The sequence below is a fragment of the Nicotiana attenuata genome, unplaced genomic scaffold (assembly GCF_001879085.1).
Source record: "Nicotiana attenuata strain UT unplaced genomic scaffold, NIATTr2, whole genome shotgun sequence".
Lineage (NCBI taxonomy): Eukaryota > Viridiplantae > Streptophyta > Magnoliopsida > Solanales > Solanaceae > Nicotiana > Nicotiana attenuata.
Window position 1 is genome coordinate 567 of NW_017673332.1, and position 72,089 is coordinate 72,655.

Genomic DNA, 72,089 nt, shown 5'->3' on the forward strand with positions numbered 1-72,089 from the left:
GAGAAGTTTATAATTTAAGTATGAAAACTGTTGAACACAACGGGCATCTGCCTAGGAGTACATTTGCTTATGTGAGGGTTGTGAACAATGGCAATGTATTAATAAATGACAAGAGACTATAAAAGAGTTCTAGCTTGGCATCAATACAAAACCAAGGTAGTGACAATAAACAACCCACATTTGTTAAAGAGACCAAAGGGAACATGCTTGCAAGGGGTTTAGAGTCAAGTGGTGAGTACTTTTTTGCAAAGTCACGCTGCTTTGTCATTTTATTCCTTCTATTGAAGTTCTAAAAAGTCTTTAAGCTCTGCCATTATCAACTCAAGTATAGCTGGTTCTTATCTTATTTGATTGTCACAGTTGCTCATTTGGATGTATTTTTGGCTCGGTCTATTTTCGTCTTCTTGAGCCGAGGGTCTTTCGGAAACAGCTTCTCTACTCCTCATAAGTAGGGATAAGGTCTGCATACACTTTATTTCGTATATTGATTTACCCATATATGGAAATAACAAAAATAATTATTTATTTTTATGAATTCGCAGGTTCTACTTCTTAAATTAACACAGGAACGATGTAGTATACTAATATTGTGATGCAATAAGAGACTCATGTGAAGATCGTGGTAACAAGGTAAGAGGCAAAAAAAGATTCTTTAGAATCAACAGATTTTAACTGTATTCCATAAAATTCTTCGAATTTATGCTTTCCGCTTACATTACAAGTATTTATACGTGGAATTCGCAAGTACTACTCTAAAAATTTGTGAAATAGGATTGCAAACATGACACTTGAAGCTTTCGTTCATAAAAGCTTGAAACATAAAACTCTCTTTATATTTTAATAGCTGATTCGCTACTGAAAATAGAACAATCCTTAAGATGCATATGAATGATCTAAATGCGAGTGAAGACAAAAATAGTATTTCATACAATCCTAATAATGACTGACACTCTAAGTTTAAGTAGGGAACATCCATTTAATAGTTCGTATCACTGACCTTATGTTTTAGACGTGCAAGATCAATTTTTCACTTACACTCTTCTTTTCATAATTTCTTCTATTATCAGCTCTCTTTGGAGATCGTTTTTTTCTTAGCATGATTCTGTTATTGTTGTTATTGGAAAACAGTTTGTGCAGATACAACAATTAATATCAGTCTTCATGCCGTCAGTTGGATGTTTATTCTCGACAATTTTATTTTATGGGTTTTTTACATATTTATCTTTTTCCATGAATATGTTGCTGTCGCTGAATTCTGATCCTTAGCCATACATTTTTTTTAATATTCTTGAATGGCTTGATAAGAAAAGTGAGGTGATGATGTTATTGACATACTTAAGTCTCAACTCTATGCCGTTCCTATTTATATACACGTCCAGTTATTATGTATTGTGAACAACTTTTGAGATACGACAAGTAACTTTGTGAGGCTTAGTAACTATTTTTTATTTAGTTATCGTATATAACTTTTTCCTTTAAAGACTCTTTTGTTTAAAACTATTTTTTCTTTAAAAAATTATGTCTGTCCCGTTTATATTGAGTTATTTTCTCTGTTTAATGATAAGGACGCAGAAAAAATAAAAATTAAATTCGTCCTTCTCATTGTTGGGTTAGAGGCTAATTTTGAAGTTTTTAATTTGGACAAAAGGTTGATCAATACAATCTTGAGGGAACCAATCCTCAATAAATGGTTATCGTCATGCCAAACTGTACATACATAACAAGTGCAGAGCAAGATTGGTGTTGGAGGTTACATGGCGTCAATTCAATCGACCAGTGTCGATGATATACAGATACTTTGAATTGGAGATCTGCAGTTTTGGATGGATGAATAATATCTCTATAGCTGCTTTGAAAAATTTGAAGAAGTACTAAAGTTTCTAAAATAAATTATTGTTGCTGAGTGTTTTAATATTTAAAACTGTGTCTTAGGGAGAAGAATAAATCTTTTAAATTATTGTGAGAAGTAGTAAGTATTTACTGGTGTCATATACTTTGGATTGATTTTCTACTGTGACACGACCCAATTCCCAACCTGGTCGTGATGGCGCCTCTCGTGAAGACAAGGCCAGCCAACTAACCCAAATCCTTTCATTAACAATTATCAAACATAAATAAATAGAAGATACAACTTAATGGCATTTAAATTTTTTTAATTTCTACCCGACCGGGGTGTCACAAGTCACGAGCATCTAAAGAAACCTGAACACAACTACAGGGCCAATAATAATATATAAAGAAAAATTCTGGAAAATCAAAAGACAACATCCGGTGCCGCGAACNCCGCCATTCCGGCTATTAGGGACAATACCGAACATATACGTTCAAAACACTCGCTCACACAATCAGCACCTCGGTGCTCAAGCCATAGGCAAGGATCCGGCCTCAAGTCCTCTAGACTGGCCCAACATCAACTACACGGAGATTACTATCTCGCCCCTTCGTATCGGGGAAGTACACTAGCCACTCAAGGACGACACTACGAGGGAACTGGAGCGCTCGCGTGCGCATACAGACGTGTGGAAGGAATTTCAAGAGTTATATCTCAAGCTGATTCAAGTACGCAGGATAAGAATTCCAAGAATGGGAAGTTTTCCTAAAGGTTCTGCAGCCTCTCGAGGAGAAGTATAGGCGTCCCCGTACCGTTCCGCGAGACTCTACTAAACCTGCTCATGACTCGTGAGACCTAGTAACCTAGGCTCTGATACCAACTTGTCACGACCCAATTCCCAACCTGGTCGTGATGGCGCCTCTCGTGAAGACAAGGCAAGCCAACTAACCCAAATCCTTTCACTAACAATTATCAAACATAAATAAATAAAAGATACAACTTAATGGCATTTAAATTTTTTAATTTCTACCCGACCGGGGTGTCACAAGTCACGAGCATCTAAAGAAAAACCTGAACACAACTACAGGGCCAATAATAATATATATAGAAAATTCTGGAAAATCAAAGACAACAGCCGGTGCCGCGAACGCTGGCGGTCACCTTACTCAGCTACAATAGTCATACCTTCAATCAGCTAAATACCCCGCTACCGGGTGTACAATACCTGCAACTGCACGCGAGGTGCAGGGAGTAAAGTGAGTACTTCCAACTCAGTGGTAATAAGGGTAAATAATAACTGAGCGGTAAGAAATCATATAAAAGCACTCCATCATGCTATATAAGACAGTGCAAAACTTTGAGAAAACAGTAAAACCGTGAAAATCCTTTAGAAAATATCTGACTCAGTTTAAAACCTCTTTTGAAAACATCTTTTTCCAACAATCAAGCAAATGAATGCGTAATCAGATAGTGCAAGTCCGCACATAAGTCAGCCCCTCGGGCACAGCACTCCACAAACAATTAACACCAGGGCGTCTGGTAAGCAGTACAAGAAGTAGCATGGATGCCAATGATATGAGAGTGCTGAATGTCATGACACGTAGTACAAACAGGAACCAATGCATGAATGCAATGCAATGCATATGACCGCTGCGGCGTGCAGCCCGATCCATCTGGGTACCCGCGCTCACTATGGGGGTTCAGACTCCGGAGGGGCTCCTACAGCCCAAGCGCAATATCATCATAGCATCGTGCGGCGTGCAGCCCGATCCATCCTCAGTCCAGAACATGCAAATGAGCCACTCATGCAATGTCAGGTAATAGTTTTTAACTCAAAACATCAGAAAAATGCAATTTAAGTCTTTAAACTTTAGCAATATGACTACACATTTCAAAACAGGGTTTAGCTCAGGACTGAAATCATTTAATATGCTAAGTGTCATGAAAACAGTGATAATAATCCCTAAAGGATTCAAATAATTGGCACGAAGCCCAAATATAGCAATCAACCCACATAATGATGATAACAAGTAGTTTCAGTCAATTACGCAATAAAACCAACAACCGGGACGGACTAAGTCACAATCCCCAACGGTGCTCTACCCCACGCTCATACCTGGCGTGCAAGTCACCACAATACAGCACTATGATGTGCAAATCCGGGGTTTCAAACCCTCAGGATATCATTTACAAGTATTACTCACCTCGATCCGGCGAAATCTCTAGCCCGCGACGCCTTTGCCCCTCCAATCGGCCTCCACGTGCGTCGAATCTAACCAAAATCAGAGCGAATACATCACACTATGCCAAGGGAATAATACCCAATCGAAAACAATCAAAATATAGCAAAAATCTCAAAACTAGTAAAACCCGAGCCCCGGGCCTACTTCTCGAAAAATTACAAAACTCACATCACCGGATTCCTCGTCTCGCCACGAGTCCGTACATATCAAATTTACCAAAATCGGAGTCCAAATGCTCCCTCAGATCCCAATTTAAATTCTCAAAATTCCAAGCCCTAGCTCATCAATTTTAGGCTCAATTCCATGAATTTCTAGGTGGATTTCACAATATAATCGAGTTTTAAGACAAAGATTCTTACCTCAAGTCGATTCCTCTTGAATCCCTCTTTCATCTCCTCCAAAAATCTCCAAAAACGAGCAACTATGGGTGTAAAATGACCCCAAAATCGCGACTGACGTGTTTTAAAACATTCTGCCCAGGTATTTACTCTTCGCGATCGTGGAAAATGCTTCGCGATCGCGGAGAACAATTTTTCCAGCCCAAAATTTACTCTTCGCGATCGCGGTCAATGCTTCGCGATTGCGATGAACAGTTCCCAGCTCTTCCGGACAGCCTCCAGTATAACGGTCATAACTTTTTGCACACAACTCCAAATTACAAATGGTTTGATGTTCTGAATACTAGACACAGAGAGCTATAATTTCATATATTGCTCATTTTCTGACTCCTTATATATTGCGAGATATAAGCTTTCAAAGTCAACCCTGTGTATTAGAGACCTTCCCAGGCAGCCTATAGTTTAACTACCATAACTTTTTGTACACAACTTCAAATTCCAATTAATTTACATTTCTGAAAACTAGACACAAAGTGCTACAATTTTCATTTTTGGATCATCTCCAAATTCCTTATAGATTGTGAGATATAAGCTTCCGAAGTGGGATCAACGCAACAAGATATTTCTTCTCCGCGATCGCGAACGGCTTTCCGCGATCGCGATTCATTGGCACATTTCTCACATTTTACTCACCGCGATCGCGACCAATTCCCCGCGATCGCATAGAACACTGCTGTAGCCAAAAACCAGCAGTTAAAAATGGCCTAGAAATGGTCCGAAACCACCCCGAAACTCACCCGAGGCCCCCGGGACCCCAACCAAAAGCACGTACATGTCTTAAAACATTATCCAAACTTGTTCCAGTCATCAAAACACATCTAACAACACTAAAATCATCAATTCTCATCGGATTCAAGCCTAAGTTCTTTAAAAACTTTCGAAACACGCATTCGATCAAAAACTCAACCAAACGGCGTCCGAATGACTTGAAATTTTGCACACACATCACAAATCACATATCGAAGCTACAGCAACTCTCTGAATTCCATTCCGACCCTCGGATCAAAATCTCACCTATCAACCGGAATTCGCCAAAATACTAACTTCGCCAATTCAAGCCTAATTCTACACCGGACCTCTAAAATAAATTCCGATCGCACTCCTAAGTCACAAATCATCCCCCGAAGCTAACCGAATCACCGGAAATCACATCCGAGCCCTATAACTCATAAGTCAACATCCGGTTGACTTTTCCAATTTAAGCCTTCCTTAAAGAGACTAAGTGTCTCATTTCTTATCAAAGCCAATCCAAATCAACTCTCACACACCACATACCGATAACGAAACATGAAGAAGCATAAAATGGGGGAAACGGAGCAGTAACACATGAGACGACGGGTTGGGTCGTCACATACTGAGTGTTATGTAGGTTTATTTGAAGTAAATAAATATTACGCATTGGTGTTTATATGCAGTAACTAATTTTATATGATAAACTAAGTATCAGCAACATACCAAAATAATTTATCCATTAAACTCATTTATTTTCCATCATTTTTCTAAATCACAGTCTTTCCTTTGTACTTGAAATTGCACAGTTGAAGGCCAATTAGCATGACTATTCTTGCAATATTTCCTTCACAATATGAAGAATGCGTGGAGCTTCTCAAAAATAGTTTTGAATTCAATGGTTAATTTAATTTATACAAATATAAAGTTCATTGCTTGCAATATACAAAGTAAAGTAGCTTATAGTGCAGTATAATACAATTAGGGCTGCAAGAAACTCCAACAATAGAGTAGTGAAAATAACAATATTGATAAGATATGAATTTTGGTGAAATTACTTTTATTTAATATTTTCCGCGCATCGCGCGGGTAGGTATACTAGTATTTATAAAAAAATTGTTGTTTACAAAAGTGCCCTTCATATTCTTTAGCTTTAAGGGACTTTAAGGGCAAATTTATCTCTAACCATGCTAATGCATGCATTAATAGCCTTTATATTGTTAATACCATAGTTTGCTATGTATTAGTTATACGTAGAATAATACCAAATAGATTGTATAACTAATACTTGCATTAGTAATACATATATTAAAAAAGTGTACCAAATAAAGAATTAGTAATATCAAAAGTTAATGCATGCACTATTTTCTCTAATGCATCCTAACAAACTACCCCTAATTCTCAAGATTATAGAATTTTATATTGATAAATATATTTGTATTACTATGCATTTGTTTATTACTACTAATATGAGTTGAAGGTGAAGATAAATAGTAGTAGTACTATTTTGAGGATTTTCCATAAAGCAGTATTGTTTGGAGTCTAATTACCATATATAACTATAGTTTGCCTAATTATTGTTCGTAGCTATTGTTTAATTATTATCAACTTGTATCACTTGTATACGGGTACAAATACAGTCTGTGTCACCTGTATTCGTTCGCGCAACGAATACAACATGTATCAAATGTATTCATTCGCACAACAAATACAACATGTATCACGAACGAATACAACAATCAAGGCGAACTACAAGGGTGTATACAAAGGATACAACATGTATCAACTGTACTTGTTCGACCAACAAATATAACCAAGACAAAATAAATAAATGCAAAATAGAATGCTTTCAGGAGAGTCGAATTCACGACCTCCGCTTACTAAGCGGGTGGTCTAAGCAACTGAACTACGAAAGCTTATTGCTCTCTCTTTCAGTTCAAAACAATTAATCTCGTATTTTAGTACTACGGGTGAAGTTGCTATAAAATTCAAATATAGCTACAAATGATAATTTTTTGAAAGTATGGCTAATAATGATAAATATAGTGTATATGTTTGTTGTATCACATAATTTTCTATTATATTTTTCCTATTTTTTACATCAAAATGGAAGATGAAAAACTCGAGCCAAAGTCATCATATTTGAACTTGTAATATTATAATTTTATTTATGATTAGACTATTGTAACGACCCGACCGGTCGTTTTGGGTTCTAGCGCTCCGTTCAGTAGCCTGAGGCCATGAGCAGCTTAAATTCAGGCATTATGACTTGTACGCGTGGTTGGAATTAAGTTCCGGGAAGTTCAGAGTTGATTTAGAAAGAGAATCCTCATTTGGGAAGCTTACAGTTGAAAGAATGAACTAGGATTAGATTTTTGAGTAAACGACCTCGGAATCAGGATCTGAAGGTTCCAGCAGGTTCGTATGATGATTTCAGACTTGGGCGTATGCCCGGTTCGGGTTTTGGATAACCGGGGAGTGTTTTGGCGCCTATTGTAGAAGTTAGTATTTTAGAAGAAATTTCATAAGTTTCGCTTGAAGCGCATTTCAGTGTTATCGATGTCCGTTTGGGATTCCGAGACTGTAAATAGCTCCGTATGGTGATTCTGGAGTTGGGAGCGCGATAGGAAGTGAATTCGGAGGTCCGTAGGTCATTTTGGAGCCATTTGGCTAAAGATAGAAATTTGAAGTTTTTTGAGAAGTTTGACCGGAGGTTGACTTTTTGATATCGGGGTCGGAATCCGATTCCGGAAGTTGGAGTAGGTCCGTAATGTCAATTATGACTTGTGTGCAAAATTTGAGGTCAATCGGACGTGATTTGATAGGTTTAAACATCAAAAGTAGAAATTGGAAAGTTCAAAGTTCATAAAGATTGAATTGGGGTGTAATTCGTGATTTTAGCATTGTTTGATATGATTTGAAGCCTCGAGCAAGTCCGTAATGTGTTTTGGGATTGGTTGGTATGTTTGGTTGGGATCCCGGGGGCCTCGGGTGAATTCCGGGGTGATTAACGGATCGAAAATGGATTTGAGAAGAATGCTAAGGTTTGCTGGTTGCTGGTATTTCCGCTTCTGCGGAAAAGGGACCGCAGAAGCGGCCCCGCAGAAGCGGAATGGGAGCCGCAGGAGCGGTTTATGGTCAAGGCTTGGAGACCGCAGATGCGGTCAAGGATCCGCAGAAGCGGGACCGCATCTGCGGAGGGAAGATCGCAGAAGCGAAATGAGGGGGAGCCGCAGAAGCGGCTGGTTTTCCGCTAAAGCGGAACCGCATCAGCGGTAATATTTCCGCAGAAGCGGAAATGTCTGAAGGCAGAAGCTTGTTTTAAATCGCGATTGGGAGTTCATTTCTCTCATTTTTCATGACTTGGGGCGATTGTTGGAGAGCTTCAAGGAGGGATTTTCGTCGGCTATGCTAAGGTAAGTGATTCCCACCCACTTTTGAGTTAAAAACATAGATTATGTAGTGATTTAGGCATGAAAATTAGTGTAAAAATGGAGGTTTTTGGTAGAAACCTAGAAAATGATATTCTTGAAATTTAGCCACGAATTTGAGCATGGAATTAGGAGTAAATTGTATATTTGAGCTAGCGAAGCCATGGGTAAACTTTATCTTCGAAAAAATTCGGATTCCGGGCACCTGAGCCCGAGGACATTTTGGTCATTTCACTAAGCGGAGTTGGGAATTAGTATAATTTGAATTGTTAACAAGTATTTGAGTAAGTTCTCATTAGTTTGTCGTTAATTGGCTAGTTTTACTGCATTGTGCGTCGGTTCAAGCCTTCGGAGGAATGTAGAATGCCGGTCATGGATATTCGGAGCGAGATGAGTCTCCTTTCTAATCTTGTGAGGGGAAATTTACCCCATAGGTGAGTTAAATTGGTTATGTGCTCCTATTTGTGGGGGCTACGTACGCACGAGTTGACGAGAGTCCGCATAGCTACTATTTGCTATTGTCCGGGTAGCTAGGACCCAAAAGCATGAATACTTGAATTAATTGTAAATTCTTGGATAGCTCAAATTGCTTGTGTCACATGGAATTTGTAAATGAATTTCTAAAGAGATTTAACCTTACTTGTAAAATTTTGTTAAAAGAGGAATTGATATATGTATCGATAAACACTCCCTGATAAGTTCTTACTTGATTGATTGAAATGCTATATTTGGATTAATTGTGAACCCCTTTGAGAGTTTGAATTGCTTAAATCACATTAAATTTATAAATGGATTTCTAAAAAGACTTAAGCTTCGCTTCCTCGGATTATTTAAAGAGAGTTGGCTTTTCTTGGATAATTGCTCCATGTTGACTTATTGACTTACCGTCTATCTGTGTGTGTTTATTTTGGAACGGGCCGAACGCCTTGGCAGATTAATAGATGCATCTATAGGCGCGCCGTCGACCCTCGGCAAGTGCACATTTCTTTTCTGTTGGAGCTGGCCGTCGCCTCGGCATAATTTGCGCATGATATTTGTGTATATTGATGCATGAGAAATTTTAAATGAAGATATTGCCTTTCATGGCTTGATGTAAATGGATAAATAAAGAAGAGTAAAACTTGAAAATCCCTTATTACTTGTTGAAGGTGTATTGCCTATTTTACAGCTTTGTGAGTTAAAACCGTATATATATAATCCATGATTCCCTCACATATTTAGTATATTATTATTGGACCGCTAGTGAGTGTCCAAGTTGACCATCTCGTCTCTATCCCTTCGGGATTAGGCAGGATACTCACTGAGTACACGTTGATTACGTACTCATACTACACTTCTGTGCATTTTTGTTGCACAGGTATATTCTACATTAGATAGCAGCACGGATGATCTGGGGACTAAGTGAGTTGCAGTATGCAAGGCGGCCCGCAGCTTTTAAAGCCCTTTTCTAGTGAATTGGATTTCCTTTCTGTCCATTGTATTCCGGACGGATGTTATGCTGTATTTTATATCCTTATCAGTAGTTGCTCATGCACTTGTGACACCGGGTTCTGGGATGGGTTTTCTTTGAAAGATGCGTATTATTAGTTATTTCTTCATTCGAATTGAAACAGAGGTTATTTTATATATGACAAATGGAAGAAAAACTCTTAGATTTCAAAGTTATTAAAAGAGAATTTAAATTGATAATTTAGTTGGCTTGCCTGACAACGGTGTCCGGCGCCATCACGATCCGTAGTGGATTTGGGTCGTGACAATATCTATATCTATATCTATATTATATTAAAAGGAGAGTAGTGAAGCTGTGGTTAAGCCAAGTGGCAAGCTAAAATGAAGCCACTTGGCCACTTGGCAATTTTAAGACAACATTAAAAATTTGAATTATAAATGGAAACATATTTAATGGAAGTAGTTAATGAATTTTATACATAATCTAAATAGATCTTAGAAAAATCTAATTTATATATTTATATTTATATTTATATATGTATCTATATCTATATCTTTATATATATATTGGTCCAGTCATAGATTTTTCTTCTATGTTAGCTAGAAATATGGAGATAAAAATATAAAAAGCTAATAANAAAAAATAAAGAAGAGTAAAACTTGAAAATCCCTTATTACTTGTTGAAGGTGTATTGCCTATTTTACAGCTTTGTGAGTTAAAACTGTATATATATAATCCATGATTCCGTCACATATTTAGCATATTATTATTGGACCGCTAGTGAGTGTCCAGGTTGACCATCTCGTCTCTACCCCTTCGGGATTAGGCGGGATACTCACTGAGTACACGTTGATTACGTACTCATACTACACTTCTGTGCATTTTTGTTGCACAGGTATATGTTACTTTAGCGGCCTACTGGGCATAGCAGCACAGATGATCTGGGGACTAAGTGAGTTGCGGTATGCAAGGCGGCCCGCAGCTTTTAAAGCCCTTTTGTAGTGAATTGTATTTCCTTTCTGTCCATTGTATTCCGGACGGATGTTGTGCTGTATTTTATATCCTTATCAGTAGTTGCTCATGCACTTGTGACACTGCGTTCTGGGATGAGTTTTCTTTGAAAGATGCGTATTATTAGTATTTCTTCATTTGAATTGAAACAGAGGTTATGTTATTTATATATGAACAATGGAAGAAAAACTCTTAGATTTCAAAGTTATTAAAAGAGAATTTAAATTGATAATTTAGTTGGCTTGCCTGATAACGGTGTCCGGCGCCATCATGATCCGTAGTGGATTTGGGTCGTGACAACATGGTATCAGAGCACTAGGTTCCCAGGGTCTCACGAGTCATGAGCAAGTCTAGTAGAGTCTCGCGGATCGGTACGAAGACGTCTGTACTTATCCTTGGGAGGCTGCAGGACTGTTAGGAGTACTTCCCTTCTCGATTCCTTATCGTGCGATTCGATTTCACGAGAGGCTTATGCATTTGATTCTTTTCACTCAATCTTATGCGACGCGAAGCGCTTGATGTAAATCGAAAAGTGAAGAGCCGTAATGGTATTATAGATGTGATACGGGGTGTTTCTCCCGGTATAGCCTATCAGATTATTGTCGTCGCCTTATGGAGGAATATTTTATTGTTTCAGCCCAGTTGCGGTAATTTCGAGGGCTTTGAGGCTAGGCACAAGTTGCCGCAATGCTTATGAAAGACTATTCTGCAGTAGTGATATGATGGTAAAGTATTGCCCGCATGTCAGGGCAGTGAATGATTTCAAGGGAGGTTTACTCAGTGCATAATCAAGAGATTTAATATGTTATTCCCGACAGTGGGAAAGGCAATCGAACTAAGGAGGGTCAGATGTGGACTGGTGGAAGTAATGAGACTTGGTAATTGCAAACGTGGTGGATTTTTCTTCTATATTGGGGGAGCTGTTGTCCTAATTGGGCATATTAAGTTTGTCGGCGTCATGGATTTCTACAATTCGCCTTGGAGGCAAGGTATAGTGAAATAGTATCGGAGATGCAACTGCCAGATATCGCAGGATGCGGTGGTTCAGGATTAAATCAGTATTTCTATTGTTAACGGTTCGAAACAGATGACCTTCGGAAAGGTTTGGAGTTAGTAGCAAGTTGAGGATTCAAGTTCGATGAGGATAAATTTTATTAAGGCAACAACCGAGCAGCAAAAGATGAGAAAGGCACGCGAGAAGTGTCAGACGGAGTTTTAAATTGCTAAAAGGCCAGGTATATGAAGCAAAGGTTGAGTAATCAATTAAGGGGATAAGTTCTGCCAAAGTGGGAGAGTGGCGGAGATGTATATGGGTTTGCAGTGGAAGGACCACGTACCTTAAGGAGATTTTGGAGTGATTTGATAATGTTAGTAATTGGTGATTGGAGTCTCTGGATTCAATTTGAAGCAGGGGGTTGTTATGCGGCCGGAGGTTTATTATAACGGGAAGGAGCCGCTTAAATAAAGAAGGATGCAGCATGGCTTTGAATTGTGAGGATGTTGTCGCACATTTCAATGATGTCCACGAGGGGTGAATGGACTTGTGCAGCTGGAGTGTGAGCTCAGACTCAGGAAGGGTCATTGATGTCGTAGTAATTGTACCCTGTGCAGCAGTGTTGGAAGATGCCGGGGAGAGCCTTCTATAGGTGGATTAGCCAAGTGAGCAGATTAGCAGTCGCGTGGTTGGCGAGGCTTCTGCGAAGAATTTTATCGGGTGTGTAGCGAAGGGGTCGATCGTGCGAATGTGGTGGATGATTTAGAGTATAAGAAGGGGGTTTTGCAGAGAGATCTCAAGAATTTTGGCGGTTGATTGTGCAAGGGTATGTCAATAAGAAGTAAAAGGACGAGTGAGTTCCAGATTAGTGAAATTTTGGCTTCAAGCTAAGTGGGAGAGCCCCACCGCTTGTGATGGGGTTGCAGAGTTGATTACTTGCAAGGTTTCCGGATATTAAGCATGTTGATGGGCTATTTCAGCTACGGGGAAAGAATATAAGAGATGAATTGAGCAAGGGGATTGTTGAAGATGTGCCATGGTTGGCCTTATTGGCTCATGATCAGATCTGAGAAAGGATTCAGGGTTTATGCCTTGTGTAAATGAAGGTTTCAAAGGAAGTGATTCCGCCGGGTGCCGCGTCGAGAGGGTATTCATGTGTTATAAGATTTATGGAATTGATTATATTTGGGGCCAAGTCAGAGCAGGTGGCTCTCAGCAGCGATCCTAGTGAAAAATTCAAAAGATGAAGTATAATACTTAATGATTTCGAGCCTATAGGCGCAGTTGAGAATCAAGCTTATGCAATAGCTTACGAATGGAGACTCAGAACGATCTGTGATGCTTTGGCTCGTGGTGTAGCAATTGAAAGATATGAAATGGTTCGTGGGATTTGAGACAGCATGGTCTCGTGATTCGAAGTCGCTCAAGATGAGTGCAAAAGGAGTATGTTATGTGTTGGAAGGAATCAGTAATGTCTTTAAGGCAATCAAGGATAGATTGGAAGAAGGTAGTTGATTGGCCACAGTTGAATTTGGCATATGGGTGTTGGCAGTCAGTTTCTGCAGTATGATCGAGTCATGTAAGTGATTTGTGATGGTATGTATCAGGCTTGTCAGCCGCCGCAATTGATGTTATTCAGAAGCCTTCTATTGTTATGGCTTGTTGTGTGGAAGCAGATTCCGGAAGGGGCTATGGTGGCTTAGACCACTACTTAGAGATTTGCATATTCTACGGTTACGAAAAATTCGCCCGTGTGCTCCTATGGTACTCCAGAAGTGAGTTAAGTAGAAGGTTCTTATATGATGAAGTGTTAAAGTGTTAATGTTAAAATCGTGTTCTATCGTATGTTGCACATTGGTGCAGTGAGTAGTATGGGAATTCGAAGTGAGGATCAAGGTTGCAGCTTGGTGCTGGTAAGGATGTCTCGGGCTCGGATGAGTAGGAAGGGAGCTTCCGTGTTTAAGGTAAGTTGGCATTGTCTTCAGCATCACCTGAGATTGGTGCTTAGTAAAGGGGGCTTGTATCATGGTTAATGATTCTTGATCGCTTTTCAGCGTTAGTGCGGTCGGTGGGTTGGAGGTAGGACCCAGTAAATTGTTATGGTAAATTGTGGGGGAGTGTCCTACAGGAAGGTTTCATAAAATGTGGCGCGTAGTCACTTGACTGATTTAAGATCTAGACCGAGTATGAGGATTGTGGTAATATAATTAATTTAGGAATTTATGCCTGGAGGGCACTCTGTTTATTGGGTTATGGATTGTGGAGGTTTGCTCTGGTTACGATGGTTGTCCTAGTGTGTTATGAGAAGAGGAAAAGTAGTATGGGCCTTTGAAGAGTTATTGGCTTAGTTTCATGTGTTCAGGATCGACTTGAGGTCAGTGGATGGGTGTAAATGTGAATTTGGGCCCTATGTCAGGCCAGTTGTGTTCATTTCAGTACGCGCCCCTTATGTGGGAGTAGTCAAAGTGTTATTTCATTGGCAGATATATTTCATGAAATGATGTATTGCGCCGTATGAGTTGTGAGACGGCTTGGTAAATTCTTATGTGTTAAGGTTCCGCGTGGCGATGATGTTATGTGAGCAGGATGGCTCTTGAGACTTAGGTCCTGTATCATACCTCAGTTGTGTTTGAGTTTCGTGGCTTATGACGCCATATGTTCCCTCAGGGATGGTATTATGCACTTAGCGTGCTTATGACCGATATTCGGTATGTTGTATAATGAGCAAATTTAGCTCGATGTATATCTACTTATGTGAGTTCTACGTATGGATCGGTTGGCACGCCGCCATGGTTATGTTGTTCGGATCGGGTTGCGCGCCGCAACAACGTAATGTCAGTACGGTTCCCCATACCTGTATACAGTGTTTTGTTTCCTCTTTTCTAAGGAAAGTCCGTATTAGTGCTGGAGTTAGATAATTCTTTTCAGAGTTCATTTTTCTTTTTGTATCGCATTTTAAATTGGTAGCTTATTCGCACATTGTGGTATCACATGAGACTTTTGATTATGTCCGCGGTGGCTTATTGCCTGAGCAGTTCGTACTGGGTGAGATGAGCCCATTGGATTCAGGATCAGTGCAATCCGACTATATAGAGTATGTTAAGGAGCAAGATCTCCACTTGATTCAGAATATGGTAATGTTTCTTATCAGAAGTATAGACTCAATGATTGGTTGACTCGGCAATGATTATGAATTTCTTCACATCTCTTCTGTTGTGACGGTGTTGTAAGAGTTGGAGTAAGACCTGTGTATGTTATGGGGTGCAATGAGAGCACCAGATTCGTGGAATTTCAATTAAGTGGAACAGAAAATGTTATCGTGATCCGGCGAGTGAAATGATGAAAAGTGTGAATTCAACAAAGTTATGCAATCATGTTTGGATACAGCGTGTGGTGGTTGTTACGGTGTACGTATGTTGGAAACAGGTCAGGCATAGAATTCCGGATGTTGGAATCGGGCTCTAAGGCTTATTTTCCTTAAAAAAGAGGGAATATCTTCAAATTGATCGAGCCAATGTGCTCAACTGAGTTACGGTAGCACGGGAAGGTACACGAGGTGTTAAACAGTGATTTCAGACTACTCCAGCATAGTTCTCAGCACGTTCGAGGACGAACGTTTGTTTAAGTGGGAGAGAATGTAACGACCCGACCGGTCGTTTTGGGTCCTAGCGCTCCGTTCAGCAGTCGGAGGCCATGAACACCTTCATTTCAGGTATTTTGACTTGTACGCATGGTCGGAATTAAGTTTCAGGAAGTTCAAAGTTAATTTAGAAAGAGAATTCTCATTTCAAAAGCTTAAAGTTGAAAGAATGAACTAGGATTGGAATTTTGAGTAAATGACCTCGGAATCAGGATCCGAAGGTTCCAGCAGGTTCGTATGATGATTTCAGACTTGGGCGTATGCCCGGTTCGGGTTTTGGATAACCCGGGAGTGTTTTGACGCCTATTATGGAAGTTAGTGTTTTAGAAGAAATTTCATAAGTTTGGCTGGAAGCGCATTTCGGTGTTATCGATGTCCGTTTGGGATTCTGAGACTGTGAATAGCTCCGTATGGTGATTCTGGAGTTGGGAGCGCGATCGGAAGTGAATTCGGAGGTCCGTAGGTCATTTTGGAGCCATTTGGCTAAAGATAGAAATTTGAAGGTTTTTGAGAAGTTTGACCGGAGGTTGACTTTTTGATATCGGGGTCGGAATCCGATTTCGGAAGTTGCAGTAGGTCCGTAATGTCAAATATGACTTGCGTGTAAAATTTGAGGTCCATCGGACGTGATTTGATAGGTTTAAGCATCGAAAGTAGAAGTTGGAAGTTCTAAAGTTCATAAAGCTTGGATTGGGGGTTGATTCATGATTTTAGCGTTGTTTGATGTGATTTGAGGCCTCGAGCAAGTCCGTAATGTGTTTTGGGATTGGTTGGTATGATTGGTCGGGGTCCCGGGGGGCCTCGGGTGGATTCCGGGTGGTTAACGGATCAAAAATGGAATTTGGGAAGGCTTGAGATTTGCTGCTTCTGTCATAATCGCATCTGCGGTTCTTGGACCGCAGAAGCGGGACTGCAGATGCGGTCAAAAGCTCGTAGAAGCGGAAGGGGGCCAGGTCCAAGGAAACCACAGAAGCGGCCCAGGGACAGCAGAAGCGGTCAGCTTCCTTTTGCCCAAAGCCGCAGAAGCGGCGAAAAGTCGCAGAAGCGACATCCGCAGAAGCGGAACTATTTCCGCAGAAGCAGAAGCAGCAGGGGCAGTGAGATGTTTTAAGTTCGGGGTTGAGTTCATTTCAACCCCATTTTTCTTCCATTAGAGTCGATGGGGAGCAGCTTGGAGATTCCATTTTCGTCACTTGTCATGAGGTAAGTAATTTATGCTAACTTTGAGTTAAATACAAGGTTTATACATGGATTTAGGCAAGGATATTATGGAAATTTGGGGTTTTGGTGGAAAACCTAGGAATTACATTTCTTCGAATTTGACCACGATTTTGAGTATGGAATTAGGAGAAAATCATATATTTGAGTTCCTAAGGTCATGGGTAACTTTTTCTTCGAGAAATTTCGGAATCCGGGCACGTAGGCCCGAGGGTATTTTGGCCATTTCACTAAGCGCAGTTTGGAATCTGTATAATTTGAATTTCTAACAAGTATTTGAGCATGTTCTCATTAGTTTGTCGTTAATTGGCTAGTTTTGGTGCATTGTGCGTCGGTTCAAGCCTTCGGAAGAATGTAGAATGTCGGTTGTGAGTCTTCGGAGCGAGGTGAGTCTCCTTTCTAATCTTGTGAGGGGGAATTTACCCCATAGGTGAGTTAAATTGGTTATGTGCTCCTATTTGTGGGGGCTACGTAAGCACGAGGTGACGAGAGTCCGTGCGTTGCTACTATTTGCTATTGTCCGGGTAGCTAGGACCCAAAAGTATGAATACTTGAGTTAATTGTAAATTCTTGGATAGCTCAAATTGCTTGTGTCACATGGAATTTGTAAATGAATTTCCAAAGAGATTTAACCTTACTTGTAAAATTTTGTTAAAAGAGGAATTTATATTTATATCGATAAACACTCCCTGATAAGTTCTTACTTGATTGATTGAGCATGTTATATTTGGATTAATTGTGAACCCTTTGAGGGTTTGAATTGCTTAAATCACATTAAATTTATAAATGGATTTCTAAAAAGACTTAAGCTTCGCTTCTTCAGATTATTTAAAGAGAGTCGGCCTTTCTTGGATAATTGCTCCATGTTGACTTATTGACTGACTGTCTATCTGTGTGTGTTTATTTTGGAACGGGCCGAACGCCTCGGCAGATTAATAGATGCATCTATAGGCGCGCCGTCGACCCTCGGCAAGTGCACATTTACTTTCTGTTGGATCGGGCCGTCGCCTCGGTATGATTTGCGCATGATATCTTTTATATATTGATGCATGAGGAATCTTAAATGATGACATTGCCTTTCATGGCTTGAGATGAACTGATTAAATGAAGAAAAGTAAAATCTTGAAAGTCCTTTGTTAATTGTTAAAAAGTGTTTACCTGTTTTACAGCTTTGTGAATTAGAACATGCTATATGAATCCATGATTTCCTCACACGTTTAGTATATTATTATTGGACCGCTAGTGAGTGTCCAGGTTGACCATCTCGTCTCTACCTCTTCGGGGTTAGGCAGGATACTTACTGAGTACACGTTGATTACGTACTCATACTACACTTCTGTGCATTTTTGTTGCACAGGTATATTTTACATTAGATAGCAGCTCGGATGATTTGGGGACTAGGTGAGCTGCATTGTTCGAGGCGACCCGCAGCTAGTGTAGTTCCCTTCTAGTACTTTATTTATTTATTTTCTGTCCACTGTATTTCGGACAGACATTGTAATTTATTTTCCTTATCAGTAGTTGCTCATGCACTTGTGACACCGGGTTCTGGGATGGTTTTTCGAAAGATGTGTGTTAATAGTTATTTCTTAATTTGAATTGAAACAGAGATTATTTTATATATGAAAAATGGAAGGAAAACTCTTAGATTTTCAAAGGTATTAAAAGAGAATTTAATTGATAATTTAGTTGGCTTGCCTGACANAGCAGGAAGGGAGCTTCGGTGTTTAAGGTAAGTTGGCATTGTCTTCAGCATCACCTGAGATTGGTGCTTAGTAAAGGGGGCTTGTATCATGGTTAATGATTCTTGATCACTTTTCAGCGTTAGTGCGGTCGGTGGGTTGGAGGTAGGACCCAGTAAATTGTTATGGTAAATTGTGGGGGAGTGTCCCCCAGGAAGGTTTCATAAAATGTGGCGCGTAGTCACTTGACTGATTTAAGATCTAGGCCGAGTATGAGGATTGTGGTAATATAATTAATTTGAGAATTTATGCCTGGAGGGCACTCTGTTTATTGGGTTATGGACTGTGGAGGTTTGCTCCGGTTACGATAGTTGTCCTAGTGTGTTATGAGAAGAGGAAAAGTAGTATGGGCCTTTGAAGAGTTATTGGCTTAGTTTCATGTGTTCAGGATCGACTTGAGGTCGGTGGATGGGTGTAAATGTGAATTTGGGCCCTATGTCAGGCCAGTTGTGTTCATTTCAGTAACGCGCCCCTTATGTGGGAGTAGTCAAAGTGTTATTTCATTGGCAGATATATTTTATGAAATGATGTATTGCGCCGTATGAGTTGTGAGACGGCTTGGTAAATTCTTATGTGTTAAGGTTCCGCGTGGCGATGATGTTATGTGAGCAGGTTGGCTCTTGAGACTTAAGTCCGGTATCGCACCTTAGTTGTGTTTGAGTTTTGTGGCTTATGACGCCATATGTTTCCTCAGGGATGGTATTATGCACTTAGCGTGCTTATGACCGATATTCGGTATGTTGTATAATGAGCAAATTTAGCTCGATGTATATCTCCTTATGTGAGTTCTACGTATGGATCGGTTGGCACGCCGCCATGGTTATGTTGTTCGGATCGGGTTGCGCGCCGCAACAGTGTAATGTTCAGTACGGTTCCCCATACCTGTATACTGTGTTTTGTTTCCTCTTTTCTAAGGAAAGCCCGGTTTAGTGCGGGAGTAGATAATTCTTTTCAGAGTTCATTTTTCTTTTTGTATCGCATTTTAAATTGGTAGCTTATTGGCACCTTGTGGTATCACATGAGACTTTTGATTATGTCCGGGGTGGCTTATTGCCTGAGCAGTTCGTACTGGGTGAGATGAGCCCATTGGATTCAGGATCAATGCAATCCGACTATATAGAGTATGTTAAGGAGCAAGATCTCCACTTGATTCCGAATATGGTAATGTTTCTTGTCAGAAGTATGGACTCAATGATTGGTTGACTCGGCAATGATTATGAATTTCTTCACATCTCTTCTGTTGTGACGGTGTTGTAAGAGTTGGAGTAAGACCTGTGTACGTTATGGGGTGCAATGGGAGCACCAGATTCGTGGAATTTCAACTAAGTTGAACAGACAATGTTATTGTGGTCCAGTGAGTAAAGTGATGCAGTCTATGAATTCAGCAAAGTTATGCAGCCATGATTGGGTACAATGTGTGGTGGTTGAAATGCTGATCTTATGCTAAAAACAGGTCGGGCATAGAATTCCGGATGTTGGAATTGGGCTTTAAGGCGTATCTGCTTGAATAAAAGAGAATATCTTTAGAATTGATCGAGCTAACGTGCTCAACTGAGTTGTGATGGCACGGGAAGGTGCATGAGAAGTTAACCAGTGACTTCAGACTACTCCAGCATAGTTCTCAGCACATTCGAGGACGAACGTTTGTTTAAGTGGGAGAGAATGTAACGACCCGACCGGTCGTTTTGGGTTCTAGCGCTCCGTTCAGTAGCCTGAGGCCATGAGCAGCTTCAATTCAGGCATTATGACTTGTACGCGTGGTTGGAATTAAGTTCCGGGAAGTTCAGAGTTGATTTAGAAAGAGAATCCTCATTTGGGAAGCTTACAGTTGAAAGAATGAACTAGGATTAGATTTTTGAGTAAACGACCTCGGAATCAGGATCTGAAGGTTCCAGCAGGTTCGTATGATGATTTCAGACTTGGGCGTATGCCCGGTTCGGGTTTTGGATAACCGGGGAGTGTTTTGGCGCCTATTGTAGAAGTTAGTATTTTAGAAGAAATTTCATAAGTTTCGCTTGAAGCGCATTTCAGTGTTATCGATGTCCGTTTGGGATTCCGAGACTGTGAATAGCTCCGTATGGTGATTCTGGAGTTGGGAGCGCGATAGGAAGTGAATTCGGAGGTCCGTAGGTCATTTTGGAGCCATTTGGCTAAAGATAGAAATTTGAAGTTTTTTGAGAAGTTTGACCGGAGGTTGACTTTTTGATATCGGGGTCGGAATCCGATTCCGGAAGTTGGAGTAGGTCCGTAATGTCAATTACGACTTGTGTGCAAAATTTGAGGTCAATCGGACGTGATTTGATAGGTTTAAACATCAAAAGTAGAAATTGGAAAGTTCAAAGTTCATAAAGATTGAATTGGGGACCGCAGATGCGGTCAAGGATCCGCAGAAGCGGGACCGCATCTGCGGAGGGAAGATCGCAGAAGCGAAATGAGGGGGAGCCGCAGAAGCGGCTGGTTTTCCGCTAAAGCGGAACCGCATCAGCGGTAATATGTCCGCAGAAGCGGAAATGTCTGAAGGCAGAAGCTTGTTTTAAATCGCGATTGGGAGTTCATTTCTCTCATTTTTCATGGCTTGGGGCGATTGTTGGAGAGCTTCAAAGAGGGATTTTCGTCGGCTATGCTAAGGTAAGTGATTCCCACCCACTTTTGAGTTAAAAACATAGATTATGCATGGATTTAGGCATGAAAAATTAGTGTAAAAATGGAGGTTTTTGGTGGAAACCTAGAAAATGATATTCTTGGAATTTAGTCACGAATTTGAGCATGGAATTAGGAGTAAATTGTATATTTGAGCTAGTGAAGCCATGGGTAAACTTTATCTTCGAAAAATTTCGAATTCCGGGCACGTGGGCCCGAGGGCATTTTGGTCATTTCACTAAGCGGAGTTGGGAATTAGTATATTTGAATTGTTAACAAGTATTTGAGTAAGTTATCATTAGTTTGTCGTTAATTGGCTAGTTTTGGTGCATTGTGCGTCGGTTCAAGCCTTCGGAGGAATGTAGAATGCCGGTCATGGATCTTCGGAGCGAGGTGAGTCTCCTTTCTAATCTTGTGAGGGGGAATTTACCCCATAGGTGAGTTAAAATGGTTATGTGCTCCTATTTGTGGGGGCTACGTACGCACGAGGTGACGAGAGTCCGTGCGCAGCTACTATTTGCTATTGTCCGGGTAGCTAGGACCCAAAAGCATGAATACTTGAATTAATTATAAATTCTTGGATAGCTCAAATTGCTTGTGCCACATGGAATTTGTAAATGAATTTCTAAAGAGATTTAACCTTCCTTGTAAAATTTTGTTAAAAGAGGAATTGATATATATATATCGATAAACACTCCCTGATAAGTTCTTACGTGATTGATTGAGCATGCTATATTTGAATTAATTGTGAACCCCTTTGAGGGTTTGAATTGCTTAGATCACATTAAATTTATAAATGGATTTCTAAAAAGACTTAAGCTTCGCTTCCTCGGATTATTTAAAGGGAGTTGGCTTTTTCTTGGATAATTGCTCCATGTTGACTTATTGACTGACTGTCTATCTGTGTGTGTGTTTATTTTGGAACGGGCCGAACGCCTCAGCAGATTAATAGATGCATCTATAGGCGCGCCGTCGACCCTCGGCAAGTGCACATTTCCTTTCTGTTGGAGCGGGCCGTCGCCTCGGCATGATTTGCGCATGATATTTGTGTATATTGATGCATGAGAAAATTTTAAATGACGATATTGCCTTTCATGACTTGATGTAAATGGATAAAATAAAGAAGAGTAAAACTTGAAAATCCCTTATTACTTGTTGAAGGTGTATTGCCTATTTTACAGCTTTGTGAGTTAAAACTGTATATATATAATCCATGATTCCCTCACATATTTAGCATATTATTATTGGACCGCTAGTGAGTGTCCAGGTTGACCATCTCGTCTCTACCCCTTCGGGATTAGGCGGGATACTCACTGAGTACACGTTGATTACGTACTCATACTACACTTCTGTGCATTTTTGTTGCACAGGTATATTCTACATTAGGTAGCAGCACGGATGATCTGGGGACTAAGTGAGTTGCAGTATGCAAGGCGGCCCGCAGCTTTTAAAGCCCTTTTCTAGTGAATTGTATTTCCTTTTCTCTCCATTGTATTCCGGACGGATGTTGTGCTGTATTTTATATCCTTATCAGTAGTTGCTCATGCACTTGTGACACCGCGTTCTGGGATGAGTTTTCTTTGAAAGATGCGTATTATTAGTTATTTCTTCATTTGAATTGAAACAGAGGTTATTTTATATATGAACAATGGAAGAAAAACTCTTAGATTTCAAAGTTATTAAAAGAGAATTTAAATTGATAATTTAGTTGGCTTGCCTGACAACGGTGTCCGGCGCCATCACGATCCGTAGTGGATTTGGGTCGTGACAACTATCACTTATGGGTCAAATATATTTTTGTGAGTGGAATAAGTTTTGATTAATGAAAGAGGTCTCTGGCGCATGTATTCTCCAAATACAATTATAGAAAGTTAAAGCTCTATATATTTATTGTTTTCAAGTTATTCTATACTTGATACATGAAGCACTTTTTGTAATGTTTTTGAATTCTTTTTTAGAAGAACATTTAAGATATTAATAAGAATGTTATTAATTGAGCTAACCTTTTTTTCTTCTCAAAGTCTCCGTAGAATAATTTATTTTGAGAATTTTTTCATCAAGTACCTTGGTATTTACTTAAGCCGAGGCTTTTCTTTTTCATATATAATATTCTTTTTATTTGTTTGATTTCTTGTTTGGGTATGAAGAACAATTTATTCAGAATAAAAATAAAAGAATAAATAAATTTATGTAACGTTCTAATTTGATCATAATATGTTGTTTCAAGAAACAACGAGTATACTAGCCTAAGATGATTGAGCAATTAAAAGGTTTATATGAAAATAATCATAAGTAGTTTAGACGCAACCAAATTAGAAGAAGAGGAAACAAAAAGACGACAACAAAAACAACAAAAGATCTCATGTGATAAGTAACGGTAAATGTTTAGCATTCTCCTGTAACGGTCATTGTTGGCTGCGACTTCAATTTCTGTTAATGATGAAAGTTTGCTTATGTGATAAAATTGAGATTTCAATAATTTTGAGATTGTGAGTTCTGTCACTTGGATAAAGAACAGAACAAATTAATTACGTAATAATATATCAAAAACTTTATTTACAGTATTCGTGTTTGATAATTATAAGCACAAAATGTGTTTGCTTACTTTAATATTCAAAAATTTCAGGAAATCGCTATTTGGTTTACTAATATTACAATCAAAGTTTAATAGAAAGAAAAAGATTTTGCACTCACTAAACGAACACTAACGAACATATTTCTGAATAATATCTTTAAAAAAGTAATTTATTCTTAAACAGCAATATTGTTTACTCATATATCTACTATATAGAAAAGGGAAGAGTCATTTCACTTGGCCATAAAATTGCTTACCTGTTATTGAGCTTTTCAGCCATCGCCTCTCTTCTTCTTTTCTACTTTTCAGTTCTAATAGGCACTAGCTAAACTCAAGAACAATGGTGGACTTCTCATTATGGGTTTGGAAAACGAATTTTCGGCTAAATCTTAGCTCATTTTTCCCTCAATCTGTCGGATTCTCCATCCTTATCATAGCTGACTTATAATTTCCATCGGATTCTTTTGAGATTTGAAAGTAAGGCATGAGGGAGAAGAAATCCCTCAATCTTTTGAATGTTCCGTCTATTCAAGCGAATGCAATCTAATCTTCAATTGGCGTTCACGGGAGAACTGCAATTTACTATACAGAAACATATTTGCTTTGGTTATTAAAAGTTATAGTCCAATTCATTTTTGTTTCCGTGCCGGCTTTCCCGGTATTCAATTTCTTATGAGAGGTATATTCAGAAGGTGAAAATTTTATTTACTTCAATAATATTATATTATTAGCATAGGATTAACGTTGTGTTTAGAAAGATTAAAAACATTCGTTTTGTGCTCCCTTCACAATCAAAGATAAGCAAGAAATAATACCTCTCTTCTTGATTTGTCAATTGCGTGTTCATTACTATACTTTATTTGTTTCTATAAAGTTTTTCCTTTCTCCAGCTTTTTGTTTGCGAATGTCTATTACTGTTTTTTTTGTTAATTTACTCTCTTTCATCTTATTTACTTCAGCTTTTCGCTCTTTGTTGTGGCATTTATACGTTCGTTTGTTCAGTAACTAGGAGCCCGATAAATATTGCTCTTTTATTGACTTTCATTTTTTCTGAGTTTTTTCTTATTGAGGAGTGAAAACGATTCTATTTCAATATCTATGTATGTACATTTGTGTGTATGATATATGGTTCTGTCATGCTTATATAATAGGTAATGCAAGTCTTATGTCTATTGAAAGACTAATATCTATTTTCTGTACATACTGAAGTGCGATGATTTGCAGATGTTGTGACAAAGTTCATTGAGGGACTTATTATGCCCGGTTCCAAGTTGCAATATCGAAATGGTTTTTGTGAGGTGATTTATCTTTAGTTGCTTTGCTCCCTTATTTCGGTTATATGTTGCTCGGCTGAGATAACAAGAGTTCCAAGGTTTAATTCTAACATGTTATCTTTTGTGTTGAACGCCATGTTAAGGTTATATTGAATACTGATGTTTTTGGTAAAAATTATGACAAGATTGCGTGAATATCAGGTCTTCCATTTGAAATATGTCTCATCTCTTTATTTCAATACTGGAATTTTCTTTTCATTAGTAGCACTAACAACTATGCATTCAAAGCTCCATACATAAGTTGGAAATGGATGAAGCTTGATAGATTAGTCTAATTTGTATTGATGAATTTAGAAAGCTTCTTACAATGAGTTACACTACACTAAAGGTCTCTTGTACGTAGCTTGCTCACTTCTTCTGAAAGTAAATAAGAAATTTTTATGAGATCCTCTGCAGGTTTGCGCCTAAAACTAAATACTTCCTTAATATGTGATGACTAATTATTTTTGTTTGATCGAGATGTAAAATTGTATGTATAGAAGTTGCATACAAAAGTACAATAGATCCTTAAGAAAATTGGTTCTCTGCGAATAACACCCAAACATTTATACTAATCAAGTCCTCATAAGTGCACCAAAATTTCAATAGATATCAAAGACATGCCCTCATATGCACAAAATTATTGTCCACAACTTCAAGGCTTTCTTGCTCCTTTCCCTTCAAAGTACCCGCATAATAGTCAAGGAATTACATCTATGAAGCAGGACTTTAGGTTTCACGTATTTTATCTAAGGTTTAGGTTTAAAGATCTATATTTGGGGTTCAAAATTAACCATATTTTTCTTTTGGTATAGTCATTTTTCTTGAAGATTGCACTTTGTGAAATATGTAGCTTTTTTCAATTGATCAAAATTTAGTGAAATGTTAAAAGGAACCTTCTTGATAAGAAATGAAAGATTTATATGTCAGTTTCATATTAGTTATATTTTATTATTTTTAGTAGATTATCTTTTATTACACAATGCTAAACCTTAGAAACCAAAATAGCCAGAATAAATTGATCGCACGAAACTGACACATTGTGCTTAGCATCGAGCAATCTGAGACATGATTACATATAGCTTATTTGAGGATACAAAATACAATATGTGATGACCCGATAGGCCATCTTATGTTTTAGAACCTAATTCTGTGCTTTGAAGCCTTAAATACCTCATCTCAGCCCTCCTCGATTTACGTCCGCAATCCGGACGTATTTCCGGAAAGCTTTTATGTTAAAAACCGAGAAAAATATGAAATTTTGCCTTAAAAATTTATTTGAGTTGACTTCGGTCAATATTTTGAGCAAATGGACCCAGATTCGTATTTTGACATTCTCGATGGGTTCGTTTCGTGATTTGAGACTTGGGCGTATGCCCGAAATCAAATTCGGAAGTCCCTAGCCCGAGTCATCGCACTTTGTTGAAATTTAAAAGTTAAAAGCTTAATGACTTTGAAATGTTTAACCAATGTTGACTTTTTGGATATCGGGTCCGTATTTTGGTTCCGGAATCCGGTGTAGGTCCAATACTACATTTATGACTTGTCTGTCAAATTTGGTGAGAAACGGAGTTGGGTTGACGTGATTCGGACGTACGGTTGTTAATATAGCAATTCTAAAGTTTCTTGAAATTTTATTTGATTTTGGTGTCTGATTTATAATCTATGTGTTATTTTGGCGATTTGATCGCACGAGCAAGTTTGTATGATGTTTTTAGACTTGTGTGCATATTTGGTTTAGAGCCCTGGCTATGGAGTGGTTTGGGCTTAGAAAACTCAGCTGGTTCTGCAATTTCTAGTGACTGGTGTCTGATATCGCAATTGCGAGATCAGTGTTCGCATTTGCGATCATTCTCCAATCCTGTCAGGCTCGCATTTGCGACCAAATTCTTCGCATTTGCGAAGAGTACCTGGGTCAGCATGAGATCGCATTTGCGATCAAGAGGTCGCAATTGCGAGGAGGCCCGAGTTCACATTTGCGAACAATACTTTGCATTTGCGAAGTTGGCTTAGGGCAGTATTGGTCGCATTTGCGATCAATCTGGTCGCAAATGCGGATGATCAATGTTCGCATTTCTGAACAAATCATCGCAAATGCAATGAAAGCAGAGATGGGAGGACTTCGCATTTGCGATTGTTCCTGCGCATTTGTGGGGTTCACATTTGTGAACCCCAGGTCGCAAATGAGACATCTGCAACTGATCAAAATGGGAGTTAGACGTGATTTTGTTCATTCTTAGAATTTTCAAAACAAGAAAACCCTAGAGGCGATTTTTTAAAGAACTCTTCTCCCCAAATCATTGGTAAGTGATTCCAATCCATTTTCTTTCAATCTTTCACTATATTTCCTAAGATTTCAACTTAAAATCTAGTATTTTCATGGTGGAAATTGGGGGTTTGGGTAGAATTAGGAGTTTTTGTAAAATGGGGATTCAGACCTCAAATTGAGGGCGGATTCAAAAACAAATTACGTAACTGAGCTCGAGGGTGAATGGGTAGTCGGTGTTTTTGGTCTGAATTTCGGGTTTGGACCAAGCGGGCCAGGGAGTTGACTTTTAGTTGACTTTTGTAATAATAACTTAAATAGAATCCTTTGCAATCGTGGGTAGTTCCTAAGGCTTAATTTGAATCGTTTGGTTGGTAATTTTCTAGATTTTATTGGTTCGGAGGCTTGTTTGGAAGACAAAGTTGTGGTTGAGCGTTGAATTGATCCTTTGGAGTGAGGTAAGTGTCGTGGTTAACCTTGACTTGAGGGATTAGGACTTGTCTGTGTATTTGCTATGTTTAGATGTTGGGTACAACGTATATGTGAGGTGACGAGTACGTATGCGTTGTCGTCAGATTATAGCATGCGAGTGAGACTTGTTCCTTGCAATTATTGCTTTTTTTTTAATCATGTTATCCATGCTTAGACTAGTTAATTTTTAAATTGATCGTTTCTACCGTGTTTATAAGCTTTTGTGATAATTGAGTATTGATTCCAAAGTTGAGATTGGTATTGTGGAACCGTTGTTGAAGTAAGGCTTGTACTTATTGATCCTATCTCTCTGTTATTACTTGTTCATTGTTATGTGGTAAGGGAGAGTGTTAATGCACGAAGGGTGACTGATAACTAGGGATTCTAGTTCATTTTACACTCCTTCTTACTTGAGTTTTGATTAAAAATGTGTACAAAATAGTTCCAAAGGCTTACATGTTGTACTTGTTTGCAGGGTTTGGTCAAAAAGGTGACAATTAGTCAAAACCAGCTAAAAAAGGAGTGAAATATGCACAAGTACCAAGAACAAGTCCAAGCACAGTGCAACAGATCCACTGCGGCCGCATTCCATTTAGTGCGGTCCGCAGTGAGGAGATTCAGAGAAGTGTTTATTCCGGAAACTGAAGCAATGTGACCGCAAAGCAATCTGTGCGAACCGCAATGGTCTCACCGCGGCCGCAATCGAGATTGTGCGGTCAGCATAGATGAAGTTCAGAGAGTTGGGACTTGGGAGATTTATTGCCAATGCGGTTCGCGGTCGTTTTTGTGCGGACCGCGATGCATTTTATGTGATCTGCGGTGGCCGACTTCAGAGACTGTAGAGCCAAGCCAAAAGGCCTCAGTGCGGTCCGCGATGCATTTTGTGCGGACCGCACTACCTAGTCAGGGGTATTTTTGTCCAGAAAATTCGGCCTAATATAAATACTTTCTTTTCACATTTTTAGGTCATCTTTGGTAATCTGACTTGGGGCTGAGCACGCGAACGACTCTTTTATTCCTTTTTGAGTAATTTTGGGCTACTATTACGCTGAATCTTTATTATCTTAGTTTATAATTAATTATTATGGTTATTTCTTCATCTAATTTCTTGTTTTCTTCCCTAATTATGAGTAGCTAGACCCATTAGCTAGGGTTGTGGCTCAACCCTAGTGTGGGTATTTGATGGGTCTTGAGTTTTAAGACTTGAATGTGTATGGGTGTTTGATATTTGGACCAATTTATGTTTTTCATGTTGAATTAGTGGTTGCAAACACTAATCTGTGCCTTTATGACTTGGGTTCTTCTTGAGAAAGAGAACTTGAGTCTAGGAAAATTGGTCCAACAAGGAATTGGGGCGTATTCAAGAGATTGATAGCCCCAATTAAAGGGTTAAACCTAGAGATAGTAATACCCGACTTGAACCTCAATTGCTTGCTCAATTGTAATACCCAATTGGTCTTGAGAAAGTCAATTCGGGCAAAATCACTCAAACTACCGAGAGGTATAGAGTGAGAACTTTCGTGCATTGGTTATATCATAATCCCCATCATAACATCGTTGCCTTAGATTTGAGAATCCGTCAAATATCCACCTAGGAGCGGCTCACTTCCCTAGTGCCTCTTTAATCAATTAGATAACCCTTCAAGTATTCCACTCTTAGCTTACTTTAGCATCTTGTTAGCTTAATATTAGAAGTAATCAAAAACACCAACTATGATTGGAAGTGCAATTAAGAGTAGTGCACATTGCTAGTTTGGATAGGAAACCAACTCCAACTTCTAGCTCCCTGTGGATTCGATCCCGATCTATTCGGGTAAAAGCTGCATCGATCGCTCTCGCCACTCTATATTGGTGCAGGGTTGGCACCGATCAACTTTTTGGTCCAGTCTTTAACTTTGTTATTTTCTTTTAGTTAGCTAGTTCTTCTTCTTTTTCTTCCCGTCTTCTTTCAATTCTGTAGCGTAGGTTTGTTAATCATGTTTAAATTAGGACTAATTAGTTAAAAACACTGAGTCAACACCTAGGGTATCGATAATAGGTGAAAAATTGGACTAAACATGTGAAAATTTGAAACCCTAGGTTAGTGCTGCTGTGCGGTCCGCAATACCATTTTGTGCGGACCACAATGGTATAACTTTAGAAAGTGGAAAGTTGATGACCGCGGCCGCAATGGATTTTATGCGGTCCGTGGTGCCTCACCACGGCCGCACTACATTTTGTGCAGTCCGCGGTGCCTAGAATCAGAGAGTGGGTAGTCTGACCCCCACCTCAGTGCAGACCGCAGAGCATTTTGTGCGGTCCGCGGTAGCTTCTTTGCGGCCGCACTTCATTTTGTGCGGTCCGCGGTCTGTAAATTCTGATTGTCTGCAATTTTATTCTGCATTGTTTCATCTGTTACTGGGATGCTAACAAGACTAGAATGTATTCTCTTTGTAGATAATGGTGAAATCACGAGGTGGAAGCGATAAACAAAAAGGGAAAGCTGAGTCCTCTCGGGGGAGGGGACGTGGAAAGATAAGGTTGACCCCCCGAGCTCGGCAAGCAATAAAGGCGACAAGAAAGGCCATAAGGGCTGCTGATAGAGTTGCTTCCCATTCATCGGGAAGTGAGTATGCGCCTTCTCGGGAGGCATCTGATTCTGACTCAGTCCCGGAGTATGTGGATGACTTCCCGGAGAGGATGAGACTGACAGCTGACCCTACTCCTTAGGGATCCCCCACCGCCCAAGCATCAGTGCATATATCTTCTGAGTCGTCTGTGCGCTCAGCTGCAGGCAGTGACAATGCCTATTCTACCTCACCTACAGCTTCATTATTCGGTGAGGGTCCCGTAGAAGAAGGAGGAGAAAAAGAAGAAGGGGGTGAGCCCCAGGTGGGAGGAGTAGAGAGAACAAGGAACCCGAATGCATGGCAAGACAGATTCGTAAGTGAAGTGGCCTACGACAAGTTCCGAGAATGGTGGCCTGAGAGGAAGTTGATTCTTGAAAGGAGTTTCATCGATAGAGACCTCTTGCCTCACAACCCCAATGTGAGAAGACAATTTAGAGAGAGAGTGGGCTGGGACTACTTCATAAGCAATTGTGAGGATGCAAATGAGCACCTGGTCAAGGAGTTCTACACCAATGTTGCCCACATTAAAAAGGGCACTACAGTGACCAAGGTGCAGAATTTGAAAGTAAAGTTTGATGGAAAAACGATCAATGATTACCTGGGCTTCATGGAGGAGGATGAGACATTGTAGTTAGAGAAGGTAGCTTTGGGGGAGGATGTCCGTCTGTGGTTAGCCGAGTACTTGGCAATCCCAGGTACCACCCCAGCATGGTTGACAGTGGGGGTAAAAATTTTGAGGAGAACCCTTAACTTTGAAGCAAAAGGGTGGGAAACATTTGTTTGTAGCAGGCTAGACCCCACCACTCACGACAACTCTCTTCCTATCTCCCGGGCTATATTGGTGGCATCGATCATGGCGGGTTTCCCGATCAACGTTGGGAATGTGATGTCCAGGGTGATTACACGGGTGGTGAACGAAGGTGATAGATCCTACCCTTTCCCAAATTTCCTGACCATGTATTTTGAGGATCTAGATGTGGAGAAGCGACGATTTGATGTGAAGGTGAAAGCCAAGGCACCTTTCTCCTGGTACAGCACCAAGGGTCCCGACAATCCCATGGACCCCCCCTACTTCTACTGGCCAGTCTGAAGAGCCAGTAGTAGTAGTGACTCCTACTCAGCCTCCTTCAGCTACACCAGACATAGCCCCAGGACCCTCCACTTCTGTTGTCCCAAATATCCCCTCATCTTCAGCATACCCGTTGACTGCCCATCGCTTGAACCAGACCCTTGCCAGTATCAACAACTGGATGCAGGTGATCGCTGCCGACTCAACACTACACTAAGGTAGGAAGAGCGGGTTGCAACAGCTTTTACCCGATAGTGGATCGGGATCGATTTTACACAAGGAGCTAGAGGGGGAGTTGCATTATCTGCTTAGTCTAGAATTGTGGTTGTGCTTCTAATATAACTTCTAAAATTTTTGGTTTTGATTTTTATATCTTCTACTTTAAGACTAATAGTTGAAGCTAAATTATGCTATGGAGATATTGCTAAGTTGTAATTAATATAGAGAAAGGCACTAGGGTCGTGGCATTACCTGGGTGGCTAACCAACGGGTAGATGATACTAAGGATAAGTTGATATATTTGGGGCTTATGCTATAACCGTTGCACAATTGTACCCACTCTCACGCCTCTCGGTAGAGAGAGTGATTTTGCCCAATTGACTCTCTCGAGACCAATTGGGTAGGCCAATTAGACCAAGCAACTAGGATTCAAGTAGGGTGATTACTCTCTCGAGATTTAACCCGTTAATTGGGACTACCATTTCTCATGGGTCCATCCCAATTCCTTGTTGGGTCAATTTTGGGGTCACGGACTCTCTTTCTCAAGAAGAGTTAAACCCACAAAGCTAGAATCAGTGTTTGCAACCACCAATTCTTAATTAAAACCTAAAATTAACCCACACCCAATATCATCCTAACCTTAGATGGCAACACCCATCAATTACCCACACTAGGGTTGAGCCACAATCCTAGCTAATGGGTTTAGCTAGACATAATTAGAGAAGAAACAGAAGAATTAGAAGAAAAATTAAACATAATTAATAATTACTGATGAGAAACCACAAGAATCTATTTAGAAATTAATGCTAAAATGCCAAAATAGGCTAAAACTTCAGTTCTCACGAGCGCAGCTTGATATCTGATGCAAAACTTGACCTAAAAATGGAAAAAGGATCTATTTATAGTGGCTAAAAAACTTGGACAAAAATACCCCTGCGGGGTCAGCGCGGACCGCGCAAAAAGGTAGCGCGGTCGCGTCAGCTCTTTGGACTCCTGAATCTCGTCTATGAAGTTGGGGACCGCGGACCGTGCAGAAATGTAGCACGGCCGCGGTGGAAGATGGCGCAGACCGCGCAATAAAGCAGCGCGGCCGTGTGGCTTGACTTGGCCAAATCTCCAGCTCTCTGATTCTCATCCACGTGGACTGCACTGATATGTAGCGCGGCCGCGTGGGCCTTTAGCCTTCACTGGTGGGTCTCTGAATCTCACTGGCGCGGACCGCGCAGAAATGGAGCGCGGCCGCGTGGCTTGCTACAAAAATTACCCATTCTCTGAATCTCCTAGCGCGGCCGCGTGGCATATCAGTGCGGTCCGCGCTAGGTCTTCCTGTTCCTCAACTTCACTTGGCCTTTGACACTTGAGCAGGTTTCACTCCGTTCTGAGCCGATCTTTGACATTTGTCGCCTTGCCGCTCAAACCTGCAATCAAGCACAACTTGTAAGCATTTTAGGACTATTTTGTAGCAATTTGTACAAAAGCAATAGCAAGTAGGGGTATAAATCATGGTAAAATCATAACTTATCAGCAGGCAGCCACTTCTAAGCTGTCTGTGTTGTCTACCTCTATAGAAGCCCAGTCTGTACCACCTCAGCCACAGCTCCCATAGTCAGTGGAGGACACTCTCAAGGAGCTTCTGGACAACCAGAAGAAGCTCCTGGAGAACCAGAAATTAATATTGGAGGCTGTGGATTCTCATGGAAAAGCATTGAAGGAGTTCACCAAAGAAACAAAGAAATTGAGGAAGACTCGGGCATCCAAGGAGTCGGTGAAAGTGTTGAGGGCGGACGTGGAGAAGATGAAGGCTGATCGCTTGCCTTTGGACCTCTTATTGCATGATCCAGTTCCAGCAGCCCAGCCTGAGCCAGAGCAGGAGACAGAGAGGCCAGCAAAGAGGAGGAGGGTGATTCCCCGTGCTGATGATGCTGTTATAGAGTTGGAGGACCCGCAGGGAGGTTCCTCTAGCCAGCCCCAGATTCCAGTACAGGCCCAGGACTCAGTACAGGCCCTGGCACAGATTTCAGGGAGCCAGTCACAGGTTCCCGAGCAGACTGAGGACCCAGTGACCCAGACTCAGGATCCTATGCAGACGGAGGGCCAATAGGGAGTTTTTTCTTTACTCTCTTTCTTTTCTTGTGCTTATTTTGGTTAGTTAGCATTGAGGACAATGCTAGCTTTCATTTGAGGGGGTAGCCCTATTTGGATGACTGTATATATGACACTACTTTCTTTTGATGCTTTGATTTTCACCTTTGGTATGTACATATTCATTTTAGTTCATTTTCCGTACTTTTACAACTTTGGTCTGTATATAAAGTTACTTTCTGATGTATTCATTCTCCCTTATGTATATTCGACTAAATCCCCTCTTGTACATATTCATTTTACTTTCTGCATTTTTCTTCTTCTTTACTAGCTTTTTATTTCATTTTGATAGCTTCTTATTTTTAGTTTTTTGTGCGCAATAAGCCTTTGGTTTTCTTAATGCCACGGTTCTTTCCAAAGGTGGAATTTGTGTGAACCGGGTGGCTCTTCCCGATGATGGATGGCATGACAACCTTCTTAAGGGTTTGAGTCTGTTTCCTTTTTCTTTTTGTGTAAATAATAGCTAGTGAGTAGTGATGCCTCAAGCAAAGCTTCACTTGGGCCTAGCACATTTGCCTTTGATCCTATGGTCAAAAACAAATTTTTGTGTATAGGATGGTGAAAGTTGTGACCTTGAGACTCTTGTGTTGGCTGATAATCATCAAGTGGTTTTTCAGGACCATTGTGTTGCTCAAATCTTAGCTAAGGTCGGTGTGGGACCCCGACTCTGTCTCTTTAACAATCCCATAGCTTCTGTGGTGAGAATTTGAATTGCTAGTCCATGTTTCGTGCCATTAGTCTAGAACTTGCCCTGAATGTTTGTCTAGGCGAAATCCTAAGTGTAGTTTGACTTGAGAAGTGATTATAGGCTCTCCTTGATCCAAATGATATCTTGAAAACATCCATAGCCTACCAATGATAATGTCCCTAGTCAACCCCTTTGAGCCATAGCCCTTTTCCTTCAACAACCATGATACAAGCCTTTACCTGTTTTAAAATGACCCTCTCTTGGCACCCAATCATTCCTTAGCACATGGCAAAAACATAAGTTTGGGGGGAGAGACGAGGAATGCAACAAAGTGGTAAAAAGGTACAAAATGAAGAAAAGGAAAGGCAATGAAAAAGAAAGAAAATCAAAAAGTCAAAAAGAATGAGCAAAATAGAAAAAAATGAAGGGATTGAATAAAAGTAGAGTGATGAAAGGCGTGGAAAGCCTAAAAAGGAGAAAAAGGTTGGAAATGAACAAGAAGGAGTGACAGTGTGTCTCTCTAACTCCGAAGAAAATAGTGAATGACTCAAAAGAAAGTCAAGAGAATGTGTGCCAAAATAAAGTCAATGAAGTGCTTAAGGAAAAATGGAACCTACTTAGACCAAATATTTTCTACCCTGAACCAAAAGCCTTCACTATGAGTCCACAAAAGCCCTATATGATCTTAAGTTGAATGAAGCTTACATTAGTGGTGACTCACATAAGGGGCAAGCTTATGGTACTTAGAGCCGGACTTGTGACTTTTCATTGAGAGAGATGAGTGTGTTTCCACTATCCTCGTTCTGAGTGCTACAATCTAAAAGTGAGGTTTGCTTAGGGAGAGTTGAGGATGTGTGAGTTTGGGTTCCACAATGACCAAAGTAGTAGAAAGAGTTTCTTTGATGAGTCGAGTCAATCCTTGATGCTCTTGTGTCGCACTAAAACCACGGTGCTTAAAAGAGTGAATGTTGTTAATGATCCATTTGAGTTGAGGGCAATTGTTAGTCCCAATTGATGCTAGATGAGGTCACTTTAGGTCAGCTGAATTTTCTTGGATTTACTCTTTAAGAGGTGGGTCTTATTTTGTTTGCTTGAGGACAAGCAAAAGCCTAAGTTTGGGGGAGTTGATAACTAGGGATTCTAGTTCATTTTACACTCCTTCTTACTTGAGTTCTGATTAAAAATGTGTACAAAATAGTCCCAAAGGCTTACATGTTGTCCTTGTTTGCAGGGTTTGGTAGAAAGGTTACAATTAGTCGAAACCAGCTCAAAAAGGAGTGAAACATGCACAAGTACCAAGAACAAGTCCAAGCACAGTGCAACAGATCCACTGCGGCCGCATTTCATTTAGTGCGGTCCGCAGTGAGGAGATTCAGAGAAGTGTTTATTCCGGAAATTGAAGCAATGCGGCCGCAAAGAAATTTGTGCGGACCGCAATGGTCTCGCCGCGGCCACAATCGATATTGTGCGGTCCGCAAAGATGAAGTTCAGAGAGTTGGGACTTGGGAGATTTATTGCCAATGCGGTCCGCGATCGTTTTTGTGCGGACCGCGTTGAAGCCACCGCGGCCGCAGTGCATTTTATGCGGTCCGCGGTGGCCAACTTCAGAGACTGCAGAGCCAAGCTAAAAAGCCTCAGTTCGGTCCGCGATGCATTTTGTGCGAACCGCACTACCTCGTCAGGGGTATTTTTGTCCAGAAAATTTGGCCTAGTATAAATACTTTCTTTTCATATTTTTAGGTCATCTTTGGTAATCTGACTTGGGGTTGAGCATGTGAACGACTCTTTTATTCCTTTTTGAGTAATTTTTGGCTACTATTACGCTGAATCTTTATTATCTTAGTTTGTAATTAATTATTATGGTTATTCATTCATCTAATTTCTTATTTTCTTCCCTAACTATGAGTAGCTAGACTCATTAGCTAGGGTTGTGGCTCAAACCTAGTGTGGGTATTTGATGGGTCTTGAGTTTTAAGGCTTGAATGTGTATGGATGTTTGATATTTGGACCAATTTATGTTTTTCATGTTGAATTAGTGGTTGCAAAACACTAATTTGTGCCTTTATGACTTGGGTTCTTCTTGAGAAAGAGAACTTGAGTCTAGGAAAATTGGTCCAACAAGGAATTGGGGCGTATTCAAGAGATTGATAGCCCCAATTAAAGGGTTAAACTTGGAGATAGTAATACCTGACTTGAACCTCAATTGCTTGCTCAATTGTAATACCCAATTGGTCTTGAGAAAGTCAATTCGGGCAAAATCACTCAAACTACCGAGAGATATAGAGTGAGAATTTTCGTGCATTGGTTATATGGTAATCCCCATCATAGCATCCTTGCCTTAGATTTGAGGATCCGTCAAATATCCACCTAGGAGCGGGTCACTTCCATAGTGCCTCTTTAATCAATTAGATAACCCTTCAAGTATTCCACTCTTAGCTTACTTTAGCATCTTCTTAGCTTAATATTAGAAGTAATCAAAAACACCAGCTATGATTGGAAGTGCAATTAAGAGTAGTGCACATTGCTAGTTTGGATAGGAAACCAACTCCAACTTCTAGCTCCCTGTGGATTCGATCCCGACCTATTCGGGTAAAAATTGCATCGACCGCTCTCGCCACTCTATAGTGGTGCAGGGTTGGCACCGATTAGTGATGCCATGACGTATGTGAGTGTTAATGTGTGACGAGTAATGTCGTGCCGTATGTGAGTCTTAATGCACGAAGGGTGATGCCCTGCCATATTGTGAGTGTTAATGCACGAAGGGTGATGTCGTGTCATGTTATGAGGGTTAATGCACGAAGGGTGATGTCGTGCCGTATCTATTGATTTATGTTGTGAGTGAGAGTAAAAGTACGAAGGGTGATGCCGTGCAGTATCATTGTTTTATTGTGAGGTTGAGAGTAAAACTACGAAGGGTGATGTCGTGCAATTTTCTTCATTGTGCTTAATAGTTTTTACTGGTTATAGTGATATCGACTGTTCTGGTTATCATTTCCGATGTATCTCTCGTATCATGTATCCCCTTTAGCATGTCCTCTCCCAATAGTACATGTTTAGCTTTTATTTATCGTTATCTTGTACATATACTATTATCTGCATAGGTTTATCATGTAGGTGTCTTGTCATAGTCTCGTCACTACTTCGTCGAGGTTAGGCTCGACGCTTACGAGTACATGGGGTCGGTTGTATTCATACTATACTTTGCATTTCTTGTGCGGATTTTGGTACCGGCCCTAGTTGTTCGTGAGTTGTAGCAGCTTGGATTTGCTCATTCGAGACTCGAGGTAGATCTGCTAGCATCAACAAACCTTGAAGTCCCCTTCTAATTTTCCTATTGTACTGTTTCTTTTCGTTCAAAACAGTTGTATTTCTTTCAGACTCTGTTTGTAGAGAATTCTAGAAGCTCGTGAGTTGTGACTCCAGATCCGGGTTGTAGTAGATATTATTGGCTATTCCACAATCGGTTTTATTTCATTTTGGCTTAATTGTCTTTATCTTTAGCAAGTAAAATTTTAGGCGCCATCACGGTTTTGAAGGTGGAAATTTCGGGTCGTGACACAATATTGGTCTTAAACATGTATGCGTTTTTTTTCCCGAAAGAAGTGGTAGGACCACAAACCAAAGGTCGAAAAGTCTGAAAATTTTTCTTTGGAACATCTTGGTCCAACTTTAGCTTAAATGTCCATGATTGTTCATCAATTGTAAATTCTCCTCCTTTCCACCTGGAGTGGGAGGACCATGAATCAAAATTTAATCCTGCAATTATGATATTCTTATTATCAGTATTTTCCAACTCTGAGAAACTATCATCTCATGCACTGGATTTTAGCGCGGAGTTTTGTGATTTGAGGATTTACACTACAAGAATACTTAAGTTGAACAGCACCACTAGAGCTTCAGTCAATTTGCATGATTCAAAATGGGATATATAAGAATAAATTGATTGCATGAAACTGACACATTGTGCTTAGCATCGAGCAGTCTGAGACATGATTACATACAACTTATTTGAGGATACAAAATACAATATGTGATGACCCGATAGGTCATCTTATGTTTTAGAACCTAATTCTATGCTTTAAAGCCTTAAATACCTCATCTTATCCCTCCTCGATTTACGTCCGCAGTTCGGGCGTGTTTCCGAAAAGCTTTTATGTTAAAAACTGAGAAAAATATGAAATTTTGCCTTGACAATTCGTTTGAGTTGACTTCGGTTAATGTTTTGAGCAAATGGACCTGGATTCGTGTTCTAACGGTCCCGGTGGGTTTGTATCGTGATTTGGGACTTGGGCGTATGCCTGGAATCGAATTAGGAAGTCCCTAGCCCGAGTTATCGACTTTGTTGAAATTTGAAAGTTAAAAGCTTAATGACTTTGAAATGATTGACCAATGTTTGACTTTTTGGATATTGGGTCTGTATTTTGGTTCCGGAATCCGGTATAGGTCCAATACTATTTTTATGACTTGTCTGTCAAATTTAGTGAGAAACGGAGTTGGTTTGACGTGATTCGGACGTCCAGTTGTTAATATAGCAATTCTAAAGTTTCTTGAAAAATTCATTTGATTTTGGTGTCCGATTCATAGTCTAGGTGTTATTTTGGAGATTTGATCGCACGAGAAAGTTTGTATAATATTTTTAGATTCGAGGGCTCGGGCGAGTTTCGGATAGGCTATGGAGTGGTTTGGACTTAGAAAACTCAGCTGGTTCTGCAATTTCTGTTGACTGGTGTCTGATCTCGCAATTGCGAGATCGGTGTTCACATTTGCGACCATTCTCCAATCCTGCCAGGCTCGCATTTGCGAGCAAATTCTTTGCATTTGTGAAGAGTACCTGGGTCAGCATGAGATCGCATTTGCGATCAAGAGGTCGCAATTGTGGGGAGGCCAGAGTTCACATTTGCGAACAATGCTTCGCATTTGTGAAGTTGGGCTGGGGCAGGCTTAGTCGCATTTGCAATCAATCTGGTCGCAAATACGGATGATCAATGTTCGCATTTCCGAACAAATCATCGCAAATGCGATAAAAGCAGAGATGGGAGGACTTCGCATTTGCGGGGTTCGCATTTGCGAACACCAGGTCGCAAATGAGATATCTGCAACTAATCAAAATGGATTAGACGTGATTTTTTTTCATTCTTCAAATTTTCAAAAGAAGAAAACCCAAGAGGCGATTTTTCAAAGAACTCTTCTTCCCCAAATCATTGGTAAGTGATTCTAATCCATTTTTTTTCAATCTTTCACTATATTTCCTAAGATTTCAACCTAAAATCTAGTGTTTTCATGGTGAAAATTGGGGGTTTGGGTAGAATTAGGGATTTTTGTAAAATGGGGATTTAGACCTCAAATTGGGGTCGGATTCCAAAACAAATTACATAAACGGGATCGGGGGTGAATGGATAATCGGTGTTCGGTCCGAACTTCGGGTTTGGACCAAGCGGGCCTGAGAGTTGACTTTTGATTGACTTTTTCAATTATGACCTAAATTGAATCCTTTGCAATAGTGGGTAGTTCCTAAGGCTTAATTTGAATCGTTTGGTTGGTAATATTCTTGATTCTGTTGGTTCGCAGGCTTGTTTGAAAGGTAAAGCTGTGGTTGAGCTTTGAATTGATCCTTTGGAGCGTGGAAAGTGTCGTGGTTAAACTTGACTTGAGGGATTATGACTTGTTTGTCTATTTTCTACATGTTTAGATATTGGGTACAACGTATATGTGAGGTGACGAGTACTTATGCGTTGTCGTCGGATTATAGCATGCGGGTGGGACTTCCGTGCAATTATTGCTTTCTTTGATCATGTTATCCATGCTTAAACAACTTAATTGTTAAATTGATCGTTCTTACCGTGTTTATGGGCTTTTGCGATAATTAAGTATTGATTCCAAAGTTGAGATTGGTTTTGTGGAACCGTTGTTGAAGTGAAGCTTGTACTTATTGATCCTATCTCCCAGTTATTACTTGTTCATCGTTATGTGGTAAGGGAGAGTGTTAATGCACGAAGGGTGATGTCGTGCCGTATGTGAGTGTTAATGCACGAAGGGTGATGGCATGCCGTATGTGAGTGTTAATGCACGAAGGGTGATGCCGTGCCATATTATGAGTGTTAATGCACGAAGGGTGATGCCGTGTCATGCTATGAGGGTTAATGCACGAAGGGTGATATCGTGCCGTATCTATTGATTTATGTTGTGAGTGAGAGTAATAGCACGAAGGGTGATGCCGTGCAATATCATTGATTCATTGTGAGGTTGAGAGTAAAAACACGAAGGGTGATGCCATGCAATTTTCTTCATTGTGCTTAATTGTTTTTACTGGTTAAAGGCATATTGACTGTTCTGGTTATCACTTCCGTCGTATCTCTCGTATCATGTATCCCCTTTAGCATGTCCCCTCCCAATAGTACATGTTTAGCTTTTATTTATCGTTATCTTGTACATATACTGTTATCTGCATAGGTTTATCATGTAGGTGTCTTGTCATAGTCTCGTCACTCCTTCGTCGAGGTTAGGCTCGACGCTTACGAGTACATAGGGTCGGTTGTACTCATACCATACTCTGAACTTCTTGTGCAGATTTTGGTATCGGCCCTAGCTGTTCGTGAGTTTTAGCCGCTTGGATTTGCTTATTCGGAGACTCGAGGTAGATCTGCTGGCGTCCGCAGACCTTGAAGTCCCCTTCTAGTTTTCCTATTGTACTGTTTCTTTTCGTTCAAAACAGATGTATTTCTTTCACACTCTGTTCGTAGAGAATTCTAAAAGCTCGTGTATTGTGACTTCAGATCCGGATTGTAGTAGATATTATGGGTTATTCCATACTCGATTTTATTTCATTTTGGCTTAATTGTCTTTATCTATTGAAATTGAACAAAATTGACTTAACGATTCTCTAACATTGGCTTGCCTAGCAAGTGAAATCTTAGGCTCCATCACAGTCCCGAAGGTGGGAATTCCGGATCGTGACAGAATATTGGTCTTAAACATGTATGTGATTTTTTTCCCGAAAGAAGTGGTAGGACCACAAACCAAAGGTCGAAAAGTCTGGAAATTTTTCGTTGGAACATCTTGGTCCAGCTTTAGCTTAAATGTCCACGATTGTCCCTCAATTGTAAATTCTCCTCCTTTCCACCTGGAGTGGGAGTGTTGGGAGGACGATGAATCAAAAATTAATCCTGTAATTATGATATTCTTATTATCAGTATTTTCCAACTCTGAGAAACTATCGTCTCATGCACTGGATTTTAGTGCGGAGTTTTGTGATTTGAGGATTTACATTGCTAGAATACTTAAGCTGAACAGCTCCACTAGAGCTTCAGTCTATTTGTATTATTCAAAATGGGAAGAAACTATGTTACTCATTTAGATATCTTAGATCAGAAATGCTTGAGATTTTTCCAGTAAGAAGATTTTAATGGCAATTAATTGAGATGTGAATTATTTTTATCAGTTCAACTTTACAAAGTTAGATATGTATTTCGTATTATTGACAATTCATATCTTTGCTCACAGGAGCAACTTACATTTCTTCAACTACACACTAAATGTGCATTATAGAAAGGTCATGCCCAATAACTAACTAATACTAAGTTAATTCACAATCAGAAATAAACTAGGTAATCTCCGCCAACTAACCGAACCTTGTGAACCTACATGTTTTGCACTTGATTTATTACTAATCTTTGGTGAAAATTGAGGTTTTCTAATCTTGATCAATTACTGCCTTTGTCAAGGTCAAAATTTTCTTGAGTTTAACTGTAGGTGGGAGAGAATGAAGGTGCAAGTTAAAGATAGTCCATCTATTCTGATGTTTTGGCCATGCGGCAAATATTTAATCGTTTGAATGAAAGAAATTGATACTTTGTACTAGAAAGTAAGCAATTAATTTTTGTACCGTATTGACATGATCGTGTATCTCTCTGAACTCATGTTCATATGCTTATGTTCTCCAACGTTCCAATCTGACATGCACCGTCTATCGCAATGTCAACCTTGCTATGAATAAACAATGTTAGAAGAAGTGATTTTTGTCAAAAGAAATTAGTTTTTCTTCTCAATATTTTCTAGACAAGTTGGTTAGAAAATTAATCATTTTGCAAAGAAGGTAAAATTGTACAAATCAGTTTTGGATAGAAAGAACTTGATATGTGCTCCGGAATGAGGAGCCGCTGATTTCCGCATTGACGCCGAGCTCTTTTGCTTCTCTTTTCCCCAACAAATATTCTCCATACACAATTCATGTAGATGGAAAAAACAATAGCTTTCATTTTCCATAGCTAACTAAGCTTTTAATATGTGATACAGAGATATTTGATGAGAAATTTGTTATTCACATTGTAGCTCATATCATTTTACCTTAATTTATGTATTAGTTGATAACTCTATAGATTTTGTCAATTATTCACTGCCCATTTTATGTTGCATTATAGTGCACATAGCATGATAAATATCCTGAAAGCTTATTTTTCTTAAATATTAATGTCAATTTGACTAAATTAGGAGAAGACTTGATATAGAACTTTTGCGGAATAGGAAATTGGCCAGTTTTCTCATTCTGTTTTTACTCTAAATGAGGTAGAAGTAGAACTTTACACAGAAAGTATTGGATAAAACCTCGATGTTTTATTAGTTGTTCAGCCATCCTACTCAGAGTACCACACATGCTTAAAGGTTAAAATGCAGTCAAACTATAAAAAAAAGCAAATACAACTTCCTGTTTGAAACTTTGATGCTTGACTATCAACTAACTCAATTCTCATGTTTCTATTCTTTTTCTCATCTCCTTCCATTTATACCCTTTTCTGTTTTTACAATGAAAAATGAGGTGAGTTAAGACCGACAAATAATCTCTACATGTCCTAATATTTTGTCAAAGATTGAACAAAGGAGGCTAGTCATTGTACGGTGGCTGCATTACACTTTGCTAATAGAAAAATAGAGTATGTGTAAATAAGTTAATCTCCTGGATGCAAAGAATATGTCATCTTGCAAACCACCCAACGTAAGCAATGTGAATTTCTCATGGATGTAAAGTGTCACGACCCAATATCCATTAAGGGCCGTGATGGTGCCAGACACTACTGTCAGGCAAGCCAACATCATATAACTAGTAAATTCTCGTTTTAATATTTTCAAAATCATTTCTTCTAAACATTGAACGATGAATAATAAACTTCACTGAATAAATAATGATGTCTTTACAAAATTTATTCACCGAAAAATTCCAAAATCATCCCAGAACCCGGTGTCACAAGTGCATGAGCAATCACTAGGAAATCAAATGAAGTACAATAACTGTTCGGAATACAAATTGGGCAGGAAGTAATTACAATACACTGAAAGAGACTATGCTGGTTGCGGGCGCCTCGAGAGATGCAGCTCACCTAAGTCTCCGTATCATCCATGCTGCTACGCCCATTAGGCCGCTAGAGGTACATGTGCCTGTGCAACAAAAATGCACAGCAAGTGTAGCATGAGTACAAAAATAACGTGTACTCAGTAAGTATCCCGTCTAATCTCGAAGAAGTAGAGACGAGAGGTCGACTTCGACACTTACTAGTGGTTAAATCGAGGATTTTCATAAAAATAGTTGTAACTCAATAGCACGAGGCAAGTAAACAATTCTTTCGTTTATAAGAAATTCCTAAATTCATTTTCATCATTTATACATTTATCTTAGGCCAGGGAGAACAAATATCAACATCAATGAATCTCAAGGCAAGCAATACAAGCATGCGCAGATTATCTCGAGGTCATACGGCCCGATCCAACAATAGTTAAATTGTGCACTGCCAAAGGGTCGAATGGCGCGAACCATAGATGCATCTATTACCCCGCTCGCGAATTATACATGCGACGCGGTCAAACATAAATAAACAATCACCCCGCTCGCGAATCATACATGCGACACAGGTACACATAGAAACATACATTCAAACAGTCAATCAAGACTTCATCAGGGAAATAATTATTCAAGGAGGTGTCAATTTATCTTTTACAAGTCGAGAAAACAAAGTTTAACTCTTTTAGAAAATCATTTACCACTACGATATGATTAAAGCAATTTAAACTATCAATAAGGTTACAATTATTTTATGTAAAACATGCTTTTGGGTCCTAGACTACCCAGACATAAGCATAATAGTAGCTACGCATGGACTCTCGTCACCTCATGCTTACGTAGCCCCAACAAATAGAAGCACATATCCAATTAATTCACCTATGAGGACAATTCCCTCTTACAAGGTTAGAAAGGAGACTCACCTCGCTTCGAAGTTTCACTCTCAATTCCATGTCCAAAATCGTGGTCAAAATCGAAGAACACCAATTTTCTAGGTTTTCCTCAAACCCCAAATTTCTACAAATTTCTATACTAAAATCTATACATAATCAATGTATTTAACTCAAGATAGGTGGGGATAGCTTACCTTGCCATTGATGATGAAAACCCCCATTTGAAGCTCTGCAAAAATCATCCAAACAAGAGTGAATGGAAGAAAATGGGCCAAACCCCCGTTTTAAAGAAACCTCACTGCCTCCAGCATTTCCACACCTACGATGCATAGGCCGCTTTTGCGGCCCCGCTTCTGCGGCGCATGAGCCGCTTCTGCGGTGCATGAGCCGCTTCTGCGGTCCCGGGCTAAAGTCCAATTTCCGCTTCTGCGGTCCCCTCAGTGCAGATGCGCACCCGCATCTGCGGGTAATTCTCCGCACCTGCACCCCAGGCTGCCTTTTCTTGTACCTGCGACGCTTCGCCGCATCTGCATCCTCGCAGGTGCGGGCATCCCTTCGCACTTGCGGTCACTGCCTTTTTTCACCCTAACCGCACCTGCGACCAATTTCTCGCTTCTGCGGTCACGCACCTGCGATCAGACTTGCGCAGGTGCGATTACACCAGAACTGGTGCACTTCACCCATTCCTTATGTTCCATTTTCGATCCGTTAACCACCCGAAATCCACCCGAGGCCCCCAGGACCCGGTCCAATCATACCAACCAGTCCTAAAACATAATGCGGACCTACTCGAGACCTCAAATCACATCAAACAATGCCGAAATCACGAATCACACCCCAATTTGAGCTTTATGAACTTTAGAACTTCAAACTTCTACATTCGATGCCGAAACCTATCAAATCACGTCCGATTGACCTTAAAATTTACACACAAGTCATATTCGATTTTACGGGCCTACTCTAACTTCCGGAATCGAAATCGACACCGATATCAAAAAGTCTACTTCCGGTCAAACTTCTCAAAAACCTTCAAATTTCTAACTTTCGCCAAATGACTCCAAGATGACCTACGGACCTCCAAATCCACTTCCGATCGCGCTCCCAATACCAGAATCACCATACGGAGCTATTCCAAAACTCAGAATCCCAAACGGACATCGAACACTGAAATAAACTTCAACCCAAACTTATGAAATTCTTCCAAAATGCTAACTTCAATAATAGGCGCCGAAACGCTCCCGGGTCATCCAAAACCCGATCTGGACATACGCCCAAGTCCAAAATCATCATACAAACCTGCTGGAACCTTCAAATCTCGATTTCGGGGTCGTTTACTCAAATATCCAATCCTTGTCAATTCCTCCAACTTAAAGCTTCCGAAATGCGAATTCTCTTTCCACATCAACTCCGAACTTCCCGGAATTCAATTCCGACCATGCGTACAAGACATAATACCTGAAGTGAAGCTGCTCAGGGCCTCAAACTGCGGAACGACGCGCTAGGGCTCAAAACGACCGGTCGGGTCGTTACATTCTCTCCCACTTAAACATATGTTCATCCTCGAACGTGCTGAGAACTGCACTGAGCTGTCCGAAATCATTGTTTAACACCTTGAGCACCTACCTGTGCTACCACAGCTCAATTGAGGACATTAATTCGATCAAATCTGAAGATATTCTCTTTTATTTAAACTAATAAGCTTAGAACCCAGTTCCAACACCCGAAATTTCTGCCAGGCCTGCTCCCCACCTACGAATACCGTAACAATCACTACACGATGTACCAGAACATGACTGCATACCTTTGCTGAATCCACACAATGCACACATAACCATAATATCACCCTCTGATAACGATAGCCGAAATTCCACGAATCTTATGCTCCCAATGCACCTCATGACTTATATAAGTCTTCCCCAACTTTTGCAATACCGCCATAACGGAAGAGATGTATAGAAATTCATAACCAACTGCCGAGTCAACAAATCGTTGAGTCTATACTCCTGACAAGAATCATTACTTCATTTTGAACCAAATAATGGTATTTGCTCTTTAATATACTTCATATAATTCGATCGCACTGATCCTAGATCTAATAACCTCGTCTCACCCAGTACGAACTTCTCAGGCAATATGCCACCCCAGACATAACCAAAAGTCTCATATGATGCCAAAATCTGCCGATAGGCCACAAAATCGAATGTGATACATAAGGGAAACGAACTCTGGAAGGGACTACTCAACTCACGCAACTAATATGAACTTTTCTCAGAAAATGAGAAACGAAACACACAAAAATTCAGAATATAGAAAACTGTACTCATCATCACACTGTTGTGGCGTGCAACCCGATCCACACATAGAACTCACATAAAGAGATACACACCGAGCTAAATTGCTCATTACTACTAAATACTGAATATCGGTCACAAGCACGCTAAGTGCATAATACCATCCCTGGGGAGACAGATAGCGCCATAAGCTACAAAACTCAAGTGCAACTGAGGTACGATATATAATCTGAATTACAAGAGCCATCCTGCTCACGTAACACCATCGCTACGCGGAATCTCAACACATAAGAAATTTATCAAGCTGTTTCATAACTCACGCGGCCCAATATAGCATTACATGAGATAGCCGACAACGTAATAGCTCCAATGTCCGAATACTCCTTCATAAGGAGCGCTATGCTGAAATGAACACATCCGGCCCGATATAGAGCCCACCTTCATATTTAGATCCATCCATAGACTTCAAGCTTATTTTGATTGCACCGTACTAGGCAGATAACCTTTCAAGGGTCCATAAGTACCCCTTTTTCTTATAACTCACAAGAAAAACCATCACAACTAGAGTAAACCTCCAAAGTTCACCACCCAATAAACCGAGTGCCCTTCAGGCATAAATTCTCAAATTAGCGATATTACCACAATCTTCATACCTGGTTTAAATTTCCAATCAATCAAGTGACTACATGTCGCACTCATACAATCTCCTCGTGAGACACGCTCCCACGACCTTCCGCACCAGATAACAAGTCTCCACATCCATACCACCGGCCGCACTAACGCTGTAAAGCAAATCAAGAATCCATAACCAGGTTGCAAAGCCTCTTTCACAAAACACCAATCTCAGGTGACGCTGAAGACAATACCAGCTTACTCCAAACATTCAAATCCCTTTCTTGCTCATCCGAGCTCTTGACATCCTTGCCAATACCGAACCGCAACCAAGGTTCCTCACTTTCAATTTTCATACCGCTCACCGCACCTAACATGCCAGTATGCGACAGTATAAGATTTCATTATAACTCCTGAACCAGTAATAGAGTATACACTTCATCATACAAAAACCTTTTACTTAACTCATTCCAAGAGAACCATAACAACACACGAGTAACTTCTCATAACCGTAGAACATTCAAATCCTTAAATAGTGGTCTAAACCGCCATAACCCCTCAGAGATCCGCCTACATATAACAGGCCATAATACTTGAATACTTCAAAATAAATTCAATTACGTCGGCCGTCGAGCCTCGCATGCACCGCCACAAATCACATGCATAACTTAATCACGATGAAGGAACTGATTAGCGCCACCATTGTGCCAATTCAACCATTGCTAACCAATCTAACTTCTTCTAATTCATCCTTAACTTGCCTTAGAGATAATAATGACTCCATTCAACCCATAACAAACCAATCCGCACTCATCCCGAGTGGCCTTGTATCACGAGACCATGCTGTCTCAAATCCCACAAGGCGTCTCATACCCTCCTTGTGCGCATATTCGCATCTTCAACTGATACACCCATTCTGATAATTCCTCTACGAATCCGAAGTTTGTTTCTCCTATTCACTCCAAATGCTACACTGCAAGCCGAAAATATCATTGAACATTCCGAGCCTCTTATCGTCATCCGCTATAAAGGCTCGATTCTTAACCATGAAATCCTTAGGCACCACATTTTTAACCTTTGAATTCACTAGGACCGTTGTTGAGAGTCACCCACTCTTGCTTGGTCCCGAATATAATCAATTCTAAGGCTCTACTGGCACATGGACACCCATCTCCATGGAGCGCCCGATTGAATCACTTCCTTGTAAATCACCTCCGTACGAAACACAAATCCCGAGTCTTCCTAAAACCTGAACATGATCCAATAAGGCCAACTATAGCACACCTTTACCAATTTCTTTGCTCAAATTACTTTTTCCTTAGCCGAAATAACTTACCAATATGCCGGTAACCCAAAACCTCACAAGAAGATAACCATACAACCCAATCGTAGGCGGTGGGACTCTCCCACTTAGCTTGAAGCCACTATTATAAACTCTAGAACCCAACAAGATTCTTTCTTCATTGTTGACATGATCTAGCACAACCAACCTGCCAAATTCCTCGAAATCTTTCTGTAAAATCCTTTATGAATACTCTGAATCATTAACCACATTCACATGACCGATCTCTTTACCATATAGCCAGTAGAATTCTTCGCAGAAGCTTCGCCAACCACGCGACCGCTGATCTGCTCACAGGAGATAACCCACATGTGGAAATTACATGCCGACATCTCCCAACGACGCTGCACGGGGTACAATCACTATGACATCTATAACCCATCCTGAGCCCGTGCTCATTCGCCAACTGCACTAGTCCGTTCTCTTCTTATGGACATCAACTAAATACACAACAATATCTTCCAATTCAAAGTCATGTTGTATCCTTCTTCACATCAAGCAACTCCTTTCCGTTGTATCAAATCTCCCGCCGTATAATAGCCGTTATTTCAAATTAAGCCCGTGGACCCAATCACCGTCCACCAAAGTTCCCACATCCAAACTTTCCTCAATGTGTGTTGTTATCCTGCCACTGATCCCATATGCTACTCTGCCACTCTCCCACTTTGGTCAAACTCACTCCTTTAAGCAACTGCTCGGCTCCTATTTTCCACACTAGGCCTTCTAGAAGTTTAATCACCACAAGACACTTCCCACATGTCCTTCCTCGTCCTTTGCTGCCCAGTTGTTGCCTTAAATCAATATCTATCTTTGTAGCACTTGCACCAACAGATCGCTACTACTTTAAACCTTTTCGAAGATCATTTCTTTCGAGCCGTCGACATTAGAAACACCGATTCAATCCTGAACAACCGCACACCGCGATCTCTGAAAACCATTTCTTCAATACTATCTCATAATATCCTGCTCCAAAGGCGAATTGTAGAAGATCATAACACCGGCAAACTTAACACATACAATCGAGGACGACGACACCACGTCGCAGATAAAATTCCACCATATTTAAAAATACCAAGTCTCGTTACTCTATCAACCCAATCCTGATCATTTATAGTTCGATTGCCTTTCCTCGCCGGAAATAAGATACTGGATCTCTGAATCATACACTTAGTAAACCTCCTCTCAAGTCATTCAGTGCCCCGTCACATAGGCAAGCATTCCACCTCTCATCAATACTGCGCGATAACCGTTCATAAGCATTATAGCAACCTGTTCATAACCTTGAAGCTCTCAGAAGTACAGCTACTGAGCTGAAATGACAGAATATCCTTCCGCAAGGCGACGACAATAGCCCAACCAACTATGCCGGGAGAAACATCCTGCACCACATCTGTAGTACCATTAAAATTCCTCAATTCCGATTTATAATAAGCGCTTCGTGTCGCATACGATTGAGTAGGAAGGAAACAAGGGCATAGGCCTCAAAGGAAATCAAATTGCACGATGAGGAAGAAGGGAAGTGCTCCTAACAGCCATGTAGCCTCTCGAAGATAAGTACAGACGTCTCCCTACCGATCCGCGAGACTCTACTAGACTTGCTCATGACTCGTGAGACCTGAGGGAACCTAGTGCTATAATACCATGTTGTCACGACCCAACATCCATTAAGGGTTGTGATGGCGCCGGACAACACTGTCAAGCAAGCCAACACCATATAACTAGTAAATTCTCGTTTTAATATTTTCAAAATCATTTCCTCTAAACATTAAACGATGAATAATAAACTTCAATAAATAAATAAATAATGATGTCTTTACAAAATTTATGTAGCGAAAAATCCCGAAATCATCCCACAAACCGGTGTCACAAGCGCATGAGCAATCACTAGGAAATCAAATGAAGTACAATAACTGTCCGGAATACAAATTAGACAAGAAGTAAATACAATACACTGAAAGAGACTATGTTGGCTGCGGGTCGCCTCGAGAGATGGAGCTCACCAAAGTCTCCGTATCATCCATGCTGCTACGCCCATTAGGCCGCTAGAGGTATATGTGCCTACGCAACAAATATGCACAGCAATTGTAGCATGAGTACAAAAATAACGTGTACTCAGTAAGTATCCCGTCTAATCTCAAAGAAGTAGAGACGAGAGGTCGACTTCGACACTTACCGGTGGTCAAATAATAATATACCAATAATATAGTAAATCGAAGATTTTCATAAAAATGGCTGTAACTCAATAGCATGAGGCAAGTAAACAATTCTTTCGTTTATAGATAATTCCCAAATTCATTTTCATCATTTATACATTTATCTCAGGCTACGGAGAACAAATATCAACATCAATGAATTTCAAGGCAAGCAATACAAGCATGCGCAAATCATGCCGAGGTCGTACGGCCCGAATCCAATAATATTTAAATTATGCACTGCCAGAGGGTCGAATGGCGCGAACCATAGATGTATCTATTACCCCGCTCGCGAATCATACATGCAACGCGGTCAAACATAAATAAACAATCATCCCGCTCGTGAATCATACATGTGACGCAGGTACATATAGAAACACACATTCAAACAGTCAATCAAGACTTCATCAGGGAAACAATTATTCAAGAAGGTGTCAATTTCTTTTTTACAAGTCGAGAACGAAGTTTAACTCTTTTAGAAAATCATTTACCACCTCGATACGATTAAAGCAATTTAAATAATCAATAAGGTTACAATTATTTCAAGTAAAGCATGCTTTTGGGTCCTAAACTACCCGAACATAAGCATAATAGTAGCTACGCAAGGACTCTCGTCACCTCGTGCGTACGTAGCCCCCACAAATAGAAGCACATATCCAATTAATTCACCTATGGGGACAATTCCCTCTTACAAGGTTAGAAAGGAAACTCACCTCGCTCCGAAGTTCTATAACCGACATTCCACGCCTTTCCGATAACTCAAATCGATGCCAACGCTTCCAAAACTAGCCAAATAATGGGCAAACCAATGAAAATGTACCCTAATACTTATAACAATTCAATTTACATAAATTCCCAACTCCACTTGAAAAGTTGACAAAATCGCCCTCGGGCCCACGTGCCCGGATTTCGAAATTTTCGAAGATAAAGTTTACCCATAACCTTACGAGCTCAAATATATAATTAACTCTCAATTTCATGTCCAAAATCGTGGTCAAAATCCAAGAACACCAATTTTCTAGGTTTTTCCTCAAGCTCCAAATTTCTACAAATTTCCATACTAAAATCTATACATAATCAATGTATTTAACTCAAGATAGGTGGGGATAGCTTACCTTGCCATTGATGATGAAAACCCCCACTTGAAGCTCTCCAAAAATCGTCCAAACAAGAGTGAATGGAAGAAAATGGGCCAAACCCCCGTTTTAAAGAAACCTCGCCGCCTCCAGCATTTACGCACCTGCGGTGCATAGGCCGCTTCTGCGGCCCCATTTCTGCAGTGCATGAGCCGCTACTGCGGTCCCGAGCTAAATTCTAATTTCCGCTTCTCGTCCCCTCAGCGCAGATGCGCACCCGCATCTGCGGGTAATTCTTCGCACCAGCGCCCCAGGCTGTCTTCCCCATTCTCGCCTGCAACGCTTCGCCGTATCTGAGTCCTCGCAGGTGCTGGCATCCCTTCGTACCTTCGGTCATTTCCCTTCTTCGCCCTAACCGCACCTGCGACCAATTCCTCGCTTCTGCGGTCACGCACCTGTGGTCAGACTTGCGTAGGTGCGATTACACCAGAACTGGTGCACTTCAGCCATTCCTTATGTTCCATTTTCGATCCGTTGACCACCGGAATCCACTCGAGGCCTCCGGGACCCCGTCCAATCATACCAACAAGTCCCAAAACATAATGCGGACCTGCTCAAGGCCTCAAATCACATCAAACGATGCCGAAATAACGAATCACACCCCAATTCGAGCTTTATGAACTTTAGAACTTCAAACTTCTACATTCGATGCCGAAACCTATCAAATAGCGTCCGATTGAACTCAATTTTGCACACAAGTCATATTCGACATTACGGACCTACTCCAACTTCCGGAATCAGAATCCGACCCGATATCAAAAAGTTCGCTTCCGGTCAAACTTCTCAAAAACCTTCAAATTTCTAACTTTCGCCAAATGACTCCAAGATGACCTACGGACCTCCAAATCCACTTCCGATTGCACTCCCAATACCAGAATCACCATAGGAGCTATTCCCAGACTCAGAATCCCAAACGGACATCGATAACATTGAAATGCACATCAACCCAAACTTATGAAATTCTTCCAAAATGCTAACTTTCACAATAGGCGCCGAAGCGCTCCCGTGTCATCCGAAACCCGATCTGGACATACGCCCAAGTCCAAAATCATCATACGAACCTGCTGGAACCTTCAAATCCCGATTTCGAGGTCGTTTACTCAAAAATTCAATCCTTGTTAATTCCTCCAACTTAAAGCTTCCGAAATGCGAATTCTCTTTCCACATCAACTCCGAACTTCCCGGAATTCAATTCCGGCCATGCGTACAAGTCATAATACCTGAAGTGAAGCTGCTCAAGGCCTCAAACTGCTGAACAACGCGCTAGGGCTCAAAACGACCGGTCGGGTCATTATATAAAGCATGTGTCATTTCGTAGCGGCACAATATCCACAAAAATATATATTTTGTTGGCTTTTTTACAACTTGAAAAACTTTTCTCCTAAATGCATGTAAATACTATGAAAGTATTTAATATGCAATGCTATAGATATTTGATGTGATATTTACTTAGGGTGATTCAATTTCTCTTTTTACAATTTCATGTCAAAATAAAGAAATCATATATGACTATTCCAACTTTACGACATTGGGCCCGTGCTAAGCGCGGGAAACTCATCTAGTATTAAACATAAGTAAGAAGCTAAGAGTGTAACCTAAATATTGATATTACTCCCTCTATTCCAACTTATGTGATATAGTTCAAATTGCGAAAGTCAAATTACTTATTTTTTATCGCGAATTTGGATATAAAATCTTTAAAATTTACATATTTGAAAAGTGTATAAAAAGTACTAAGTCAAAATAATTAACTCTTCAAAATATTTAAATTGGATATTAACAATTTATGATAAAAAGGACAAAGTCTGCATAAATTGAGACAGAAGTTGTTATTTTATTTGATTTAATACAAGTAAGGTGAGGTCTAATTTACAAATGCTTCTATTCACCACTATCCACTAAGCAATATTATTAGTACACGTGTTGATTGATTAACAAGAAGAATAGTAACAAAATATCTACATAGAAAACGATTTAATTTAAAATTCACCGAATTGACCAAGAAAAGGAAGAGAAACCTAATACATAGACATTAAAAGGAGGGGGGAAAAATGAAAAGAGACTTTGTTGCTCCAATTAAAATACAACAACAACAACATATTCAATATTATCCCACACCGTAGGTTCCGGAGAAGACAATGTGTACGCAGACCTTACCCCTATCTTGTGAGGATAGAGAGGTTGTTTCCAATAGACCCTCGGCTCAGGAAAGCATAAGCACCACTTTAGTGAAAATATAGACAAAAAGGAATAGTACCAAAAAGTCATATAAAAGCAGAATAAAAGTAAAAATAAGATAATCAACAATGAAGGAAACAACAATTAATTATAAAAACCTACTATTAAGTGAAAGCGAGACTGTTGGAAACAACGATTAATCATTTTTATTGTTGCTCCAATTAAAATGAATTTGTTAAATAGGAGTCCCCACGTGAAGAAGAAAAGTTTATCTTTCCAATTGAATAATACTTCCTGTGGATCCAAATCGCCATCCATAGGTCATACTGAAAATTACAACTTACTAGAAGACTACTCAGGTTATCATTCCCAAATGAAAATGGATTAAAATATTAGTCCCTCTGTCTCATATTATATATTATATTTCCCTTTTACACGCTTCTTAAAAAATATTAATTAGAAAAGGGATTAAATTATTCTACCTTTATTTATGTCTTAAGATATAATCTCTCTTCATTGAATATTTATTCTATTTATGTATTATCTCCATCTTTAAGAACAATTATTACTAAGGGTACAAAAGGGAAAAAATAATCAATTTTGTTTTGAACTTCTAAAATGATAAATAATTTAAGACAACTATTTTTAGTAACCACGACTGTTAATATGAGACGGATGGAGTAGCATTTTAGTCTATATGGAAATGATCGATCTAGAAATGACTACCAATATTTTCTTCAAAAAATTACTTATTTGGAAATTTAAGGTGCTTGGTCAAAAGTCAAAACAGATATGTGTTTTTGAGCAGCAACAGAAGCAGTTTCTTTTTTTGGTTTTGGGAAGAAACTACAAATTTTAACTTTTTCAAAGAAGAATAAGCAGAAAATTTATTTTTTTAAGACAAAAATTATCCTTACAATAAATTTATATTTCTTAAGTTGTCCCTCATTAATTTAATGTTTACATTTTTTTAATCTCTTCCATCTCGTTCTTTTCTTTTTTATTTTTACCGTATTTTTTATTCTTCTTCTCTTATTCCTATTTGGAATAATCTCTCTACTATAAATAAATCTCTTTTTTTCTCTTCTGCCGTTTCTTCTTTTCTTCATCTCCTATTATTCGTTGAAATAACAAGGCTAATCACTAGATTCAAGCACTTTCTTCAAAAGATAGGAGTTTTTTTTCTTCTTTTGTAGTATACCAATACAATATGATCTCCAGTTGATAGTTTGTTTATATTTCTTTTTTTTATGCATGCATATGATATAGTTGACAAAATGCAATACTACCTAGTTTGTTATTTACTCAAAATTAGATAGTGTCTTTCATACATGTAACTTGTAAGCACATATGTCCCTATTAATATTATTGCTTTTCCATACCTATATTTAATATTAGTTAAATCTTTAATATACATTATTTTATATTTGATACTTTAATATAATAAAAATAAATAAATAATTAAATTATTTTCTAATAAATTTTTATAAATAATAATAATTGTAAACTAAACTTTTACTGTCATTTTTCATAATTTGACACTCAAAAGTACTTTTTGGAAGATGTAACGACCCGGGCCCACACTGTGCATATATTGTCCGCTTTGGGTTCCACCCACACGGTTTTGTTCTCCTCCAGTCCCACTGGGGAAAAGGCCTATGCACATGTAAGCCCAAGTCTTACTGAAATAGCCCAGGACTCCCCCTCTCATTTCCGATGTGGGATTCCTGCGAGCTACAGTTCCACTGCACTCACCCCACCAACAGGAACACAACGTCCTCGTTGTGGGTACCCACCCATCGTACTAGCGAGAGTCGGCTCTGATACCAACTGTAACGACCCGGGTCCACACTGTGCATATATTGTCCGCTTTGGGTCCCACCCTCACGGTTTTGTTCTCCCCCAGTCCCACCGGGGAAAAGGCCTATGCACATGTAAGCCCAAGTCTTACTAATATAGCCCAGGACTCCCCCTCTCATTTCCGATGTGGGATTCCTACGAGCTACAGTCCCACTGCACATTAAAAACCATCACAGCCCGACATCGGGGTGTCACCAGTCATGAGCATCTAAAATCATATTACAAGTCTGAAAGTCTACTTCACTACTACCTAACTGAATCAGAAAGGAAATAAGATAGAGGGGGGTTGCACTGGGCTGCGAATCACCAAGCAGCTACCTAGTAAATCTCCGAAGACCTGCTGGAACTATCAACCCTCAGTAGCAGGGCCTGTAGCGCCCAAATCTGAACACATGGGTGCAGGGAGTAAAGTGGGTACTCCAACTCAGTGAGTAATAAAAATAAATGAAGATTGAGTGATAGGAAATCACGAAAAGTACATCAACATGTTATATAGAAGCAGTACAAAACCAGTAAGAAAGCAATGAAGCTGTGAAATCTCTTAAGCACCTTAGCTCAGTTTAAAACTTCTTCAAAAATTGCATTTCAATAGTTAAGCAATTGAATGCAAAGCAATTAGAACAGATAAGCATAGAAGATCCGCCCCTTGGGCACAATTACATAATTAAACAGGTAAATGACAGGTAAATAAGAAAGATAACCACATAAAGGTTCGCCCCTCGGGCACAATGTCAACAAATCCGCCCCTCGGGCAATATCTCCGAACAATACCAGCCCCTCGGGCTATATCTCAGAACCATACCCGCCTCTCGGGCTATATCTCACATCACAATGGGTACCCGCGCTCACTGGGGGTGTGCAGACTCCTGGAGGGGCCCCTTACGGCCCAAGCGCTATATCAAGCCATCTCGTGGCATCATAAACAAGCTCTCGGCCTCATATCAATATCAAGCCACCTTGTGGCGCATAATCTTAGTCCCTCGGCCACATTATCATAATCAGTATATCACTGTTGCAGCGTGCAGCCCGACCCAAAAGTATCCTCACAATATAGGCCCTCGGCCTTACTCAGTCAGAATCTCATAAGCCCCTCGGACATCAGTAAAATATAAAGCTCAGCTCAAATATCTTTAAAAATATCAATTAATGTGTTTAAAACAGAATAAAATAGCTGAGTTTTTTCTAAAATAGTGGAAATATAGCATGACTGGCACAAGTATGAAATCAAACAGTGAGGAAAATATCATTAACAATCCCCTAAGGGTTCAAACAGTTGGCACGAAGCCCAAATATGGCATTTAGCCCAAAGTATAATAATATCAAACAATTAGCTGCCAATAATACAGAAAAATAGTCATTCGGAATGGACTAAGTCACAATCCCCAACGGTGCACGACCCCACGCTCGTCATCTAGCGTGTGTTTCACCTCAATATAGCACGACGTTGTGAACCCCGAGGTTTCATACCCCAATTTACAACTCAAAAACATATAATCTAGTCGAATTATTAAATGATAATTCAATATTATGGAGTAGAAATGATCACAAGTGACTTACCTCAAGATTTCCCATGATTTCTTTCTCAAAAATCGCCCCAAGCCGTGTTCTTTCACCAAAAAAATGTGTAAATGAGCAAAAAAACCAGAACAGCATTAATAACCCGATTCTGGTCGCTAAAAGCCCCATTCCCGTCGCTAAAAGTGCCAAATCTGGTCGCTAAAGGTGCGCACCAGATCCTGCCGCACCAGCAATATTTATTTTCACTAAAAAGGCTCTAACTCCACCATAAGAACCCGGAATTCGATGATTCTTGTTCCTATGAGTCACAAATAATAATACGAACATATTCCTTCAATCGAAACTCAATTTGGAGCTCATTTGCTCAGTGCGATACCCATTTCGCTCGTTAAACAATTAACTCATGTTTCGCGTCAAAACCCCAATAGCGACTTGATGAAATTAGACCAAACTTTCCAGATCACTCCTATAATTCATTATCAAAATTCCGGAAGTCTTGAAATCAAATTTTGATCTCTAGAACTAAAAATGGACATTTGGATCATTACATACTTATGCTCAAAACGGCAAAATCTTCCAAAAACTCTTCGAAAACTTATCCGAGCCTCATGGGACCCCGACCAAACATGCTAACACACCCCATGACATCATTCAAACTTGTTCCAGCCTTCGGAACACTCCAAACAACATCAAAACATCGAATCACCCTCGGATTCAAGCCTAAAAATTCCAAAACTTCCGAATTCCGAATTCGATCAAAAAGTCTATCAAACCTCGTCCGAATGATCTGAAATTTTGCACACACGTCAAAAATGACACAACGGACCTACTTCAATTTCCGAAATTCCATTCCGACCCCTATATCAAAATCTCACCTACCAACCGGAAAACGCCAAAATTCCAATTTCGCCAATTCAAGCCTAAATCTACTCCGGACCTCCAAAAACATTCCGATCATGCTCCTAAGTCCCAAATCACCTAACGGAGCTAACCAAATCATAAAAATTCCAATCCGAGATCATATGCTAACACGTCAAAACTTGGTCAAACCTTTCAAATTTTTAAGCTTCAAACTGAGAACCGTTCTTTCAAATTCATTCCGATCATCCTGAAAACCAAAACCGACGATTTAAATAAGTCATAATACATCACACGGGGCTAGTCATGCCCAAGAACTGGCGAGCAAAGTCCAAAAGCTCAAAATGACCGATCGGGTCGTTACATCGTGCAGTGGGACTGTAGCTCGCAGAAATCCCACATCGGAAATGAGAGGGGGAGTCCTGGGCTATATTAGTAAGACTTGGGCTTACATGTGCATAGGCCTTTTCCCCAGTGGGACTGGGGGAGAACAAAACCATGAGGGTGGGACCCAAAGCGGACAATATATGCACAGTGTGGGCCCAGGTCGTTACAGTTGGTATCAGAGCCTAGGTTACATAGGTCTCACGAGTCATGAGCAGGTTTAGTAGAGTCTCGCGGATCGGTACGGAGACGTCTGTATTTATCCTCGAGAGGCTGCTGAACCTTTAGGAAAAACTTCACATTCTTGAATTCTTATCGTGCGTCCTTGGTTCAGCTTGAAATGTAACTCCTTGAATTCCTTCCACGCGTTCGTATGCGCGCATGAGCACTCAGTATCAGATGTGCATCGATGGCTTGTGATTCCCTGATTGAGGGGAGAGATGTGATCTCTATGTGTTGATGTTGGGCCAGTCTGGAGGACTCGAGGCCGAATTTTTGCCTATAGCTTGAGCACCGAGGTGCTGATTGTGTGAGCACGTGTTTTTGAACTTATATGTTTGGTAGTGTCCCTGTTAGTAGAAGTGATGTCCGGATGGCTATGCGATGATTATGTTATGATTGCGAGATGTAATCATATGATTTGGAAGTGACGAGAAGGGTCCGCTGGAGGATAGAAGAACTATTAGGTGCTTGATTTCCATCCCGATTTGAGGTATAGCCCCGAGTTATGGGTGTGTGAAGAATCTTTTCATGTGTCCTAATTGGGAGTAAATTAAATTTCATGTTGCGGTATGAGCTCAGACTCCATAAGATTAAGTGACTGCGTAATGTCTATGACGGTGGAAGGGTATAAAGAGATGTAAGTTGGAGGCGAAGCAGGTGGGTTATCTCCTGCGGAGTGTTTTGAAGTTTGTGTGATCCTTATGCTGTTTGTTGGAAGATCTCCGTTACCAGTGAAAGATATGTGTTGCAATTTAAATTTGGATTGCTTAAGAGAGTGGGTTTAACTATTGCAAGAGTGAATGCTAGATTTGCAGAAGATTTAAAGTACTAGATGGTCGGTGTTTCACAAGTTTATGAAGGATTGAGTTTAATCTCACTATGGTATTATGATACTAATAGAGTATAAGCATTATGAGTTATCGTGTGTGTTTTGATCTATGGCTTCGAGCCAAGTGGGGGAGTCTGCTATCGATTAGTTGACTGCACGATTATGTGCTATGTTGGTTCCAGTTGAGGCGTACAGGTGAATCAGTTATGGCCTACGGAGATTGAGATCGAGGATGGCTCGAGAAAGGAAAGTTCATGACAAAGGTTATAGTATGCTTCATAGGTGTGTGAGAATCACGGAATGTCTTGAGTTGTCATTGGTAAAGGATGCTCGGTGCATAGGGCAGGAAGTTGCTTGGTTGTATTGGAATGAGGTTACATTCTGCGGTGTCGGAGTGCTAATGAGCCACAGGTTTTTCGGTTCATTTGATCAGTCTAACTGCGGTTTGAGTAGAGTGGATGACTCTCGAGAGTGGTTCTAATGGGTTCAAGATATTTACATGTAACAATTGGAGATTTTCAAGTTGTATATTTGGCTAGAAACTGAGGTTTGCATTGGAGAGTGTCAAGACTCGTGGTTGTCACACCTCCTTTTTTACTACGCCCGCAAGGGCATAATAAAGGGAGTTATTTCCAACTTGAAGTGACAATCGAAACGGGATTTATTTATTTAAAGAAATCAGAGTCGCCACTTGGGAGATTTATGGTGTCCCAAGTCACCGGTTAGAATCCCGAATCGAGGAGAAGAATGACTCTGTTTAACAGTCCGCGAACCAGAAATCCGGGTAAGGAATTCTGTTAACCCGGGAGAAGGTGTTAGGCACTCCCGGATTCCGTGGTTCTAGCACGGTCGCTTAACTGTCATATTTGGCTTATTTATTTGATTTTAATACATGTTTTGACCTATGTGCTTTTTAACTTTGTACCGCTTTATTATTATTATTTTTTAGAGAATTGCAACATCGTGAAAACACGTCTCGAACCACGTCACATAAATGCACCCGCGGTTTTTGACACATTTTGACTTCGTTGAGATTTGGATTTGGGTCACATAACTGTGCACCCGTATTTAGGAAGGTAAAATTGTTTAAAGTGCGTGCCTAAAGAGACTATCGCGTTATTATCTTTGGGGAAAGCCGTGAAATTCGCTAAACGGCCCATCCCGGAGTCTAAGTATTTATGTAAACATTTATTGAGGGCCCCGCAATTTATGTATTTTGTTTGGCGAGGCTCATCTCATTTTTATTCAAAGGCTGATCCTAAAGCGGCTATGACTTTTCTAATTATTTTGTCTCTAAAAACACAAGAAAAAGTCCTAAATAATTTGTTATTGGGCTGAGGTAAACCAGGCATTGGCCTAGGTCCAAATGTGAAGGAAATGAACTCTGAACCTGGGCCCGCGCAGCAGATGGCCTGAGGCCCAAACGCCTGGGAATAGGCTGTTATATCCCTGACCCTTTAAACTCAATTGAACCACAATTTAATTAAACAAAGGTTTGCCGGAATTACTTCAAATTACTCTAGATGTGTTCCAACAGTTGGCAATCACGGAAAAATAATACTCACGCACTCGAACTACTGAAGCAATGATCCCTCACGAACTCTAACTGGACTAAATTCGAACAGGTTAACTAACTCAAGCCAGTCTAATTGATGATGCATAATTCAGTTCAAGTAAACTATTGATTTGAACCATTAACCTAAAGTTATTAACACTTACATATTAACGAAGATATGAATTGCTGTAGCACAACACAGGTTAAGTTTGAAATTAAACTAGATTTCAAAATCAAACCCAAATCCAAATGTTTCTGATTCTTCTTTTAAAAACCGAAATAACTCTGAGCTAAATAGGTACTAGCTATGTGAAAACTATAACTAGATGATTCCAAGTTTAAATAATCCAAAACAAACAATGAAATGCATATGAGGGCCCACTGAGATTCTTCATCACACTAGCAACCCAAGCTCAACCAAATTAAACTACTAATAGCTACTGAGTTTTCACGTTTCCAGGAGCACGACTAATTATTTTAACAGTCCACTAATTAACAGTCCTAGTTATACAAATCATGTAAAACTAAATTAAACTACTACATAGCAATCAACATGTGTCTAGGTGTTGACAAGTAATCAATCCAAACGAGTACATCATCAGGCAGCCAAGTCGTGAATGAATTTTATTTCGACTTCAACTTAGAGTTACATCAATTGAAGGTGTGTACCTGGATGTGAAAATATAATGAAGAAGAGGAGATCAGCGGGAGTAATAACTTGCAGCAACAGCAGAAATTTAACAGGATCACAACCAGCAGTAATTGGAATAAGTTTTGACCCAAAAATAGTTCCTCCAAGACCAGAGATGATTTATAGAATTTTAGCACACAATCAGATGACCAAAGCAGTTCAGTGAACCCACAGCTTAACCCCAAAGCTAGTTCGAATAAGCTCAAATGGCTTCCAAATGGACTCAGAATCAAATCAGACCAACACAGCACCCAAATTGATCCTAAATGCCTCAAACTGAACCCAAAATCTACTCGAACACCAACCAGAAACACTTTTGCACTTCGATTACCAGAGATTAAGCTAGGAAAATCCAATCAATAGCTAACAGTTGTTAATCACTTAGAATTTTAATGAAACAGTAATTTTTTTTGGTTTTTCTATTATTTTTGTTGTTTTTGGTTTTTTGAAGAGCTAGATCTAAAATGAAAATCAAATCTGAAACTCAGATTTGCAAAAAGGGGTTTTTGGGGGGAGAATTTGGTGGCTCCCAAAACTTGTTCTCTAAGGCATTGGCATGCCTTTTTATAGGCACAATGAGGGCAGCCCTCAGATTTTCAGTTTTCTTTTTAGTCCCTATTTTATTTTCAGACTAGTCCTTTACTTATTGACTTGTTCCTCAAGTTAGTATACTAAAATTACTGAAATTACACTACATTCCTACTTTGGAAGATCATAGAAGCTTCTAGTGTTAACTACCATGTTCTTACCCCTTTTAAGTGCCCAAAATACCCCCTGGATACCCCTGAAACTACTAACCTAGGCAGACCTAAACCTCCAACCCTGATAATTGGTCAAGGATTGACCATGGTTAAGCAAAGATCTGTCATACTCAGCTATATCCCTCAAATAGATAAACTACTAATTAAACTAGACACTGAAACAACAAATAAAGATCAAACATTGATTAAACAGGGTTACCAAGAGAATTGAAACCTACACTTAGTAGAAACACCGAACTGAAACAATGGAATTCATCGAAACCAAAATAAGCTAATCAGAAATCAAAATCAAAATTAACTAATCATTGAAACAAACACTAATCAATAACCAGATTATGAAAAACTAAACTATTATGAATTAAATCTAATCTAATACGAACAGACACAAACTAATTAAAACATACAGAAACATACATGAATGAATTAAACAGAGTTTGAACTAATTTTAAGATTCAGATAATAAAAGAAGAAGAAAATAAACATAAACAAAAACTTACTCATGCCAGTTTGAAACAACTGAATTCCGATTCGAGCTCCGGAATGATGTACACGCGTGTTCTTTAGTAAAAACAAGCGAATACATTATCTCGAGACCTGACTCGAGCTCCAGATTCAGGAGATTGGGAAGGTTCGAGGAACTGAGATCTCTAGGGTTCTGCCCCCTTTTAAAAATTGAAATTCGAAGCATCGGAGGGGGATTCGAGCAAAGACAGACAGAGATTTGAGAGGAGGGAGGCTAAGAGAACTTAGGGTGTTATTTTGAAGCGGTTTGGGGAGTAATGCCGCCGTGCACGGCGGTGGCGGTGCTAGGGTTTGGGTTATTTGGGGCGTTTGATTAGGATTCGAGGGCAAGATATGGAAAGAGGAGGACGAGGGGAGATTGGGGTGTTAATTTGGAGTGGTTTGGAGACCGGCCGCCGCCGTGAGGCGATTCCCTGCGGCGGCAGACGGCGGAGACGGTGACGGAGGAACAAGGTACGATGAAGACGAATTTGGTCTCTAGAGTTTGGGAAATATTTGGACATTTTTATGTAAAATCGGGATCAATTGGGGGCCGTTGGATTAAAGAGGATGGACGGCCTGGATTGATTAGACCAAAACGGCGTCGTTTTGTATATGGGGGGGTCTGGACCGGGTTAATGGGGATTTGGGCTTGGACTGGGGACTGGATTTGGGGGTCTTGGGCAATTGGGCTGGGATTTGCACGAAAATGGCCCAAAAATGGCTGGCCTGATTTGCTCTTCTTTTGTTTTCTTTTTAATCTTTTATTTATTCTTATTTTGTTTTTGTTTTCATTTGTTTATATATTTTTTTTATATTTTCTGACTTAATAAAAATTCAAAAATAAAGACCTAATATATTAAAAGTTAAACTAATTCCTAAAAATGTTTAAAAACTTTTTCATGGCAAATTCAACAATTAAAAATGCAAAACTGGACTATTTTTGTTATTTTCTTTATATTTTATTCTAAAAACCACTTAACCCCTAACTAATCCTAAAATATGAAACTAAATCCTAAATGCAAATGCCAAATGTATTTTTTTTATATTGTTCATACGAATTAAAACAAACCCTAATAAAATGCAACAATTATCAGAAAATAACACAAAAATTCACAAAAATTGTAAAATAATAAAGAAATCATTTTTGAATTTTTGGGAATAATTCATATAGGGAAAAAATCACGTGCTCACAGTGGTATTTCTATATCATTATGAGATTTTATATATCAGTATCAGCAAGGTAAAGGTAATGGTTTTGGATTCGCAGGAAGTCCCTTCAGGGTAGGTTTTTTCGAAGTGGCGCTTTTGGGAATATTTAAGAGAGTATTCATCGGCTTATGAGCCTTAGACGATATGGTTTCATGCTTGTGTCTCGTATGGTGAGTCTGGGTTGAGGAACTGTGGTGTTATATCAAGAAAGAGTATCAAGTTGAAGATAAATCAAAAGGAAACTCAGATAGATGGGATAGCTTGGTAGTAGGCCGGATTGGCATGGTAATGGATATGATCGGTTCTTGAGTGCTTATGAAGCGGTGGGTTTCCACAGGTGTTTCGTGGCAATACTCTTAGGTTTTGATTGTTTGTGTAGCTTGGTTGAGTTAGAAGGAGTCAGTTCTGATGGTTCGGTTTTGTGTAAAAGGGGATTCATAGAGTTCTTGATAATTTCTACCATGGTTAGAGATGTATAATTTCTACTGGCATGAGGAGCATGGGATGTATAGTGATTTTCTCCTAGATGGGATCAAATGGAAAGTTCTTGACTAGTTGAGTATATATTTGATTGTGGCTCGGAAGGGATTATGAAGTTCTCATATTTATCATAGGATGGCATGGTATATGTGGTATGTTGTGTAGGGTTGAGATTGGCATGGGTGAGGTCACAGTTCAGTTTTGAAAGGGTGGTCATAAATTCTTAGACAGCATTGGCAGTTTCAGATGACTAGGTAAATGATATTACTAAATGGTGTGTCTTGATAAGGGTATAAACTTCAGAAAAAGGGCAATGTGTTTGAATTAAGGATACTTCATTAGTATTGTGGCACTCTCTTATTGGATCGACTGTCGATATTCAAGTTGGCTTGGTAGCACAGAAGAATTATAGGAGTATCCCTCGTGGAATGATCGAGTATCGGATGTGTGTTAGATGTTCGGGCAGCGTAGCTGGGATCAGATATGGTGATTCGTGTGCTTTATAGATTGGGAGACTGAGAGTTTCCGTGATTAGATGGCTTTGTGGTTGTGGACTGTGAGAAAATAGCTAAGGTTTGTCAGAGGGTAGTATGTGCTATGATTCAGTCATTGTGAACCTTCAAAGAGTTAATTATCTATTGTGGGTGACCAGAGTTGATTTGGGGTTCATTGGTAGGTCCAACATGGATGTGTGTTCTGCACCTGGTCAGATTTGTTTACTCCGAACTGCTATTGTTGAGAGATGTGCCATTCGATTGTTGTTGAGATTATTCGTGATCTATGAGTTACTCTCCTATGTTACGAGGAGTTGAGATTTGGTGGTTATATGCACAAATGGTGCGGTTTCAGTTGGGCTTTATAGCTGGATTTGAATGAGACAGGTATTTGGGTGTTGCATGATTTGTTGCACATTGGATATGTTACTTCGGACTGGTGTGGCATTGCGTCATTTGATTTTCCATGGTTATGGTGATTCACTTTTAGGTGCTAGGCATCAAATTGGCTTGGTTGATGATTTTAGGCATGGTGACTTGAGGTGTTTCATGCGGACCAGTGTTTGGATAGGGTCGCGCATTTCAGCGAAGTTATGTGGAGGTATGATCCTTCGAGCTAGATTCGTATGTTCTGTTTCTACGAGGTGCGACGGGCTCACAGCATTTTGTGTGGTGGTACTGGTGAGCTTGTGGTACAGCTCTCTCATTTGAGTCATTACCATGATTTGAGTATGTTCAGATTGTTGCTTATTAGTGCGCGGATTGCACGAGTTGTGGCTTTAGATTGTATTGGTGTGTCATGTCACCAGAGTAGTTGTGTTGGAACTAGATGAGATTGTTGGGATCTAGAATGAATACAAACGGATTCGATTTCAGCGTGTTGGAGGGATAATATTGATGTTCGGCTCAGAAATTCGCTATGGTCCTTGCTAAAGGAGAAGTGGCTTCACGAATGGTTGATCTGAGGAGTGCTTATGACTTCCTATGTGTTTCATTTATCATTGGCAGTATACAGAAGTGTTGTAATGAGGCTTTATTTGATAAAAGTCTTATTATCGAAATTCAGATGTTTTGAGCAATTGTTGTGATTAGAAGTTACCGCTACAAGTTTTTGAGTTATGTGGTATGTCATGTAATTGCACCTGAGGTTGCAGGTATGGGTTATTACAACTTGTTCGGGCTTATTCAGAGTATAAATGTGAGATTTTAATCTTGTAGATGATTTCAGAAGTGGAAATGTGGTTCTAAGGTTTATGGGCTAGGTTGGATTGCAAAATTTCAGTTACATTGTGTTATTGGACCTATATGAGATAGGGTGACGTGGGATCACCCTCGGGTATGTGCACGGTAAGGTTACACAGCGATTTGATGGTTTTCGGAACAACTCTGGGCACATTCGAGGACAAACGTATGTTTAAGTGGGGGAGGATGTAACGACCCGACCGATCATTTTGAGCTTTTGGACTTTGCTCGCCAATTCTTGGGCATGACTAGCCCCGTGTGATGTATTATGACTTATTTAAATCACCGGTTTTGGTTTTCAGGATGATCGGAATGAATTTGGAAGAACAGTTCTCAGTTTGAAGCTTAAAAATTTGAAAGGTTTGACCAAGTTTTGACTTGTTAGCATATGATCTCGGATTGGAATTTTTATGATTTGGTTAGCTCCGTTAGGTGATTTGGGACTTAGGAGCGTGATCGGAATGTGTTTTGGAGGTCCGGAGTAGATTTAGGCTTGAATTGGCGAAATTGGAATTTTGGCGTTTTCCGGTTGGTAGGTGAGATTTTGATATAGGGGTCGGAATGAAATTCCGGAAATTGAAGTAGGTCTGTTGTGTCATTTGTGACGTGTGTGAAAATTTTCAGGTCATTTGTACGAGGTTTGATAGACTTTTTGATCGAATTCGGAATTCGGAAGTTTTGGAATTCTTAGGCTTGAATCCGAGGGTGATTCGATGTTTTGATGTTGTTTGGAGCCTTCCGAAGGCTGGAACAAGTTTGAATGATGTCATGGGGTGTGTTAGCATGTTTGGTCGGGGTCCCATGAGGCTCGGATAAGTTTTGGAAGAGTTTTTGGAAGATTTTGCCGTTTTGAGCATAAGCATGTAATGATCCAAAGGTCCATTTTTAGTTCTAGAGATCGAAATTTGATCTCGAGACTTCCGGAATTTTGATAATGAATTATAGGAGTGATCTGGAAAGTTTGGTCTAATTTCATCAAGTCGCGATTGAGTTTTTGACGCGAAACATGAGTTAATTGTTTAACGAGCGAAATGGGTATCGCACTGAGCAAATGAGCTCCGAATTGAGTTTCGATTGAAGGACTATGTTCGTATTATTATTTGTGACTCAGGAACGAGAATCATCGAATTCCGGGTTCGTATGGTGGAGTTAGAGCCTTTTTAGTGAAAATAAATATTGCTGGTGCAGCAGGATCTGGTGCGCACCTTTAGCGACCAGATATGGCACTTTTTAGCGACGGGAATGTGGCTTTTAGCGACCAGAATCGGGTCATTAATGCTGTTTTGGTTTTTTTGCTCATTTTCACGTTTTTTTGGTGAAAGAACACGGCTTTGAGCAAGAAATCATGGGAAATCTTGAGGTAAGTCACTTGTGATCATTTCTACTCTATAATATTGAATTATCATTGAATAATTCGACTAGATTACATGTTTTTGAGGTGTAAATTGGGGATTTGGACCTAGGGATTTGAAAATAAGATTTGAAGATTTTGAGGCCCAATTGTTATCGGAATTTAGTAATTTTGGTATGGTTGGACTCGTGGTTGAATGGGTTGTCGGATTTTGTGAGTTTTGTCGGATTCTGAGATGTGGGCCCGGGGCCGGGTTTGGCCAATTTCGGGATTTTTGATGTAATTTGATAATTTTCGCTTGGGCTTCGTTCCTTTAGCGTATGTTGATGATAATATACTAATTTTGGTTAGATTTGGAGCATTTGGAAGCCGATTCGAGGGGCAAAGGCATTGCAAGATAGATTTCGGGCCGGATTAAGTTGAGTAATGATTTTAAATGCTGTTCCGAGGGTATGAAACCTCGGGGTTCACAACGTCATGCTATATTGAGGTGAAACACACGCTAGATGACGAGCGTGGGATCATGCACCGTTGGGGATTGTGACTTAGTCCATCCCGAATGACTATTTTTCTGTATAATTGGCAGCTAATTGTTTGATATTATTATACTTTGGGCTAAATGCCATATTTGGGCTTTGTGCCAACTGTTTGAACCCTTAGGGGATTGTTAATGATATTTTCCTCACTGTTTGATTTCATACTTGTGCTCAGTCATGATATATTTCCACTATTTTAGAAAAAACTCAGCTATGTTATTCTGTTTTAAACACATTAATTGATATTTTCAAAGATATTTGAGCTGAGCTTTATATTTTACTGATGCCCGAGGGGCTTATGAGATTCTGACTGAGTAAGGCCGAGGGCCTGTATCGCGAGGATACTTTTGGGTCGGGCTGCATGCCGTAACAGTGATATACTGATTATGATAATGAGGCCGAGGGCCTGAGATTATGCGCCACGAGGTGGCTTGATATTGATATGAGGCCGAGAGCCTGTTTATGATGCCACGAGATGGCTTGATATTGCGCTTGGGCCGTAAGGGGCCCCTCCAGGAGTCTGCACACCCCTAGTGAGCGCGGGTACCCATTGTGAAGTGAGATATAGCCCGAGGGGCTGGTATGGTTCTGAGATATAGCCCGAGGGGCTGGTATTGTTCTAAGATATTGCCCGAGGGGCGGATTTGTTGACATTGTGCCCGAGGGGCGAACCTCTATGTGGTTATCTGATGAAAATAATTTATTCATATATATTTTTATATGTAAATATTAAATATTTTAAATAAAACATGAATAAATATAACATATTCTCCCATATTTTCTAACATACTTTGCAGGAGAAAGAGCATATGAAAATCAAAGAAAAGAAGCAAAAAAAAAGTGGGAATTGAGTAGTCAACTGGGAATGAAGAAGCAAATGGACTAAAGCACCATAGTTGTGACGATAACAATTGGGAATAGAAATCACATAGTTGCAACTAGAGAACTACAGTTAAAACTATAGAACTATAGTTGAGACTATAGCCCTTCTCTGCAAAAGGAAGAAATTGATAAGGCCATAGTTGCAACTATGGAGAATCTTAGGCCAAAAAAACTCTATAAATAGAGAGTGCATGTTGGAAAGAAGAGATAGAGTCTTGTTGGAAGAAATCACTTTATAGTCTCTCTTTGTCTTTAGAATTTGCTACTAGTTGTCTTTATTTTAGAAGAATAATATTTATTCATAAGTTCTTTATTCCTAAATTAGTTTTTCTTACTTCGTAATGGAGTAATCTTTTTTTGTTGGGATGTTGATGAANTATTATTACTATTTATCTGTTACTATTATCACTAATTACTAAGTAGTACTATAACTACTACTGTCATATTAATATTATCATTTTCTCTTTGAAATAGCACTTTAAAAAGAAGAAAAAAACATATGTGTACTTTTTCCTATTATTGCTATCATTAGCTTTCCTTCATTATATTTAGTGTAATTAATATTTAGTACTATCACCTGTTATATCATTTTTTTTTTTACTTCTTTTTTATTTTTCAATATAGCTTGTTGTTACATATTATTATTTTCTTATCATTGTATATTTTTGTGTAATAATATTATTATTCTTATTATTATTATTATTATTAGTACTTCTACAGTGTTATTCTTATTGATCACTATCATTCACTAGTACAAATTTTGTTTATAATTAATAATACTATACTATTCAATTCACTGTTAGTATTACTACTAATGCTTATTGTTAGTTTTATTGTTTTATATTTTTATTTTATTTTACTAGATTAATTACTAGTATTATTGTCTACAATATTGTGGTGTTTATTTTTCTTCACTAACTACTATATTTGAAATTTACTTTAGTTTAGTATTAATTACTAGTACTATACTAGAAAGTAATGTTAATTTTTTTTTTACTTTTAAAATTTTAAGTAGTTTATGACCCGCTCTTCTATAAAGGAATTGGCTAATTACGATCCTGAAATTGAAAGATATCTTCGATTGCGCAGGAAGGAAAAAACATCATCTTCTCAAGGAGCAACTTGTGAAGAAATGGAAAACCATGAAGCAGAGGACATTAACCCACTTGGAATCCCACCTCCAGTCCATGTAGAGGAGCAATTTGATGAAGTGGCGCCAAGGCCAGCAAACAGAATCCTTAGGGATTATGCTAGACCTGATCGCTTCAACTGTGAATCTAGTGTCAGGAAGCCCCCAGTGGCAGCCAACAACTTTGAAATCAGGACCGGCCTGATTCAGACAATTCAACAATCATGTATCTTCACTGGTGATACAAGTGAAGACCCACATAGTCATTTAATTGATTTTCTAGAACTGGTAGAAACTGCTAAGTATAATGGAGTACCTCCTGAAGCTATCAAGTTAAGGCTATTTCCTTTTTCTATAAAAGGAGATGCCAAGACTTGGTTGCGAAGTTTGCCTCAAGGGTCCATTACGACATGGGACCAGATGACTCATAAGTTTTTAAATAAATATTTTTTCCCTGCTAAAACAACAATGTTAAGACAATACATATCTAATTTCTTGCAGACTGACACTGTGTTAGTTTATCAATCTTGGGAAAGATTAAAAGCAATGTTAAGAAAATGCCCACACCATGACATTCCTGAACATATGCAATTATACATTTTTTATCATGGGCTAAAACCCTCTGCTAGAATTGTGATAGATGCAGCTGCAGGAGGTTCTGTAATGGGAAAAACCACAGAGGAAGCATTGCAACTGTTGAATAAAATTTTTGAGAACGCTATCCAATGGCCATCTGAGCGTATAATCATTAAAAAGGCTGCTACGGTAAATCAGGTTGATGCTTTAAATACACTAATGCAGCAGATTGTTTCTTTGGCACAAAAGTTTGAAGCTTTTCAGGTGAGTACACAACAGTCAAATCAATTTGAGGCTTGTGACATGTGCGGAGGAAACTACCAGAACCATGAATGTCAAGCAACCAATCAAACAGAT